This window comes from Oncorhynchus nerka, linkage group LG12 (assembly GCF_034236695.1).
Source record: "Oncorhynchus nerka isolate Pitt River linkage group LG12, Oner_Uvic_2.0, whole genome shotgun sequence".
NCBI lineage: Eukaryota > Metazoa > Chordata > Actinopteri > Salmoniformes > Salmonidae > Oncorhynchus > Oncorhynchus nerka.
This window is the reverse complement of record NC_088407.1, coordinates 50907730-50968677: the sequence shown is the minus strand read 5'-3', so window position 1 is coordinate 50968677 and position 60948 is coordinate 50907730. Positions and strand designations below refer to the sequence as shown.

The window sequence follows — 60948 nt, the reverse complement described above, 5'->3', positions numbered from 1 at the left end:
GACAGCGGAGTCAATCACCACCTTCCGGAGACACCTGAAACCCCACCTCTTTCAGGAATACCTAGGATAGGATAAAGTAATCCTTCTCACCCTCCCCCCCCTTAAAAGATTTAGATGCACTATTGTAAAGTGGCTGTTCCACTGGATGTCTTAAGGTGAATGCACCAATTTGTAAGTCGCTCTGGATAAGAGCGTCTGCTAAATGACTTAAATGTACTCTCTGTCCAGTGATCTGACCAAGCTTCTAGCCTAGCTTCTAGCTAGCTGCCCATCAAGCTAGCGGGATTTCTTGAGGGCTTGAACGTAGCCCGCGATGCAGTTAGCCTTTGTGGCGGATTGTCCCGGGTTTGTTGCTGTCTAGATCTTTGCTGTTTGTTGTTTTAAATCTTCCCGGCAAGATGACAGAAATCTGTAAGTCATTGAGAGAGGACATCAGTTCTGTGTGTGAATCCATAATAACAATGACGGATAAAGCAGACAATCTCGGGGGACAATCAAGGCTGAATAACATGGTTGTGGACGGAATTGCAGAATCTCCACATGAGACCTGTACGGTCTGAGGACAAAGGGAGGGAAATTATCTCTGACAAATTGAAGATGGACCACAGGAAGATTTGAGGTGGAGCGTGCCCAAAGGACTGGAAAACCCACCATCGGCCCAGGTGACAGGCCCAGGCCGATAGTGGTCCAGTTCCTGAGGTTCAAGGACAAGCTAGCTGTTCTGGAAAGAGCCAAGAACTAGAGAGGAACGTACATCTGGATATATTGAAGCAACATCTCAAGACATCAGTCAGGAAGTTCAAGCTTGGTCACAAATGAGTCTTCCAAATGGACAATGACCCCAAGCATACTTCTAAAGTTGTGGCAAAATGGCTTAAGGACAACAAAGTCAAGGTATTGGAGTGGCCATCACAAAGCCCTGACCTCAATGCTAGAAAATGTGTGGGCAGAACTTAAAAAGCGTGTGTGAGCAAGGAGGCCTACAACCCTGACTCAGTTACACTAGCTCGGTCAGGAGGAATAGGCCAAAATTCACCCAACTTATTGTGGGAAGCTTGTGGAAGGCTACTCAACACGTTTGACCCAAGTTAAAGAATTTAAAGGCAATGCTACCAAATACTAATTGAGTGTATGTAAACTTCTGACCCACCGGGAATGTGGTGAAAGAAATGAAAACTGAAATAAATCCCTCTACTATTATTACTAGAATTAAATGTGGAATTGTGGAATTGTGGAAAAACTGAGTTTAAATGCATTTGGCTAAGGTGTATGTAAACTTCCGACTTCAACTGTAGAATCACTGGTTGTAAATATCGGGAGAGGTCTGTAAGTAATAAAGAGATGCTCTGCTTTTTTGACACCACACTCCAGAAAGCAAGTCTTGCAGGCCCTAGTTTTGTCTTATCTTGATTATTGTCCAGTCGTGTGGGCGAGTGCTTCAAGGAAAGACCTAGTTAAGCTGCAGCTGGCCCAGAACAGATCGGCATGCCTTACCTCTGCTATTATTACTATACAGGACACTAATCATGCCTTACCTCTGCTATTATTACTATACTGGACACTATTACATAATGGACACTATCGCTGCAGCTGGACACTATCACGCCTTACCTCTGCTATTATTACTATACAGGACACTATCACGCCTTACCTCTGCTATTATTACTATACAGGACACTATCACGCCTTACCTCTGCTATTATTACTATACAGGACACTAATCATGCCTTACCTCTGCTATTATTACTATACAGGACACTAATCATGCCTTACCTCTGCTATTATTACTATACTGGACACTATTACATAATGGACACTATCGCTGCAGCTGGACACTATCACGCCTTACCTCTGCTATTATTACTATACAGGACACTATCACGCCTTACCTCTGCTATTATTACTATACAGGACACTAATCATGCCTTACCTCTGCTATTATTACTATACAGGACACTATTACATAATGGACACTATCGCTGCAGCTGGCCCAGAACAGATCGGCACGTCTTGCTCTTCATTGTAATCAGAGGTCTGATATAAATACTATGCTGCCAGCCTCTCTTGGTTAAGAGTTGAGGAGAGGCTGACTGCATCACTTCTTTATATTAGAAACATTGTGTTGAAAATCCCAAATAGTTTGCATAGTCAACTTACACACAGCTCTGACACACACACTTACCCCACCAGACATGACACCAGGTGTCTTTTCACAGCCCCCAAATCCAGAACAAATTCAAGAAAGCGTACAGTATTAAATAGAGACATTATTGCATGGAACTCTATTCCATCTCAAATAAAACAGCAAACCTGGTTTTAAAAAAACATAAAGCAACACCGAGGCACAACGCCTCTCCCCTATTGGACCTAGATAGTTTGTGTGTATGTATTGATATGTAGGTTACTTGTGCCTTTTGTATTTGTATTTTTTATCTATGTAGTTCTGTCCTTGAGCTGTTGTCTATGAATGTTCTGTATTGTGTCATGTTTCATGTGGACCCCAGGAAGAGTAGCTGCTGCTTTTTCCACAGGTAACGGGGATCCTAATAAAATACCCCCAAAATACCAAGTACGTCCTTTGGGGTACTTGGAAGACATTTCTGGGGGACATTTTCAATGCCAAGAACTCTAAGGTTCTTTGAAGAACTTTGCGGGTCTTAGAAGAACCCTTGTTGAACCTACTTTTTAGAGTGTAGGCCTAGGTACAGTTTGTGATAATACCACAGGCCATAGAATCATGATTATTTTTCTATGCCATAGGTGCCATGGAAGTATCCAGTCTTTGGAAGTCTGAGGATTCTACATCACTTTGAGCTGGAAAAAAGGAAAGCCCCCTATCCTTACTTCTAATACACATAATCTCAACGGTCACATTAGCAGTAGGCCTACTGTACCTTACTGTGTGTGCCTACGTCTCTGCTGCATTCCCCTGTTTCTCTAGCCAAACATGTTTGAAAATGGTACTATAGTACCCAAATATACTTCAGTCTGAATAGTGTGGATGTACTGTACCATAAATGCCTTACCACTACATCTTTTGTGGAGACGGAGCAATGTTTCCCTGTCAGTTGGGCTTTGGGGTTGGTGCCCAGACATATGGACCTGTGGAAGACTGGGGCTCGAGCCACGGTTGAGTTTGCTCTAGGGCTGAAGGGGAATGTTAATGAAGCCAAGGCCCAACACCGAGGCTTACATTCCAAATGGCACCCGATTCCCTATATAGTGCACTACTTTTGACCAGAGCCGCTGGTCAAAAGTAGTGCACTATATAGGGAATCGGGTTCAATTTGGGACATGTGACACCCACACACAGACCACCAGTACAGCTACCGGAGCTGGTTTTATTGGACACTATATAATATACACCAGAGAATACTCCCAAAATCGGAGAAAAGACATGTCATTTAAAAAACGAAGACTTACAAATATTTCAACCTACCCTTGACATGTACTGTAAATACTATGTTAGAATCATTTCATACAAAAACAAACGTTATCATTCCTAATATTGTAACATTCCGGTTTGTTACGTACGGTAAAAAAAAGAACCCATTTCCCATTCTCTTAATAAATATATACACATGAAGTACTCTGGTACAAAATGAGCGTCTGCAGTACACGAGGACACATTTTTTCCCAAACATTTTCAAATGTAATGTTATCGCATTATTACAGTGTCTGATGTGTGGATACAGAGACAGCGGCAGAATCTGTCAATCTGAATGCGTTTGACCATAACCATCTGACTTTCTATGCAGTAATAGACATTCTCAAATCGATTTTGTTGCGAGTCTGCAACCTATTCAGGCCATAGCTGAGTGAGTGAATGATTGATACTTTTTCATCTACTTAATTAAAAAACATGTAATACTTATGAAGAGGACACATGCTAAAGCGGTATAAGGGAAAATCCATGTGAAAACCACATGCAGTACATGCTCTTACTCGACACATACAGTAGCAACAAACACAGATCATTTCATATTAACTGCCAGACTGAGTGTACGTACATACATACTAAATACTGCCCGGATGTTTAGTATCAATACAGTGAGCCAACCATCCCCTCTATTTACAATACAATTAGTGTTTGCAGTCCGTGCTTTGTGTGGCTAAATATCCTCTTTCAATCAATTAAGCGCCATCTTCAGTGCTATATGGAGTCCCAAGGGGGCAGAGACAACGCAGTCTGAGGCATAAGGATAGCTAGCCTGGTCCCAGTTGTGTTTGTACTGTCTTGCTATGTTTGGCAAGACAATCACCATAGTAATTGGCAAGACAGCACAAACAGATCTGGGACCAGGCTAAAGGATAGCATGCATCTCCAACCACTCTACTCTGATGCTAATGCTAATGTAAAAAGGAGTGCATTTATTAGCCTGTTTCTCTTACGTATTCCATGTTCAACACAAAGATACGGAGAGAAAGTTGTCTGCATAGTGTGGGGTATTACAGCCACGTAACAAGTACATACTGTACTGTAACAAAAATTCTCAAATGGCCTTCACATACATATATATATATATATTACAAAACAAAGAGCGCTTCGTGTTAAACTAGATTCTTATATACAAAAAAAAAAAAAATGTAGCAAAAGTCATATCAAGCCATCGACACAATGTCATCAGATAAGAGCAGTGGCTTTGTAACATTACAGATAACAAAAGAACACCATCTCTCAGACAGGTGGACAGTTGAGCCCTGTCCCAGATCTGTTTCTGCTGTCTGGACAACGGAAATGATCATTGGCATGACTGATAACAACAGATCTGGGACTATGCTAGTGGACTTAAGATATTGCTAATAGTGTCAGAGACATCCTGCTCCCGTTCGGTGACTGGGTTAAGGCCATGTGTAAACCACAAGTCTTTACATTTACAACTTTACAAGCTGCCCTATGTCCACACTCTATGTGGACTGGGCGGTGACAGTGTCAATCACTCCCCACCCCTCCCTTTAGGCCAATCAGATTTCAGTCAGGGTGAGTTTGTACACACCCCCTAGCACCTCCACAGTGATCTGGAAGGTGTCTTCGTTGGAGTAGTGCTTGATAATGTTGTCATCCATGTTGACTAGAATCCTAACAGAGGGACATATATGGATGTCAGTATCACAGAAAGAGAGAGTCTAGTCAGTCCATTTCCAAGGTTATTATGTAATACATAAAAAGCCTGATTCTCCACAAATATTACCTTGACTTGTTGTAAAAGGATCTTAAAATCATGATAAATAGACAACCATGGCCGTGAACCACTTACCCTTTCTTGCATTTCTTGTAGACTTTCCCCACTTTCTGGAGCGGCACATTGTATTTCTCTGATATCTAGAAGAAGCGGAGCAACAAAGACTTGTTATCCAGTCGTCTCTCGTTTGCAGGCAGAGACAATGTACAGTATGTGAGGGTGGTCGAGATGTTTGAAATAGGTTCAAATACTATGTCTGGTGCTTGCGTTGTATTGAAGTGACAACGTTGCATACTGGTTTCTTTATTTTTTATTATTTATAACGCAACTCAATGACTCCTTTATAACGCAACTCAATGACTCCTTTATAACGCAACTCAATGACTCCTTTATAACGCAACTCAATGACTCCTTTATAACGCAACTCAATGACTCCTTTATAACGCAACTCAATGACTCCTTTATAACGCAACTCAATGACTCCTTTATAACGCAAGTCAATGACTCCTTTATAACGCAACTCAATGACTTGGGGAGGGGGGGCATTTACAATGACATAAATGTTTTGTTTTCCATCTTCAATGAAAATATACTCTTTAAACAAATGAAATCAGGTTGAAATGACAGAAACACTTAAACAGAAACAGAATTCAACCAGGAAAGAGAAGAGACATGGGAAGAGACATATGTACGGTATCTTTGCCCCCCAGCCCAGGCCCTGTCACAACTAATTTGGCCTGTTGTGGACCCATGTCGAGTTCCCCACAGCCCGGTGGCCCCTGCTGAGCGATGTCCCCTATACCCTTCGTCTTAGTGCACTATACCAGACAGACCCCCTAATCAGAACCAAAGACTTAATGATTATACAGACAGAGACCCTACACGTTTCCGACCCTCCATTTCATCTAGGTTGAGTTGTGTCTCCTCTCTCGCGCTCTCTGAGATGCTTTGGGTTGAATTAGGATCGTCAAGCTGAGAGAGATCGTGGCCATGGGTAATTGCAGGGTAAATGGGAGAGGAGTTTGCGTGGCAGATTGAGCTGTGACACAAACAGAGCCACCCACACTAGTGTCACTGGAGTGATGCGATGTGACCAGCCTCCCATAACAGACACCATATGGCTGGCTGTCTCCCTGTGTATCCCTCCCTGGCTGTCCCTATGAAACCCCACTAGGGACAGACTAACCCTGTATCTAAGCCACTATCATGGTGGTTCTGTGGGTGTGATGTTTGAGTAAAAGTGATCGGTTTCATAAAATTTAGTGGATTGTGGTTCGGAACCCGCAGTGGTTTGAGGCATGTTTTTGCACTAGGGTTGTGGGTTTGATTCCTGCAAGGGCCACATACAACGATGATTAACTGCACGGCACTTAGGGCAAAATGGTCTGCTAAATGACAATATTACTGTGTTATTACTATAATATTATGACTGCTCTAGTTGCATTGCGTAGAAACTTACAGCTTCCACCAGTCCTTTCAGCGTGGGGTTCTTCAGCATGACAGCGTCAAACACCTCATCGGTATCCTTACGCACGTACAGCAGAACTACATAGGCGAGAGGAGGAGTACAGTGAGACATATTGATCACACACACAACACATACACACAGAAACACTCAAATGGGGATAGATTTCACAAAACAAAAGTCATAGCAGGACACATCCCCAAATCACACTGCACATGAACTTGTTGGCAGAGTCAGATATGTTTTGCTGAAGCTAAGCGGCTTGACTGGTGGTGAGGCCCTTTATGTGAGTTTGGACTGAGAGAGTCTCACTAGGTCCCTGTCTCAAGTGACTCATACCTCACACAGTGTTCTATCACATCTGAGACATGCGCACAAACACACATACGTACACACACACACACACACACACACACACACATACGTGCAACGGACGTCACGCTGCTTCTTAGCGAGTTCCGCTTCCTCCTGTTACACACACACAGCAGTCTGACCCACAAACCACAATGACTAACCAACAACCACCTGGCCCTGTCGCCCAAGCCCAGGACATTCCAGTCTGGGAAGTGGCCAAGCTCAAGGCTCTGGTCCCTCTGGTACCGGGAAGACGAAGTCATTCGCTAGACCAGAGATTTTGTCGTCTATCCAGCCCCTTCCCAGAGCTCTGGGTTATCATTGGCAGGATGCCTAGTCAAACTCAGCCCCAGTCGGTCCGGTCATCCTGAGCCAGGCAGCACACTGCTCAGGGAGGGCTGGAGTGTAACTTCCCACACGTGGAGGACACTTCGGCACTCATCATGCTGCCCACTATCCACCCACATTCACTCCAACATGACACTCAGAATAGATGTGCTCTAAATAGATCTATTGGCTTTAAAAGTGAATTTGGGAATTTGGCAGCCCTGTTACAAGTGAATATAAAGGGGATTTTGACCAAGGGTGTGTGTGTCTACCAGCTCTCACAGTCTCACGTCAGAATTAGACGTTCAGCCATGTTTCTCAAACGTCAAATTTCGAAGTGTTTAAGATCAAGCTTAGGCATCAACTCAGAATTCTTAAGGCCAGGGTTAAGTTTAGGCATTTAACAGCAACTTCTTAAGGTTAGGCATTAACTCTGAATGGTTAAGGTTTAGGATAAGCTTAAAACAAAAATCTCAAAAACAACTTTTGGAATCCGAGGCAGATGCTTACACCCATCCACCATCCCCGTCCACAACACCTTTAGCAAAACCGAAACCTACTTCAAGGTAACAGTGCTTAGAGTTGCCCCTAATTGCAGGTTTCCACGTCATCTCCCGACGTCCTCAGACATGGATAGACGTCAAAAACGGACTTGTATCACGGGTGGCCTGGCCCGTGTGTGTTCGGACTTCGACTTTCTGCAATGGTGACAAGGACATCATTCGCTATAGTAAGCTTCCCTTACTACACAAAAATGTACTTTTCAATAAAAGCTTCTCAATGCAAACAGTGTGCAAAGAGGCGTGTGCGTGCATGCAAGCGTGTCCATATGCTGAAGAGTGTGTGAATTGTGAGTGAGAATGAACAGTGATATTGGGTTGTGTCACCGGGGGAGGGGGGAATACAGCATGTGTGTGTTTCAGGGACTGGGTGAAAAGGCGTCAGCATGCTTCAGTTCGGCTGGTGCCTAGCCGTACTCGGCTAGCCGTACGAGTGTGCTCCTGAACTCGTTTAAAAGACCTCCGCTTGAAAAATTTGAAATAAAGCGTCAATAGTACCGTTTGTCCACTTTGAGATGCCATAGTTAGTATACACTTCCTCAAAATAGTCTGAATTAATCAAAGATGACAGATTTGAGTTATGCATTTTTACAGAGGAGATCTTAGTCACACAATTTTACATCTACCTAAGATGTTTGGTGCAGTATTTCCCAATGAAAAAATGTGCATGAAAACGAGTCGTGTCTCGTTGAATGACAACAAAGACTTTATTGAAGAATCTCTACTGTTGACCAATCACCGACAAAGAGGCATAGACGTCGGCTCCGAACAGCCGAAAAAAGTCCAAAAAGAACAAAAATGTCACAAAATGTTGTCATAATATATGCATGAACTCTACCGAACTGTTTCGGCTAGGAAGCATGTGAATGCCTTAATGAGTCATGTGTCTCTGTCTATGGGAAGTGATTTTTAGGGAGGGTAGGTGGCCTTCAGGGAGCAAGCCATAACATTCACAACACACACACACAATAACACAATCCTCCCTCAGCATACCTCCCCCTCTCTCTGGTTTCATACCAGGTAGGCTGGTAAGCGAGTGTGAAACACCTTATCAGTAGTGCATACACAGTGTATTGGTGGACACACACACACACACACACACACACACACGACTCAAATAGAAGACAAACACCCCACATACAGACATCATACCTTTCTTGGGCTCGTCTATTCTGGCCAGTTTATTGGGAGGGGAACCAAACTCATCCTCGTTGGCGTAGGGTAATTTCTTCATGCCCGAGCTGCTACGGACACACACACACACATGACAAGTTGGCTTAGAGGGTTCACACACACACACCCCTGTTAAGCCTGTGAGGCCCTCTCCCAGAGAAGTAGCAGGAAGGTCCTAAGCCATACCGTCTTGATTTTCTCCAGCCGTTTTCCTTAGATCAAATTACAGACAAACGAGTGTCAAATGAGTGTTTCCAGGAACTCACCTTTCCTCCCCATCTTCTTGTGAGAAGGGCTGCATGGAGAGAAAGAAGTACGGGTCAAGGGTGAAAACACACATTCCTACATATCAAAAGACGGGATTTTATTTGATATGGACCGCATTGGGAAATAAGTGGAAGACTATAGGTTGATTGTGGGTAGTGAAAACAATCCTTGGGGAACTCTTCAATCAAATGTCATGACCGTTTTGCATATACTATACTTACAGTATTTTGAGTCACACTTTTAGGATTTTCTTGTGCAGTTCCTTCATGGAGGCCATTATTGCAGCACAAGAGGAGTGATCTCTCTGAACCTGACATAAACCCGGCAACTTGTGCCATAGTCAATATTAGCTCTGGTCCAGGTTGTTATTGTACCCTCCTCTACTGTGGTGTGGAGCAGCGCGCACTAATGACTTGGACCAGAGCTTGGACCAGAGCTAAATCATTCTCAGAGGAAACCCAGTCACCCTGCTAATCAGTAACAGCTAAAAGTGCTAGAGGTTTACTGGGTTTCTAATTTGGATCCAACTGCCAATTGTGCACCAAAATAAAATGTTCTCCCTCCAGGCTGGATTAGAAAAGTAAACAGGAAAGCTTTATTTTCAGCTCAGTCCACTCTGCAGCTCAGTAGCGCCATGTGGCCCAGAAACCAGCGAACTCATTGAGCTGGGTCATGTTCATTAGGCAACAGACAGACTGAAACAGGGAGGAACACTACCAATGAAAAACAGATTTAGTTCTGTTGCAATAATGTTTTCAAACATTTAAACCTAATGAACAAGACCCCGGTGCCACTGTAGCCAACAGGGGGCAGTCAAAGGTAACATTCCACAGAGCCATACGGGTTCAGCAAAACAACCGCCTATCCTGATCCTCAATGTTGGCCCCAGACCCACTTTACAGACAACATTCTCAGAGCTTTGCAATGACTTGGGCCCTGTTATATACTAAAGCATCCTTCCTCACCAATTTCCTTGAGATATCAGTGATCTATTGAGGATGAATAAGTGAAAGCAAAAATGTGGCTTTCACCAATTTGGTCTGATTTCGGATGACCTCACAGCAGGAAGGAAGGAAGAATCCATTGACCGTGTTCAAACAGGGCCCTGGAATGTTGTCTCAACACACCTAAAAACATGTTAGATGGACTTCGTTTCTCTAAAAATATGGAGGCAATATGCTTCACTCTAGGATTCCTGCATCCAACCGGAGGGCCGTGTGATGTCACGCTGCAGGGAGCACTGCCAGAGGTGTGCTCTTGGGTAATGATGAGACCTGACATACCACACGCATACAGACAGAGCTACGTTACCCTCTGTCTCCTCTCACCTTGGGGTCAAACTAAGTCACAGGTGCAGTCTACTGTAGACATACAAATACCATTGATGTGCCGGGGGATCTGCTGTGCATTATGGGGGATAAGGGTTGCATTATTTATTCAAAGAGCACCGGGCATAAAATAAATAATTATGTTGAAAGTATATATTTTTTTAAATGTATACTAATTTTTTTATTTGAAAAGCTATACATGCTTAAGAGTGAAACCAAACATGTGTTGATTCACTGAAGCACCGTGTAAGATCTTTAGCACATAAACACACACATCAGCCAATCCCAAGGCTAACTCACCCCTATCAGAACACACTGGAAAGTCCCAGTCTGTATAACCCCTGATCCCATTATATTACAGGACTGCAAAGTCCTGGCCAATTGGCAAGTCTATCCTGTGAGTTTTGGTTGCCTTGAGGTCACCTTGCCCTGAGTTGTGGAACTGTTTACCCACCAGGAACTACGTGATGTGACCCACATCTTACCTTAAATCTACCAAAACAAACCATGGCAGCATCTGAAACGGCACCCTATAGCCTATATAGTGAACTTCTTTTGACCAAATGTAGTGTACTCTATAGGGAATATATGCACTTCTTTCTACTAAGGCCCATAGGGCTCTGGTCAAAAGTAGTGCACCTCATAGGGAATAGGGATCTCATACTGTGTTAACATGGCAGGAGTGGCCTGGCAAAGTGACAATGACATTGGCCAGGCACCAGATTCAAGTACTCCCTTCTCTCTAATAGGCTCTTAAGCATGAACAGCTACTTGTCCATGGTGATCTCATCTACAGCCCTGAGAGAGAAACAAGTCTCACTAACTACCAGGTGTTGGAACTGGTTCAGGGAACAGAACCAAAAATCTGACAATAACAAACATTTGAGGAACAGAATCAGAACCGCAAATGAAAATAATCTATGCTGTTCCGGAACAGAACCGTTATTTTAAAAGCATGGGAACCGGTTAATAACATTATTTTAGGTTCTGGGAATTTTTTTCCAGTCCCACAAAACGCAACAAATCACCTATGCAAAGCCCTCACTCTGTCACTCTGAAATGTATTTCAGTGTCTGCCTGCTTGCCAGCTGACACTGCTTGTGTGTGTGTGTGTGTGTGCCTCTAGTAGCCTACTGACTTTACAAGCTTAATTTATACATTTAGGGAGAGATTTTTTATTAGAGAAAAATGGATAAACCTTTTCAATACTAACTAAAGATACTAATAGTTAAAGTTTCACATTGGATTTATTAACTTCAAAAAGGTAAGACATGTTTTTATTTTAATTCTAGTGCCGCTCTGCACACACAAGCTTGTTAACTAGCTGGCTGGTCCAATGTTAAGTCAACTCTCTGAAGTTCAAAGACATTCAAAGTCCCTTCATATTAGCGGTTCCCCCGTAGGTATAATTATTTGGTCCTAATTCAGATAATGCATGACATAACAAGATGCCCAGCGCGTCAAGCCAAGCCTCCTCCTCCATCCTCTCTCACCCTCTCCCCACCTGCAAAATTCCAGTTGCATCTTGCGATCTACATTAGTCTGTCCAATGCATGTAAATAGCTTACCCACTCCATAACAAGCTGCTCTATCCTCTACACTAATTGGTGAAGTAATTTATTATCGAGCTAAATGTAAAAATGATTTGATTTCAGGGGTTTAATTAGGAACAGAAAGAAACATAAACTGCTACTATTTTGGGGTTTATGAACCGGTTCAGAACTTTATTTTGCTGGTCGGAACAGAGGAATGTAACCAAAAAAATAATGGTTCTGTTCAGGCGAAACGATTGGGATTTTTTGGGGTTTTAAACCCTGCTAAGTACCACTCTCTGAGCAGCGAGTTCTAGTGCAATGATCCAGTGTGGTGTCTGGAATATGTCTTCTGAATGCCACCCTGACCCAATCAGCTAGGGAGGAGTGACCGATAGGAGGAGCACTGGGTATACAGGGTCACAAAACAGTACAGACATTAACACATTCCCCTACAGGGTCACAAAACAGTACAGACATTAACACATTCCCCTACAGGGTCACAAAACAGTACAGACATTAACACATTCCCCTACAGGGTCACAAAACAGTACAGACATTAACACATTCCCCTACAGGGTCACAAAAGTTCATACATTTTCCCGAAATGTTCAAGTTGTCTGGAATTTCAACCAGTATTTCTGGGAAACCTGGGAATTTTGTGAAAGTTTCTGGAATAATGCAACCCTGATCCCCCATAATGCACAGCAGATCCCCGGGACATCAATGGTATTCAGGGCTTGGACTTTTAACAATGAATAGGCAGAACCTCTACACTTTAAAGTAAGAAAGCCTTAGGGGGATATCCAGCCACTAAAGAACACCTGGTATTTAGTGAAGGAATGTCAGAATGAGGGGCTCTTAGAAGTCTGAAGGAAACATTGAGGTGGTTTGGACTCTTTGGTAGTCAGGGGCTGATGGGAGAAGCATTTAAATGCCATTTGATAAGATTTTTAGTATCATTGAATCTGCACCAATTACAGTATGTGCTCTAATCTTACCACAAAACATAGCATTTGCATAATTTATTTAACCTTAATTTGACTAGACAAGTTGGTTAAGAACAAATTCTTATTTACAATGACGGCCTTCACCGGCCAAACCCGGATGACGCTGGGCCAATTGTACGCCGCCCTATGGGACTCCTAATCACGGCCGGTTGTGATACAGCCTGGATTCGAACCAGGGAGACTGTAGTGACACCTCTAGCATTGAGATGCAGTGCCTTAGACAGCTGTACCGCTCAGGAGCCCACCATTTTACCGGTACTCTATAGTAAATTCTACCTTGCAATTGCATGGCAATTAAGTAGGTACAATTGAAGTCGGAAGTTAATATACACCTTAGCCAAATACATTTAAACTCAGTTTCACAATTCCTGACATTTAATCAGAGTAAAAATTCCCTGACTTAGGTCAGTTAGGATCACCACTTTATTTTAAGAATGTGAAATGTCAGAATAATAGTAGAGAATTATTTCAGCTTAATTTCTTTCATCACAGAAGTTTACATACACTCAATTAGTATTTGGTAGCATTGCCTTTAAATTGTTTAACTTGGGTCAAACATTTTGGGAAGCCTTTCACAAGCTTCCCATAATAAGTTGGGTGAATTTTGGCCCATTCCTCCTGACATAGCTGGTGTAACTGGGTCAGGTTTGTAGGCCTCCTTGCTTGCACACACTTTTTCAGTTCTGCCCACAGATTTTCTATAGGATTGAGGTCAGGGCTTTGTGATGGCACCTGCCACAACTTTGGAAGTATACTTGGGGTCATTGTCCATTTGGGCGACCAAGCTTTAACTTCCTGACTGATGTCTTGAGATGTTGCTGCAATATATCCACATAATTTTCCTCCCTGATGATGCCATCTATTTTGTGAAGTGTACCAGTTCCTCCTGCAGCAAAGCACCCCCACAAGATGATGCTGCCACCCCTGTGCTTCACGGTTGGGATGGTGTTCTTCAGCTTGCAAGCCTCCCCCTTTCTCCTCCAAACATAACAATGGTCATTATGGCCAAACAGTTATATTTTTGTTTCATCAGACCAGAGGACATTTCTCCAAAAGTACGATGTCCCCATGTGCAGTTGCAAACCTTAGTCTGGCTTTTTTATGGTGGTTTTGGAGCAGTGGCTTCTTTCTTGCTGATTGGCCTTTCAGGTTATGTTGATATAGGACTCGTTTTACTGTGGATATTGATACCTTTGTACCCGTTTCCTCCAGCATCTTCACAAGGTCCTTTGCTGTTGTTCTGTGATTGATTTGCACCATTCGCACCAAAGTACGTTCATCTCTAGGAAACAGAACGCGTCTCCTTCCTGAGCGGTATGACGGCTGCGTGGTCCCATGGTGTTTATACTAGCGTACTATTGTTTGTACAGATGAACATGGCATTTGGAAATTGCTCCCAAGGAGGAACCAGACTTGGAGGTCTCCAATTTATTTTCTGAGGTCTTGGTTGATGTCTTTTGATTTTCCCATGATGTCAAGCAAAGAGGCACTGAGTTTGAAGGTAGGCCTTGAAATACATCCACAGGTACACCTCCAATTGACTCAAATGATGTCAATTAGCCTATCAGAAGCTTCTAAAGACATAATTTTCTGGAATTTTCCAAGTTGTTTAAAAGGCACAGTCAATTTAGTGCATGTAAACTTCTGACCCACTGGAATTGTGATACAGTGAATTATAAGTGAAATAATCTGTCTGTAAACAATTGTTGGAAAAATTACTTGTGTCATGCACAAAGTAGATGTCCTAACCGACTTGCCAAAACTATAGTTTGTTGGCAAGAAATTTGTGGAGTGGTTGATAAACACATTTTAAATGACTCCAACCTCATGTATGCATGTATGTGTATGTAAAACTTCCAACTTCAACTGTATAACTACGATGTACTCTAATTGCATGGCTGGTGTGGTCCACTTGTGCAGCCTACATATAGCCCAATGTTAAATGCACAAAGCAATTTTCTGGAATCCGCAAAATAAAAACAAGGGTTGGCGTTAATCACTTTGTCCCAATTATTTAGTTAACAGCCTTATCACCACACCTACAGTATATCAGGAAAACAAAACGGTTTTAATAGCAGTTTGAATGTCACAGGTACCATTTCATAATATGATTTGTGTGGTATGCATACTTTGCATAACCCTGCATTCGGTGACCTGGCCCAGGATGCTGCCTTTTGACACATATCTAGGGTCAGCTTACCCTGCCCAAAACCTTAACCAACAGAAGGTCAAATGCAAGACGGACCATAGATCAGTGTATAGGGGTACTCACATGGCGTTGGACATTGGAGAAGTGGACATCAGGGATGAAGAGAACCGGCTGAGTCTCAAAGTCAGTCATCATCTTGAAGGATGTGACATCATTACGCTTCTGAAGGATAGGGACTTTGACGTCACCATCTGTTGGGTCAAAAATGACAAATGAGACTTGTTGCAAGAATAGATCATAAACTCAGCATAAAAAGAAACATCCTCTCACTGTCAACTGCATTTATTTTCAGCAAACTTTTGTAAATATTTTTATGAACATAACAAGGTTCAACAACTGAGACAATATCTGAACAAGTTCCACAGACATGTGACTAACATAAATGGAATGTGTCCCTGAACAAAGGGGTGTGTCAAAAATCAAAAGTAACAGTCAGTATCAGCTGCATTAAGTGCTGTGAGATGTTACCCCACTCTTCCACCAAGGCACCTGCAAGTTCACAGACATTTCTGGGGGGGGGGGCTATCCCTCACCCTCCGATCAAACAGGTCCCAGACGTGCTCAGTAGGATTGAGATCCGGGGTCTTCGCTGGCCATGGCAGAACACTGACATTCCTGTCTTGCAGGAAATCACACACAGAACGAGTATTATGGCTGGTGGCATTGTCATGCTGGAGGGTCATGTCAGGATGAGCCTGCAGAAAGGGTACCACATGAGGGAGGAGGATGTCTTCCCTGTAATGCACAGTGTTGAGATTGGTTGCAATGACAACAAGCTCAGTCCATTGATGCTGTGACACACCGCCCCAGACCATGATGGACTCTCCACCTACAAATCTATCCCGCTCCAGAGTATAGGCCTCGGTGTAACACTCATTCCTTCGACAATAAACATGAATCAGACCATCACCCCTGGTGAGACCAAACCACAACTCGTCAGTGAAGAGCACTTTTTGACAGTCCTGTCTGGTCCAGCGACAGTGGGTTTGTGCCCATAGCGACGTTGTTGCTGGTGATGTCTGGTGAGGACCTGCCTTACAACAGGCCTACAAGCCCTCAGTCCAGCCTCTCTCAGCCTATTGCGGACAGTCTGAGCACTGATGGAGGGATTGTGCATTCCTGGTGTAACTCGGCAATTGTTGTTGCCATCCTGTACCGGTCCCGCAGGTGTTATGTTTGGATGTACCGATCCTGTGCAGGTGTTGTTACAAGTGGTCTGCCACTGCGAGGACGATCAGCTGTCCGTCCTGTCTTCCTGTAACCCTGTCTTAGGCGTCTCACAGTACAGACATTGCAATTTATTGCCCTGGCCCCATCTGCAGTCCTCATGCCTCCTTGCAGCATGCCCATGGCACGTTCACACAGATGAGCAGGGACCCTGAGCATTTTTCTTTTGGTGTTTTTCAGAGTCAGTAGAAAGGCCTCTTTAGTGTCCTAAGTTTTTATAACTGTGACCTTAATTGCCTACCGTCTGTAAGCTGTTAAGACACTAACGACCGTTCCACAGGTGCATGTTCATTAATTGTTTATGGTTCATTGAACAAACGTGGGAAACAGTGTTTAAACCCTTTACAATGAAGATCTGCAAAGTTATTTGGATTTTTACGAATGAGCTTTGAAAGACAGGGTCCTGAAAAAGGGACATTTGTTGTTGTTGCTGAGTTTATAACACTGAACACAAATAAATGTAACTTGTAAACGGTTGGTCCCATGTAAACTTTCCCATATGCACAAAAAGCTGATGCGTGTGTGTGTGTGTGTGTGCCTACGTGAGTCTATGCTCAGTGGGCACTCACATGCTCCCATACTGGCGCCGAGGTCAGTGCACTTGCCCTTCCTACGAGACTGCTTCCTCTCCTCGTCTCGGATCTTCCTCTCAGCTCCCTTGTCACAGAACACCTTGATCTGGCAGAAGGCTCGGTGGATTGGCTTGTTGCTGCGGTTGTTGTAGCTATAGGTGTCTATCTGCAGGTTCAGGGGAAGGCCCTTCACCCCCTTCTGGGAGGAGAAGTCTGTGCTGAGGCAGTTGACCGAGATGAAGATCTGAGGAAGAAGATTTAGGATGTTGTTTTTAAGTGGTCATTTTAGTTGTTGGGTAATTCAGGTAATTCGGGGGGGGGGGGGGGGGGTTGTAACATTGCCTCACTATGTTAAACACCATAGTGATTGTGCACAATGCATGGTACAGTATCTTACACTTTTATACCCTGTTCATTCGGTATAAAACCTGACTGATGTTCCATGCACAGTAAATGAGGTCATATTTATTCAAGAGCATATTCCCACTGGTTCCACTCCCATTGAATTCTAAGGAGCACAGGATCTCTTTGTCCGGTTCCTTGTTTATGTAGGCGCCGTCTTCACTGAACCAGTGTGTGTCTCCCTCGTCTGGCAGACCGTGGTAATTACACGTCGACTCAGTTCTACTGACAACCACTAATACAAGGCTTTGCTGAAAGCAATTTCAATACGTGGCTTTCTTTAGAATGTACCGTTTCAATATGCTTACTTAATATTCTAACCATGACACAGACATTTTAACTTAAAGGTTGCACAGATATCATGTAGTCACAACTGTTCATTTCTATAATGACATGGTAACTATATATGAACTACATTTTGTAGTTTTTGCTATTACTCAATCTCCAGTAAAGATGATGTCATCGTACAATGAGCTATTCTCATGATCCTAGGAGTATGTCCTATCAAGAAACTCAAATAGTGTGAACATTTGGGAAAGGCTGCTCCTACTTCTGTTTCACTTCCGTCTTCAGAGTAAACGGTGTGCGAGCCTACGTTTCAAATCACCAGAGGGCAAAGCGAGAGAAGGTAAAGCGTCTCAAACACACGCACGTACACAAACGCAGTGACTAAGTGTCCCATCAGTCTTACACATCATCCTTAGTGCGAAACCTTACACCTGGCTCATCAGTGGTTCTTACAAAACAGGCAGTGTGGTGCGTACACAAAGGTGATTGTACACAGTACAAACAGGTGATTACACAGTACACACACACAAGGATGAACATCCTCTATCCTATGGACACAGGCCTCGGGTCACAAGATGAGAAGACCCACATCCTGGTTATGCGTGTGTGTGTGTGTGTGTGTGTCTGTGTGTCTCCCTCAGGGGATCGAGGGGATAGATGAATTGTCGTGTCTGCCCGTCTATTTGTTAACCTAATTCTGTTAGCATCCCAGTCTAACGGTCAACAGTAGCAGTGTCATAGCACCACACGAACACAAAGCGCCAGCTAAAACCTCCGGGAGGTTGACAGTTGACGCCATCCCTCACAACCAAACAAACTGGTCAGGGACAGTGAAATACTGCTCTTGCCTCGAACCCGGTCGGACAGGATTCCATCGCTAGCTGTCAAATCCAGTTCTGCCCCCCTGCCGTGTTTCCTCATTCCAACTCCCATTGTTAGGCTCGGCTTAGCCCCGAAGGCCTCCCTTGTACGCGCATCACTTCAGCTCAACAATGGGGATGACAGGTAAAACGAGTCAAGAATGTGGCCTCAACGGCAGACAAACACCTCCCTCTGCAGCTATAGACTACCTCCGACCTGTGTCTATAGTCTCTATGCAACCGAAGCACCCAGCACAGAGGAAAAACTCCCTTAGGAACAATAAACGTATTTATTCTTCGATCAAAACTCGAGGGACCACTTCCATAATGGGCATTTAGAAGAAAATAAAAAAAGGACAAAGCATGTGACGATATCTTTTTGACAAATTGGTCCGAATCACCTGACACCTTTGATGGCCAAGACACATCCTTACCTTTAGATCAAGGAAATGCAGTCTATTTTTGGAAGAGTCTTCTGCCGCTGTCACAAAGAATGTTTATGGTTTATTAAGGAAGTAGTGATCAGGTTTACACCTAATCCTTCAAAAACACTTATCATTGTCTAGGACAAAGATCTGTCCTCACATTCCCCATAATCCCTAGCCGCGTCCTCAGAGCATGCGCAGAACAGCTGGCTGGAGTGTTTACGAACATATTCAATCTCCCCCTGTCCCAGTCTGCTCTCCCTACTTGCTTCAAGATGTCCACCATTGTTCCTGTACCCAAGAAAGCGAAGGTAACTGAACTAAATGACTATCGCCCCATAGCACTCACTTCCGTCATCATGAAGTGCTTTGAGAGGCTAGTTAAGGATCATATCACCTCCACCTTACCCGACACCTTAGACCCACTGCAATTTGTCACAATGCCCCAATAGATCCACAGATGATGCCATTTTCCATCGCACTGCACACTGCCCTATCCCATCTGGACAAGAGGAATACCTATGTAAGAATGCTGTTCATTCACTACAGCTCAGCCTTCAACCCCATAGTACTCACCAAGCTCATCATTAAACTTGACGCCCTGGGTTTGAACCCCACCCTGTGCAACTGGGTGTTGGACTTCCCGACGGGCCGCCCCCCAGGTGGTGAAGGTAGGCAACAACACCTCCACTACAGGGGCCCCACAAGGGTGTGTGCGCAGCTCCCTCCTGTACTCCCCGTTCACCCATGACACACCAACTCGATCATCAAGTTTGCAGACTACACAAGTGGTAGGCCTGATTACCTACAACGACAATATAGCCCTGGTGGAGTGGTGCCAGATAAATAACCTCTCCCTCAACGTCAACAAAATGAAGGAGATGATCGTAGACTTCAGGAGACAGCAAAGGGAGCACGCCCCTGTCCACATTGACAGGGCCGCCGTGGAGAAGATGGAACGCTTCAAGTTCCTCAGCGTACACATCCCTGACAATCTGAAATGGACCACCCACACAGTGTGGTGAAGGCGCAACAGTGCCTCGTCAACCACAGGAGGCGGTTGAAAAACATTAGGCTTGGCCCCTAAGACCCTCACAAACCTTGACAGATACACCATTGAGAGCATCCTGTTGGGCTGTGTCACCGCTTGGTACAGCAACAGCACCATCCGCAAGGCTCTCCAGAGGGTGGTACGGTCTGCCCAGCACTTCACCAGGGGCACACTGCCTGCCCTCCAGGACATCTATAGCACCCGTTGGTACAGGAAGGCCAAGAAGATCATTAAGGTCCTCAACCACCCGAGCCACAGCCTGTTCACCCCGCTATCATCCAGAAGGTGAGGTCAGTACAGGTGCATCAAAGCTGGGGCAAAGAGATACAATCTGTTTTTCAATCTCAAGGACATCAGACTGTTAAGCCATCACTAGCCAGCCTCCACTTTGCTACCACCCAGTTACTCAACCCTGCCCCTTAGAGGCTGCTACCCTATGTACATAGATAAGGAACACTGGTCACTTAAATAATGTTTACTTACTGTTTTACCCATTTTATATGTATATACTGCATTCTAGTCAAGGTCATCCTATATAACTACTATTCTATCCTATGTATACTTCAGATATACTACATATTCTATCCATATACTGTCCACAATGTCCATATATATACACACACACACACACACACACATCCATATATATACACACACACACACACACACACACCGTTCAAAAGTTTGAGTCACTGAGAAATGTCCTTGTTTTCCATGAAAACATACATGAAATAATTTGCAAAATGATTAAGAAATATAGTCAAGAATTTGACAAGGTTATAAATAATGATTTTTAATTGAAAAAATAATTGTGTCCTTCAAACTTTGCTTTCGTCAAAGAATCCTCCATTTGCAGCAATTACAGCCTTGCAGACCTTTGGCTTCTAGTTGTCAATTTGTCGAGGTAATCTGAAGAGATTTGGCCCCATGCTTCCTGAAGCACCACCCACAAGTTGGATTGGCTTGATGGGCACTTCTTACGATACGATGAAGCTGCTCCCACAACAGCTCAATAGCGTTGAGATCCGGTGACTGTGCTGGCCACTCCATTATAGACAGAATACCAGCTGACTGCTTCTTCCCTAAATAGTTCTTGCATAATTTGGAGCTGTGCTTTGGGTCATTGTCCTGTTGTAGGAGGAAATTGGCTCCAATTAAGGGCCGTCCACAGGGTATGGCATGGTGTTGCAAAATGGAGTGATAGCACGCCATCAAAATTCCTTTTGCACTGTACAAATCTCCCACTTTACCAGCACCAAAGCACCCCCAGACCATCACATTGTCTCCACCATGCTTGACAGATGGTGTCAAGCACTCCTCCAGCATCTTTACATTTTTTCTGCATCTCACAACTGTTCTTCTTTGTGATCCGAACACCTCAAACTTAAGATTAGTCTGTCCATAACACTTTTTTCAAATCTTCCTGACCAGTGTCTGTTCTTTTGCCCATCTTAATCTTTTATTTTTATTGGCCAGTCTGAGATATGGCTTTTTCTTTGCAACTCTGCCTAGAAGGCCAGCATCCCGGAGTGCTGAAAATTACATCATGTCTTTAGAAGCTTCTGATAAGCTAATTGACATCATTTGAGTCAATTGGAGGTGTACCTGTGGATGTATTTCAAGGCCTACCTTCAAACTCAGTACATCTTTGCTTGACATCATGGGAAAATCAAAAGAAAATCAGCCAAGACCTCAGAAAAAAAATTGTAGACCTCAAGTCTGGTTCATCCTTGGAAGGAATTTCCAAACGCCTGAAGGTGCCATGTTCATCTGTACAAACAATAGTACGCAAGTAGAAACACCATGGGACCACGCAGCCGTCATACCGCTCAGGAAGGAGATGCATTCTGTCTCCTAGAGATGAACGTACTTTGGTGCGAAAAGTGCAAATCAATCCCAGAACTTCAGCAAAGGACCTTGTGAAGATGCTGGAGGAAACAGGTACACAGTATCTATATCCACAGTAAAACGAGTCCTATATCAACATAACCTAAAAGGCCGCTCAGCAAGGAAGAAGCCACTGCTCCAAAACCGCCCTAAAAAGCCAGACTACGGTTTGCAACTGCACATGGGGACAAGGATCGTACTTTTTGGAGACATGTCAACTGGTCTGATGAAACAAAAATAGAACTGTTTGGCCATAATGACCATCATTATGTTTGGAGGAAAAAGGGGGAGGCTTGCAAGCCAAAGAACACCATCCCAACCGTGAAGCACGGGGGTGGCAGCATCATGTTGTGGGGGTGCTTTGCTGCAGGAGGGACTGGTGCACTTCATAAAATAAATGGCATCATGAGGGAGGAAAATGATGTGGATATATTGAAGCAACATCTCAAGACATCAGTCAGGAAGTTCAAGCTTGGTCACAAATGGGTCTTACAAATGGACGATGACCCCAAGCATACTTCCAAAGTTGTGGCAAAATGGCTTAAGGTCAACAAAGTCAAGGTATTGGAGTGGCCATCACAAAGCCCTGACCTCAATCCCATAGAAAATGTGTGTGCGAGCAAGGAGGCCTACAAACCTGACTCAGTTACACCAGCTATGTCAGGAGGAATGGGCCAAAATTCACCCAACTTATTGTGGGAAGATTGTGGAAGGCTTCCCAAAATGCTTGACCCAAGGTAAACAATTTAAAGGCAATGCTACCAAATACTAATTGAGTGTATGTGAACTTCTGACCCACTGGCAATGTGATGAAAGAAATCAAAGCTGAAATAAATAATTCTCTCTACTATTATTCTGAAATTTAAACATTCTTAGAATACAGTGGTGATCCTAACTGACCTAAAATAGGGAAATCTTACTAGGATTAAATCTAGGATTAATCCGGACTCTTGCCATTGATCGTCCTAATATTTCTATATTTCTCAATTCCATTCTTTTACTTTTAGATGAGTGTATTGTTAGATATTACTGCACTGTTGGAGCTAGAAACACAAGCATTTCGCTACACCAGCAATAGCATCTGCCAAATATGTGTATGCGACCAATAAAATTTGATTTGATGTGTTCTAAGGAAAATCAAGTTGCCCTACAACTTTCTCTCCAACTCCCTCTTTCCTCACATTTCCTGTCTCACCTTAGCCTCCTCGTTGATGTCCCAGGTGAAGGAGATGGCGTTGTAGGAGATCTCCTCAATGTTGCTGATGGTGTTGAAGCTCTCCTTGTAGTCAGCTGGGAAGCACAGGACACATAATGGACTGTACTGTTAGCATTGACATTAGACTTTTAAATGAAAAAGGGCTGTGGTGGTGGCTAAGTTATGAAACTAAGTTGGCTAAGTGGATGTATGGAGAGGCGGAAGGAGACTTCTGATCTTTTATTGGAGGAAGGGATGGCAATATTTGAAGGATATGGTTGATTTGGTTGATTTCATTGTCTTAGGAGAGTTGCAGAAGAGTGAAGTGCAGGTCAGTAGCTTGTTTTAGACACAACTACTGAAAATGTGCTCCCGCCCTGGTGAAGACCCATCCCACAACTGTTTGATAAACAAACAAACAAGCTTTTTGTCCTCAAAAGGTGTGGATTTTTTTTTAAAAGCTCCAACTGTGGCATTGGCCTTCTTGTCTCGCATTATCGTTAAGTCTTTCAGAAATGTTTTCCAAATAACACAATAAATTGGGAAATCTAGGTGCTTGGTTCTCCAACTTTACGTTCTGACCAATCCCAACCAACTTCCTAACTAGGATTCACCAATACACTTTCACACCTTGGCCTATAGCCCTATACTACAAACCACACTATTTTAAGTAGGGTTCCTCTACGCTTCTGACTGACTGACTACTTTAATCCAAAGCAAGCAGAGTACCAGCAGTTACCTTTCGCCCATAGTCCTTCCATCAAAGTCAGACTGCAAGTGAAACAATGCACTTTCCTCTGTCAAGCAGAACAAACCTTTCTTTTCGCAGTGTGTGTATGTATGCAGAGTAAGATTGATCAGTCTACCTCCAGAGAACTAAGTTGCTGTATTGTCCTGACAGGGAGCCACCATGGGTCCCAGTTTACACAGGTATCCTTAACAAACAGGGCAACTGGCCCTGTCCCATTTCCACCCACACCCTCATCCAATCAGGTGTACTGTTCTAAAGCGGTTTGTTCAGATTCAACCAATGAGAACATGGCCTGTATTCATAAAGAGTCTCAGAATATTATTCATGAATAAGATGAAGATTGTAGGAAGGATCTGATCCTAGATCATAACTCCTACTCTGAGACACTTTTTGAATACAGGCCCAGTTTATCCTCATTGGGTGGATCTGTCTGTCTGGCTCCTTGGCTAGCTGGCTGCCTCTCCTGGAGCTGAGACTGAGACAGCATGTGACAGGAGGGAGGAAATGGAGGGTGATGGTTGCACAACAAGTCAGGGAACAACAGTGAATCACACCAGTGGTATTGCAGGACGGTATGGTAAGAGTGTTAGGTAGATATGATCAAATGCATTCATTACCTTTCAGGCAGTACTTCTGGAGACTTTATGTGACATAAGAAACTACGGACTGATTTAATAAGCATTTGTCATGTGAATTTTGCACCTGTTATTTCCCCGGTGATAATAAAAACAGTTTCATGAACAACCTTTAAGGGTAAAGCAATTCATGTTTTAGCCAGTTTTTTTTGCTTTTCTTTGAAAACTTGTCGTAACTTGTGCTTCGCACCGTAAATCTGGCCTTGAATGTATTCGTTAGGCCTTTAAACTCCCCTTCAAGAGTTCTTGTGGAGATTTGTGTGATGTAGACTACAGTATGGGCTCTCACCAATATCAAGACACCTCTGCTTGGCTGTGTGCTGTCTGGAGTGCCAGTACTTCCAGTGCTTCAGCTGGTCGTCTCTGCACTTCTCTTCCCCGAACACCACCATCACCACACTCTAAAATGGAGCACACAATCCCAGAGCCATCAAACATGTTAGCTCAACAGACACATTCAATTTAACGAGATCAGACCTATTAGTAGCTAAAAGCTACTATTAGCATAATAGCGAACAACGAGCCTAAGATTTCTCTGTTTGTTCCGTCTAACTTTTCACCAGAGGTATCTTTTAAAACGAGAGACCTACTCATATCATGTATTGGTACTTGAACGATGAGGCTAGACGAGCTAGCTTGGTGGTGTGGTCTTACCCTGACTTTGCTGATGGGGTGGTGGAGCAGCTTGCTGTTGTCCATCTCCTTGAGGCTGATGGGGTAGAACTGGCCCTTGTTCAGGTACGTCATGGTGCCGTCACCGGTCTTCTGGCGCAGCGACTTGGAAGCCTCCACGGTGTACTCAAAATTATTCCTAATAGAAAAATAAGTATTGGTTACAATAGTACATTTGTATTTTCCTTTAGGGAAAAGAGTAGCCTGAAATCAGGCTAGGGAAAGGGAAGGCCTACACATTTAGGCCACACTCATCAAGCCCTTCCCATTGACCAAATCCTCATAGTGTCACAGAGGCCCTTGTTAACATTGGGTTTGGCATTGTGCCTTTTACACTGAGGGAATCTGGTGACTCCCAGGTAACTGTAGTGAATGAGGCTATTCTCGGGAGTCTTCTATCAGGGCCTAAATGGCGACGGCGGGCGGCCAGCGGGCTTACCCCGGCACGGTGTCAAAAGCGCTGTATTCCTCCGGCGCGATGGAGGCCAGGCGTAACTGGAGATCCCCTGGGAAGGAGAACACCTGCGGAACACAAAGAGGAGAGAGGGAGAGGGGCTGGATTTAGACAAGCATCCACGACGAGGCTGTAGCTAGTGCTTTCAGGGGTTAAAGGGAGTCTAGGGAGCTCTCTCTCTCTCTCTCCCTCTCGCTTGCCCTCTTCCTTCCAATCCCTCCCTCCCCTGTGTGAAGGGGTTTGTGTTGGGTTATCCCTTTCCAAGGTAATCCCCCTCCAGGTTAAATAGAGAAAGAGCGATAGGAGAGAAGAGAAGAGAGAAAGGGCTTGGGCTATTGTAGGAGGGAAATAGTACAGCACTTTATTGTGTGGGCGAGACAATGGCATAATAACACGCTGGTCTGCTATTTTGGCATGTTCAAATAAAACAGGGAGGGCTGAGACCCACCGTTGTAGGCTCCAGAGGCTCAGGTGAAAAGGGTCATGTCTGACGGGGGAGAGAGATATGGTGGGGGAGGGGTGGGGTTTAGATTAGAGAAGAGGCTATTGGATTCTTGCTGTTGTGTATGTGTACACACCTCTTGGGAACTGTCCTTATAGTTCTCTGGGAAGGTGGAGTCGGGGGTGCGGGTCTGGGTGCTGGGGCTGAACTGGCTGTGGGTGAGCTGCCGGGCGAACTCCACCGTGTGGCTGTCGGACTCAGAGCAGTGGTTGGGGACTGTGACAGAGAAGCCATTGGAGGAGCCCTCCATCTTGATGTTGGGGTAGTTGGGGACGGCGGCGATGGAGACGGTGACAGTGGTGTCCGGGGAGGGGAAAGGGACTCCCCTCTTGTTGTCCTGGCCATGCAGCTGGTTGGGCAGGAGAATGTTAAAGGGGCCCTTCAAAACCTGGATCCTGCTCTCCGCTGACACCATTGAAGCCTCTTGCAGGGGGGCCATCAAATGCCTGAGCAAGAACAATTAAAAAACAGGGCAGGTAAAATGTCAGTGGTTTAATTTAATATGAAATAAGGACCATAGACAGTGTGGTGACAAGGTCACACACACACACACACACAGACACACACACACGGCAAATTCAGGTTTGTAAAAGGGATGTTATACCTACATGTACCTTTTGTTGGGATCTACATCAGAGCCCAGGGACTCTGTCTTGGTCTGAGATATTGTTCTCTTCTCCCGGGGAACCTGCATGGGAAGGAAAACACAGCCGCTGTGTGAGTCTGACCACATCCAAAAGCACCACCTCTGTCTACATGGAAAACTAAATGACAATCAGTCTGTGCTGTGGCTGCTTCACAAATGAAGTCTGTAAGACACAGGTCTTAAGTAAAGCTACTTCAGTCGTTTAGTTTATAGACCGTACTAGTGGATATGGGTTTAAAAAAACATGAATGAACACATTGGTTCAAATTGTGTGATTGTCATTTTGATGCTCGCCAAGTAGGGTGCTGATTTGTGGCTGTGCTGCTTTTAACAATCAATTGATAATAATCAATTACAGTGCAGCCATAACCTTACAGGAGTGTCATGACACCTGTGTGGGAACACAGTGCCTGTACCGGTAACAACCAGCATTGGTTCGGTCACTTCGATGTTACCTTGTAGTAGTCGTAGAGCAGGCCCAGGGCTGCGGCGCTGTCTTCGTCACCGTTGATGCTCATCATGGCCTTGGTGGCGGCCGTCAGGGGGTTCTCCAGGAACGACTTCCACGCCTCGTCCTCGTTGGTGAATGGCCGGCGCTGACCGTAGCTGGGCTCATTCTGCAGAACCAGGACTGCCCTCTTACTGGCGGGGGGAGTGAGTGAGGAGTGCCGTCACAATGTAATGGGAGAAACTCATGTGCTACATACTGTACATGTCAAAACCAGGAGCTGCATGATAATCATAATAAAAAGCTACACGTTAAAGATGGACTGAGTTATAAACATGTAGTTAACAGATCCCTGTTTTTCTACCTGGTCTTTTCATAATCAGACATACGCCAGACTAAACAGCACATAAATCACCAGACAGTCAGAGCAACAATCAATGCCTTGTTCACAACCGACTAACAGGTTGGAGAGATCAACAGTGTCACACTTTATCTTCCAGACCTGTTGTACAAGCAAGACGATTGCGCAACAAATCTCAGCAACTTGTGAGATTATGGCGTCTCTCGGAGGAGAGAACCTCTACTGGCTCTTCCAGTGTGACAGCTCATGGTGATCAACAGTTTCCTATTGGTTACCCATCTGTTATCTACACAGAAGGATCTAGTGCAACATTCCAGGGTTTGCCAGACTGGGTTGTCGTTTAATTTCTAGAGAACCTGTTTGAGAACATTTATCGCTGTCGTCATCATCATCACGCCAAGCTTAACTGAATACTCTCCCATAGAAAGCAAATTACACATCCTTTAAAATCAGACAGTCAGGGTCTAAGAGGGACTAGACACCTTCTTCTGGCATTTAGTGAAGGGGATAGTTTGATGGGGGGGTGTATAAGAAATCAATACAAATCTTATTCTTCTAGGACTTGATAAGGCACCTTTTAGGGATACACCATTGTATTATCAGAAGCAATGCAGGCTTTCTGTCAATTGCGGGTGAAGGCCAAACTTGGAATAGTGCAGTATGTGTTATATGGCATGGTCACACAATTATTCAGTAGTTTTCTTTTTAGCCACATTATTTTACAGTCATAAACAGAACCCTAGATCTTTCAAGTGGGATGTGGGAACAACATTGAAAGTGCAAACAAAGACGACTTCTCAGACCTAAAGGCTACACTAGGCATATTTCTTTCTTTCAATAAATATATATCTACAAACAAAAGGTCTCCTATGATCCTAGAAAATAAAGGGTCGTGTGAGATAAGACACCTATAGCTTTTCTATCTTCAACTCACATGAACGCTTCTCCAGAGTGGCACACACTGAATTTACGGATTGATTTCCCTTTGCGTCTAAGCTATAGTTGCTACAGCAAATGCTTTTATTCTGTCTGGTTAATGTCAATGTGTTATTAATAATCCAATATCTAATTGTTTCATTCACGAACTGTTTCCCGGGTAAAATTGAGGCGTTAGTGATTTTGCAACCCGATAGATTCGCTATTAACTGGCAATATAATTGATAGGATACGCAATAACGTTACATTGTTAAAACAAAGGAGCATGAGCGATTTTATACTTTGATAAAAAATGATTGAATTGGACACTGGATAAATAGCGTAGTCTACATTGCTTTTCCAGAAAGGTTGAAGAGGAACCCCAATTGCCTCTCACACCGTATTTGGATGTCCCAGGAAATAAACTGGCCTAAATTACACATTTTAAAATGTGGAATTACATTAAAAATATATTTATAGCCCCCCTTTCAACAATGGCCTGTTTGTGAATATCAAAATCCCTTCTTTTTACAAAAAATATACATTCACCATCTCAATCAACTAAATAATTCTGTCAGAATAAATTATTCGTCCAGTGACTGTATGTCTGTCTGCAATACAGCGGAGAGAAAGCTTGCTTACAATGTTCCTTTGACTATGGTGGCCAACGCCTAACAGGTGTACGATTTCATTGGAGTCAGTCTCATTGTCATTGCCCTCAGACAAAATACATCCACATTTGACCACTTTTGAGCAAATATTAAAAATATAATAAAAATTATACAAATAATTATTCATATTGTTTTTGATTAAAATGCTATTTCTGATTAGAAATGCCATTACAAGCATGGATTAGGAATCACAGTGCATTTCAAACCTAAAATAAATTGGAAAATATATGCATAATGCCTCAACTTCAATAAAGTAGCCTAAAACAATAGGTAAAACATATGCCTCGCTAAGGTAAAGCCAAAACAAACACCTCCAGGGGTATTAAGGCGAATTTCTTCAAATTAAAGTCTAACCACATTATCAAATAATGAACCGCACATCAAGAACACACACGGAACGGCAGAAGGTTGCTCGGAACAGGCGCCTGATCTAGCACGACAGGTGGAGAGATACAGTACACCTGTGCCGTACAGGCTGGAACACGACAAGTGAAACTGCTTGTAAAGCTCTCAATGGCGCTCTCACGGATCCCAAGCACGATAAATACAGATATTGAATCATACTCGTTTTGGCAGACAGGCAAAAAGTACACTTTCCCACAGTCCAGGGAACTCTTATTAGAATCGACCTGCACCAGATAAACCCCCTTCAAAAACAGTCAAATATCGACGGGTCATTATTGCACCAGAGTAGAAAATGCAGTAGGAGTTCAACACGTTGGTTCCGCTGGACTTCCAGTCGTGATTGAAAAACACTTACTTGTCATGCTCCTGTGACATCTCGGTTGGTGGAACTGGACTTTCTAGTTAGTACTGTAAATCCGATCAGTCTTCTTTCGCCAGAAAAACTAAATTACGACTTGAGATGAGGGCCACAGTAAAAGTGTCCTGAACGGGTTTTGTCGGCTTTTCTCGCTTTTGGGGTATAGTGTGAGAATATGAGGCCGGTTTTACCTGTGACAGGGCATCGGATTGGATTACAATGCGGTAAGGGGTGGAGCCCAATACTCAATAACATGTGTTGGTACTTTGTATTGCTCTACCTGTGGGCTTGGTTAATTAAGAGAGTAAGACAATGTGGAAGAGAGTGACACAGAAAGTGACAGAATTAAAGGTGACCCACAATACAGTGCTTTTATTGTAGCCTATACTATCTATCACAATTTGTACTATTTTAGGATAAGAAAATGCTCAATTCTAGTTTGCATACATGTTGACTTAAGATAACCATCAAGCTATAGAAGAACTACATGGTGCAACCAGCGTCAGCACTTAATTAGACCTAACTTGTGTAAACTGATTGATTGCTTTAGCTACCAGCAGGCAACTTAAGAGGCATATCAGCGTGTCTGGGGTCAAGCTCACCAAAGGCTTGTAGGGTGATAATACTATAATAATTTTGGGGGTGCTTATATTTGTCCTGTTACACACAAGTGTGTAATGGTAATGTGTGTTTGTTTTTTAATATCCTAACTCTCCCTGAGACACCAATAGGGTTATGGTTAAATGCCTTGCTCAAGTGCACAGAGACAGATGTTTTTTGTTTTTTTACCTTGTCGGCTCTGGTAAACAAACCTGGAACCTTTCAGGTTACTGGCCCAACGCTCTAACCTCAAGGCTACCTGATGGGATATTAGTAGGGCTTGACTTGGACTGAAATAGGTGTAGGTACTCATTTTGGGTGCTGGTATAGTTTATATTTAGGTGCAGGAATTCCACAATACCTTTTAGCTAATATTCTATTAGAGGTGCAGGTACTCAAGTAGTAGTGGTGCAGGAACTCAAGTAGTAAAAGGTGCAGGAACTCAAGTAGTAAAAGGTGTAGTAACTCAAGTAGTAGAGGTGTAGGAACTTGAGTAGTAGAGGTGCAGGAACTCAAGTAGTAGAGGTGCGGTCAGATACTCAGTTTCAGTGAGTTCTTGCCCAAGCCCTGGATATTACCAATTACATGACACCCAATTGGAAATGGAATTTGTTTGAGAGAAAAGCCCAAAATTCTAATTCATAAACAACAAAACATCTCTACCATTTACCACCGTCATAATAATAAAAGGGAGTTACTTTGGTCTTTATTATTTTATGAAATAGACTTTGGTCTTTATTATATTATTATTTTATGGCCGATTTACTCCTGATATTACACAAAGCACTGAAATGGAATATGTTGCCACCAATCCATTTGTGAATAATAAATGAATGAATTGTATGCATTTATAACGTGACAAGCATTTACACTGTTGGCTCCATACAGTACGTCATTCACATGGAATTCCACACTGAGAACATACTTCTCCCCTAATCGTCAATACCCAGCTTTTACGCAGATCAGAGTTCAAAAGAAACATATAGAGAGAAAATAAACAGCAGTTCTTCTTAGTCTGAGGAGGCTTTAAAGATGCTATCAGCAAGATGCAAAGTTGACGCACTGTTGGGATCACCCCCCGAATGCACACACCCACGTCCTGTTTAATTGTTTATCTTTCCCGTTGGAAAGACACCTGCTTCTCCCGACAGCCGTGTTTGTTTTTGTTTGCACTTGGGGCATGGGATAGAACCAGAGGGTAGGGATACAGGCAGGGAGAGAGCTAGGAATATCCGCCATGCAGCCAGGTCTGGAGATCGGCCGTAGACACACTGGGTGTTGACTAAGTAGTAGAGCGTGTAGACTAGAGTGAAAGCATGGTGGGGGAAATAGGCAGGAGAAACCCATGGGATCAACCTATAGGACTCATGAGGAGAGTATAGGTTACACATAAGGTGATCCTACCTTGAGACATTGTTTTCAGACAAATGGGATCAAGCTATTACTGTTTCCAACGCGAATGTAGAACAATTTATATGAAACATCAACGTCTAAATTCAGTTGAGTAACAGACACGTTGCTTTCATTAGAACTTAGTCCCCGGGGGTTTTTCCTTAGCATATGGTATGACTGTGGTGAGGAGAAACACAAGGCCCCCAGACTATGACTAGTCACTAGAGTATAACCAGGAATTGACAGCGAGAGAAGCGAACTGTTTCTTTCCTTTGAAGACTTTCAAATTGTTCCAAGGAATAATTCTTGGCATAGCTTTGATAAAGAATGCTCTGCCGCAAAACAACTGAACCAACAAAAGGGGATGTCATTTTGATTGGTGGAGAGAGACGCGGGATGCGCTACGAGGTGCTTTTTTGCTGCTTCGTATGACTACTGTACATACTGCATGTGGAAAATACAGACCAAATACAGTACTATACAGCAGATCAAAAGGCAGATCGCTTGCATTATATCAATCACCAAACCAGCATCTCTGATATGAATTATTATCAGATAGTTATTTTGCTAGTGCAATACCAAAACCGTCTAAAAAGACAGCTCGGAATCCTGGGGAGCCCATTTAAAGCTCACTAGCAACATCTGATAGTTTCGTTTTCCTCACCAAGTATTGACATAGATTATAAGCTTTCAGTGTCTTATTGGGAATTGTCTGGGCTTGAGTCTGTCTAAGGAACAAAGCACAATCAGTGAAGAGTGTAATCATGTCATCTTTGTGAAATCAGAAATAACACCATCTCTTCATGAGTTTGTCTGAGGTTTCCAACAGTTAACAGCTCACCGTGGTTGCCTGATCCTTATCTGGTAAACGGTCTATTTATTGAGTGAGTTTGGGGATGATATATCTGTTTTGTTCGGGAAAAGCCTCATATCCCGTTCACTCTCACACCCCCTTTCCCATTGGTTCATCCTGGAATCCCTGACCGTTGGCACTTACAGCCTGCTCTACACTCCTAGCACTCGACAGCTAACCAGGATCTCATGGAAATGACATGCAAATGAATCCTCTTATCCAGGTTTGTTAGCTGGTCTTAGCTGAGCCTTATACCGTAGTGAGTGAATTATGTTACGTTGTCCCTATGAGGGTGGATGCTAATTCTCCTGTATTATAGATGAAACTAAGTAAACCCGAGTATGACTATTTATTTAATAGAGTTTCCTATTTGAACAAAGCAACGGTATGCTTGTTTGAAGATCTCTATCAGACAGTATTCCTCTTAGGGCAATTCCACGGTAACAGAATTATACTGAGACTCAGATTTTTCACAAAAAAATGTGTGCCAAACAAAAAACTATTGATTTCAAAGTTGAACAAACCATACAACTCTAAACACTTTACACTTAACAATTTACACTGAACAATTTACACAGAATATTTTACAAAAACACATTTACTGGAAGAACAGACACAAAGATTGGTAATATCATTTCTGTAAAATCTCCCTCAGTTTTTAATGTCCACGTTTTCCCCAAACTCTGTTAAATGTCTGTTCCGAATTAAGATTTGACATGACACTTGAAAAATTATATTGTGGTTATGGAACTACAGTAAGTGAAGTGGATTAACACCCAGTAACGGAATTGCAGTAACGGAATTTCATCATGGGTCCCTGATCTGTACTATACAGTAAAGCATAATTATGCATATGAACGTTATTCTCTACATGGTGATGTATCCTAAATAGGTACACAAAGGTAGAAATATGGCTTTTAGTTTAATGAGCTCTGCCCCCAAACAAGCCAAATGCTCTGCCCTCAACCCTGCCAAATGACAAATTAACACACCTTTTCCAAATATGCCTTTTTTGATCATTTACTTAAGACACACATAAAAATGAATGGCACACATCCAATAGCCTCAAGAGGGGAGCAGGTAGTAGGAATTAAACCCATATAGTCACAACAGACACCATCACCTATGGTAAAACACAGGTAGGGAAAGCTGTAGAAGTAAACCATAGCAATCATCTATGCACAATATTCCACGTTTGGCCAGGGAGAAATAACACAGAGAGTTGGTGCACACAAACACGATGACTAAGGCAGGGCATACGGATATGATGAGTTGAGGAGGTGTTTTGCTGAGGCTCGGCTTAGATGTTATCACACTGCTCTCTGTGCTGACAGTGCAAACACTGGGAGACAGTGAGGGTACCATAGGCCTGTACACTAACCCCACCACCACCCTTCTCCACCCTATCCCTCTTCACAATAACCTGTGTGTGTGTGTGTGTGTGTGTCAGAGACTCTGAGATCCTTAACGGAGTGTGTTGTTGCTTTACACAACAGAGGAGATGTTATTGCCCTCAGCTGTGTGGAAGTTAACTGGGCTCTTAACGGACTAAAAGAAAGGACCGTTACCAACCACAACGAAGCTACAGTGCATTCGGAAAGGATTCAGACCGCTTGACTTTCTCCACATTTTGTTACGTTACAGCCGTATTCTAAAAAGGATGAAATCGTTTTCCCCCCTCATCAATCTACAGACAAAACCCCATAATGACACAGCAAAAATTTGTTTTTATACATTTTTGCAAATGTATTAGAAATAAAAAACGGACATATCACATTTACATAAGTATTCAGACCCTTTACTCGGTACTTTGTTGAAGCACTTTTGGCAGCGATTTCAACTTCGAGCCTTCTTGGGTATGACGCTACAAGCTTGGCACACCTGTATATGGGGAGTTTCACCCATTCTTCTCTGCAGATCCTCTCAAGCTCTGTCAGGTCTCCCAATCCCTGTCGCTGAAAAACAACCCCGCAGCATGATGCTGCCACCACCATACTTCACCATAAGGATGGTGCCAGGTTTCCTCCAGATTGGCATTCAGACCAGAGAATCTTGTTTCTCATGGTTTGAGAGTCCTTTAGATGCCTTTTGGCAAATTCCAAGCGGGCTGTCATGTGCCTTTTCCCGAGGAGTGACTTCCGTCTGGCCACTCTACCATAAAGGCCTGATTGGTGGAGTGCTGCATAGATGGGAGAACCTTCCAGAAGGACAACCATCTCCATCTGGAGCTCTGTCAGAGTGACCCTCAGCTTCTTGGTCACCTCCCTGACCAAGGCCCTTCTCACCCGATTGCTCAGTATATCTGGGTGGCCAGCTCTAGGAAGAATCTTGGTGGTCCCAAACTTCTTCCATTTAAGAATGATGGATGATGAAGAATGATGGAGGCCGCTTTGTTCTTGGGGACCTTCAATGCTGCAGAACTGTTCTGATACCCTTCCCCTGATCTGTGCCTCGACACAATCCTGTCTTGGAGCTCTACGGACAATTCCTTCGACCTCATGGCTTGGTTTTTTGCTCTGACATGCACTGTCAACCTTATATAGACAGGTGTGTGCTTTTCCAAATCATGTCCAATCAATTGAGTTTACCACAGGTGGACTCCAATCAAGTTGTAGAAACATCTGAAGGATGATCAATGGAAACAGAATGCACCTGAGCTCAATTTCGAGACTCATAGCAAAGGGTCTGAATACTTCTGTAAATATGTAAGGACAGACACTGGGAGACGAGAAGCAAGTACAGGGAGTGAACATTTAATAAATAACTGACAAGAAACAAACAAGGACAGCATCTAAACAGGGGAAATATAACAACAATAATGCTGACATGGGAACAAACTGAGGAACTGACAGATATAGAAGGGGCAATAAACTAAGTGAAGGAGTCCAGGTGAGTCCAATGAGCGCTGATGCGCGTAATGATGGTGGCAGGTGTGCGTATTGATGGGCAGCCTGGTGCCTTCGAGCACCAGAGAGGGGGCACCAGAGAGGGGGAGGTGTGACAAAATAAGGTATCAGTTTTTTATTTGTAATAAATCCGTTAAAATTTCAAAAAACCTGTTTTTGCTTTTTCATAATAGGGTATTGTGTGTAGATTGATGAGGATTTTTGTTTATTTAATCCATTTTGCCATAACGCTGTAACGTAACAAAATGTGGAAAAAGTCAAGGGGTCTGAATCCTTTCCGAAAGCACCATCTTAAACCTGGCACAGATCCCATAGGACCAGGATGCTATTGTGGTGGTTATGTTAATCAGAATCCTGTAGGAAAGGGAGTTTACCAAGTAAACGACTTTATAACGTTATCACACATTATTATTCAAAGAGTGCTGGTCCACGTCAAACTTGGATTACATTGTTTGTTCAGGCCCTAGGTTATGCTGTACTATGAATGCAAGTATTTCTCTAATATTGACGCGTGCATGTATTTTACACAGTATAATCAAAACAGAGTGTCTGTGAAAGTAAGTCATATACAGAAACTTAAGGTACAACAGTACCTCTATTAAGTTAGCTACAGGTAACTGTATTGTCCGTACAGTATATACACAAGTATGTTTGCTATACTATTGCAGGAGTTCTTGTTTACGTTTTTTCTTGTTTTCGTCTGTTCATGGCCCTACTAAAAAAACAACAACATGGCGGCCCGAAATATATACAACTTTCAGCATGTGAGACAAACTTTGAAAGACGACGGGCAAGCGCCCCAACCGTCAGAGGGTGAGGCAGGACAACAGCAGAGTAACCAGACATTTCCGTGGGTAAACGTGGCGCTGCTGCGGCTGACAGACTTATCCGAAATCAGCCTCTGCCCCCTGATCTCACTCGAACACTGACAGAAAATTAAACTACCTCACAAGTCATGTCAAGTGTTTAGGACTTTAGACAGGTTGCTATACATAGAAGCTTTCTTACAGTGTAATGAGACCTGAAAAGACCTCTGTAGAAGCAATCCATTATTATCAGTTTCAGCTTGATATTCTTTTGGCTTGATGGGCCCAGCTGCTCAGTTTGGCCGGGCGGCCAGCTCTAGGAAGAGCCTTGGTGGTTCCAAACTTCTTCCATTTAAGAATGATAGAGGCCACTGTGTTCTTGGGGACCTTCAATGCTGCAGAAATGTTTTGTCACCCTTCCCCAGACCTGTGCCTCGACACAATCCTGTCTCGGAGCTCTACGGACAATTCCTTCAACCTCATGGCTTGGTTTTTGCTCTGACATGCACTGTCAAATGTGGGATCTTATATAGACAGGTGTGTGCCTTTCCAAATCATGTCCAATCAATTGCATTTACCACAGGTGGACTCAAGGTGATCAATAGAAACAGGATGCACCTGAGCTCAATTTCTCATAGCAAAGGGTCTGAATACTTATGTAAATAAGGTATCTTTTACACATATATATATACTTAGCAAAAAAAATAAAAAATCTGTTTTGCTTTGTCATTATGGGGTATTGTGTGTAGATTGATGAGGAAAATGTTTTATTTAATCCATTTTAGAATTCGGCTGTAACGTCACTAAATGTGGAAAAAGTCAAGAGGTCTGAATGCTTTCCAAACGCACTGTAAATTCATAAAAATAATGTTTTTAAATGAAAACATGTCAATAATTATTTGAGTATGTTTGCCGACCCTCGACTTAGTCTCGGGCCTAACAACACCCTTGCCAGCATATCCTCCAACCGTAGCTTCAAGGGCATTATCACTTAACTGTTCCAGAGGTGGAAAGACACACAAGGCAATTTTTTAACCCATTCTTCCTTTTCTCTGTGTGGAATACTGACATACTCTGTGTCCCATAGCATACAGTATCTACTACAAAACTTTTTTTATCTCACAGGCTACTTAGGAGAGCAAAACATGACATCCTACAGACAATGAATATTCATGACTATTGGAGAATTTATCATTTCATCAGGCTGGGTCACATAATCAGGTTTGTGTCAGGGTAGGTTTGTGTTAGGTATGCGTGGGAGGCCACCAAAAAGCTCACCTTGTCTCGTGCGATTAGATTTATGAAATACGTGTGTGTGTGTGTGTGTGCAGTACACAGATTGGTTACCAAACCTGAAGTTATCTTAGAGGAAGTTGGAACTCATTTTTGTGTCATGGCAAAAGCACTCGGTTACATTAGTTTTTTCCGAATCCATTTTAAGAACCCTTCACCGTCTTACTTTACTGCTGAAACAAATTATGGTTGAACAAGATTGAACTAACGGATGATGTTGAATTTGTCTACAAATCAACATGTTTCCTGCTTACAAAGCAGCTTTACAGTCTTCTTCTCTGCTTTACATCCACTTTAATTGAGAGACTCTCACGTGCCAATCCAAAATCAAGAAAAAAGCCGTTCCGTAAGTCTCAAAGGGAGTCACACTTTTGTCAGTCAGTCAACACCAGATTCTGGGCTAAGGTGAATGAAAGGTAACAGCAGAACAAAACAAAAAAATATCAGTTTTGCTACCAGCAGTCCTTATATTCATTTCACTGCGAGGGTGTGAAAGAGGGGCACTTTGGTTGTTCCCTGCCCCACAATATCCCCCCTAATCGCATTAACCACAGACACACACACTGTAGGTCTGTGTGTGTATTTGCGTGACGTGTGTGTGCAACATGTGTTTGTACTTGCTTGTTCGTTTGCATGTGTGTGTATTTGCGTGACGTGTGTGTGCAACATGTGTTTGTACTTGCTTGTTTGTTTGTGTGTGTGTGTGTGTGTGTGTGTGTGTGTGTGTCGGGACAGGGTTTGGGAGGCAGGTGAGAGAGAGAACAGACTGGATCCAGTTCGTAAAAGATCTCAGGGCAGGTAGGAACAAGCCTAGCTGAGTTTCTGTTGTTCCACAGCCAAACTCAGCAGGTTGTTGATTACTGTCATCTTCACGTGGAGAGAAAGGAACCACAACGGTGCTCCGAAAGCCATTTATCCTTTACTCTCAGTCTATTGCTTCCCATGTGGGTGTAGCACAGTGAAGAAAGCAACTGTCAAAAGGGCAGAGAGCTAAACCACATACTCATAAAGGGCTTTTATAGAGGCCTTTACCACTCATCCCTTAACATAATAGTGTGGTTTAAACAGAGGGCGATCGAGGTGTCACTCGTTTCACAACAGACTAAACATTTCAGTGAAGTCAAGTGTTTTTCCATACATACTGTAGTTATCAACAGCCCATGTCTCATGCCATTATGTGAGCTTGGGAATTTTTCCCACGATCCCTGAGAATTCTAGAATGAGGTAGTATTCTCTATAGGAAAAATACCCATGATGAGAGAGCCTATATTGCATCATCATTAATCCTATTCTAGGAAAAACTAAGAACTTGAGTCCAGGCTCTCTGTGGTTACTAAAGATCCCATGGCACTTATGGTAAGAGTAGGGGTGTTAACCCCGGTGCCCTGGCTAAATTCCCAATCTGGCCCGCATACCAACATGTCCACCTAATCATCCCCAGCTTCCAATTGGCTCATTCATCCCCCTCCTCTCACATGTAGCTATTCCCCAGGTGGTTGCTGTAATTGAAAATGTGTTCGAAGTAAACTTACCTGGTAAAATGAGGTTTAAATGAAATGATTAAAAAAAATACATTCTTGACCTTGTGTCCTCATTAGTAAAAGAAAACTACAGGCCATAACAATGAGCCAGGTGGATGACCATTGACCTTTCATGTTGATTGTGAAAATAAAGAGGAGAATTTTTTTTTTTTTTATGGAGACCTTTCGATGACCCATCAAGTTCAACTTCTTTCTTTCTCCTCCCCTTTCAAGATACTTACAGTCTTCCTGTGTGAGACACCATTTTACTGCAATGTCATCTAATTAACCCCTTGTCAAACTTGTCCAAAATCCCTCTGGTCGGAAGGATCTTCATGAGGGATTAGATCTAATGCCACTACCATGTCTGTGCTAATTTGAAGTGAAAAAGGTTTGGAGGAAAATGTCAGGACAACCCATGCACTTAAGGCGAGACAACAGCCAGAGGAAAACAGAGGAGTTTCACTTGAACCTAAGCCAAGCCTCTAACCCTGCAGGGCAGTGGATTGGTGTGTGTGTGTGTGTGTGTGTGTGTTATTGATGTTTCCAATGAATTGGTGTCTGCGTGTGTTTCTGTGTGTGTGAGTAAACACTTAACTAATGGTCTAAACAAACCTGTCATTGTTAAAATGATGTAATTATTTCATTAAACTATGGCATTCCCATAAATCAAAGTACTGTCTTTAAGGAGTGTCTATATTAAATCTGAAACACCTTTGGGTTAGTCTATTGTTAACAGAGCTACACCTGTCAGACCTGTAGTAGTTCAACCCTGATAGACAGGTAGGCCCATCCCTGGGTGGAGCAGATAGAAATCACTGCACTTTACAAAAGGCAGAGGTTAGTCCAACCGCTAAGGAAGTCACATCAGAGAGGACAGTTGCAATAGTATCCATATGATTACTTTATTTAGTGGTGCTCAATCCCCCTGGTATTGGTCCCTAGTGACCCAGGGACCAATGGTCAGATGGTTTAGTGTATGCCAATTTAGAAGGCCAGAATGCCGGAGTCGCCTCTTCCCTGTTGAAGCTGCCAGTGGAGGACTTGTGAGGCGTCTGTTTCTCAAACTAGACACTCTAATGTACTTGCCCTCTTGCTCAGGTGTGCACCGGAGCCTCCCACTCCTCTTTCTATTCTGGTTAGTGCCCGTTTGTGCTGTTCTTTGAAGGGAGTAGTACACAGCGTTGTACGAGATCTTTAGTTTCTTGCAAATTTCTCGCATGGAATAGCCTTTATTTCTCAGAACAAGAATAGACTGATGAGTTTCAGAAGAAAGTTATTTGTTTCTGGCCATTTTGAGCCTGTAATTGAACACACAAATGCTGATGGTCCAGGAACTCAACTAGTCTAAAGTAGGCCCGTTTTATTGCTTCTTCATTCAGTACAACAGTTTTCAGCTGTGCTAACATAATTGCAAAATGATTTTCTAATGATAAATTAGCCTTTTAAAATGATAAACTTGGATTAATTGGAACACAGGAATGATTTTCTAGAAAAACATAACAAATGATAAATAGTAATTTACAACATTAACAATGTCTACACTGTATTTTGATCAATTTGATGTTGTTTTAATGGACAAAAATGACATAAACTTGTAGTAAATATTTTTACACAAACATAACCTTTGTGGTTCTTTAAGACATTTGTACTTAGCTCAAAGTATTTGCCATATTCAATGGATATAGAGTATATTGTTAACTGAATACCTCTCTAGAATAACCTGGAGTTATAACCGGCCAACAGCTCTGCACCCCCCGCAGCAACTTGCCCAAACCCAAACTGTTACAGACCTATATCCATCCTGCCCTGCCTTTCTAAAGTATACGAAAGCCAAGTTAACAAACAGATCCCTGACCATTTCGAATCCCACCGTACGTTCTCCGCTATGCAATCTGGTTTCCGAGCTGGTCATGGGTGCACCTCAGCCACGCTCAAGGTCCTAAACGATATCATAACCGCCATCAATAAAAGACAGTACTGTGCTGACCTGGATTCTCAATCACCGCATTCTTATCGGCACTCAATAGCCTTGGTTTCTCAAATGACTGCCTGGCCTGGTTCACCAACTACTTCTCAGATAGAGTTCAGTGTGTCAAATCGGAGGGCCTGTTGTCCAGACCTCTGGCAGTCTCTATGGGGGTGCCACAGGGTTCAAATCTCGGGCCGACTCTTTTCTCTGTATATATCAATGATGTCGCTCTTGCTGCTGGTGATTCTCAGATCCACCTCTACGCAGACGACACCATTCTGTATACATCTGGCCCTTCTGTGGACACTGTGTTAACAACCCTCCAGACAAGCTCCTTCCGTGGCCTCCAACTGCTCTTAAATGCTAGTAAAACTAAATTCATGCTCTTCAACCAATCGCTGTCTGCACGACTAGCATCACTACTCTGGACGGTTCTGACTTAGAATACGTGGACAACTACAAATACCTAGGTCTGGTTAGACTGTAAACTCTCCTTCCAGACTCACATTAAGCATCTCCAATACAAAATTAAATCTAGAATCGGCTTCTTATTTCGCAAAAAATCCTCCTTCACTCATGCTGCCAAACATACCCTCGTAAAACTGACTATCCTACCGATCCTTGACTTCGGCGATGTAATTTACAAAATAGCCTCCAACACTCTACTCAGCAAATTGGGTGTGGTCTATCACAGTGCCATCCGTCACTAAAGCCCGATATACTACCCACCACTGCGACCTGTATGCTCTCATTGGCTGGCCCTCGCTACATATCCGTCGCCAAACCCACTGGCTCCAGGTCATCTCTAAGGCTTTGCTAGGTAAAGCCCCACCTAATCTCAGCTCACTGGTCACCATAGCAACACCCACCCGTAGCACGCAGGTATATTTCTCTGGTCATCTCCAACGCCAACATATATATATCTCTCTCACTAACTACAAGCATCAGCTGTCAGAGCAGCTTACTGATCACTGCACCTGTACACAGCCCATCAATAGCCCACCCAACTACCTCATCCCCATATTGTTATTTTTTTGCTCTTTAGCACCCCAGTATCTCTACTTGCACATCTACCACTCCAGTGTTAATGCTAAATTTGAACTATTTCGCCACTATGGCCTATTTATTGCCCATCTACATTTGCACACACTGTATATAGATTTTTCTATTCTGTTATTGACTGTGTGTTTGTTTATCCCACGTGTAACTCTGTGTTGTTGTTTTTGTCACACTGCTTTGCTTTATCTTGGCCAGGTCGCAGTTGTAAATGAGAACTTGTTCTCAACCGGCCTACCTAGTTAAATAAAGGTTCAATAAAAAATAAAATAAACTGGATGACATGGCCATTTCCAACGTACAAGGCCCAGTGTTTGTATGCATCCATCTTTATCTCAATCATGTCACATGTCTCCATCGAACTTTATAGTGGGGAAGAAATGTACAGTTATGTAAAAAAAAAAACAGAGAGATACATTTGACTTTCATGCTACTATTTATTAATAGTAATTAGTCCATGCTCAGCTACAATACTTACTGTGTGGTGCTCTACTTCTCATCAATGTGTCAACATTGATTGTGCTCCATGTCCCCAAATCCAAAAACAAATTCAAGGCAATGCACAGCAGTATATAGAGCCATGGTTACATGGAACTCCCCTCTCAAATTACTCAAGCAAACAACCAGGGCCTGACTCATCATGTAATCGCCTATACAATCAGACTTTCATTTGGTGAAATGGGCCTTTACCTTCCTGCAGTCGCTATCTCCTAAGCCATGTCAAAGTTTATACAAATATTTGAGAGCAGAGAAAAAAACAATAACCTTTTGTGTGTCCTTCGTGTTTGTGTAGGATGGTCTCTCTTATAGCTCTCTGAGGGCCATCAAAAGGACACAAGTTCACAGGTTAGAATCCATCCTCTACTTTCATTTCATAATGCATTCAACAGCAGATTATCTCAAAAAATTCCACTGCCTTAACAAGTATAGTGTGATTAAAGGCCATTTCCGATAAACCTTCCTGTGCTCAAAGAGCAATTTGAAATATCAGATGTCAGTGCGTGTGAATGACCAGGGGAGGGCACTACATGATCAAAATGTATATCCTCGCAGCATCCATTCGCTTTTCCCACTGACGTTCATAACAAAGGGAAGAGATACTGTATATAATGACGTGATGGTCTTGTCTCCAAGCAGGCAGTCTGCTTATCACTGTAGGACCCTTTCGCATCGCATCTTCCTCTGAATAGGCAAGGATTTCTCAGGCACTTTGAGACACTAGGCTTTTATACCGGTATTTCGAGCATCTTTCCGATTTGGTCCTGCCGTACATACCTACGTGTACACTACGGTCACAAGACGCAGGCCTCCTTACTGTCCCTAGAATTTCTAAGCAAACAGATGGAGGCAGGGCTTTCTCCTATAGAGCTACATTTTTATGGAATGGTCTGCCTATCCATGTGAGAGATGCAGACTAGGTCTCAACCTTTAAGTCTTTATTGAAGACTCATCTCTTCAGTGGGTGTAGTCTGATGGAGTGTAGTCTGGCCCAGGGGTGTGAAGGTGAACGGAAAGGCACTGGAGTGACGAACCTCCCTTGCTGTATCTGCCTGGCCGGTTCCCCTCTCTCCACTGGGATTCTCTGCCTCTAACAAGGGCTGAGTCACTGGCTTACTGGTGCTCTTCCATGCCGTCCCTAGGAGGGGTGTGTCACTTGAGTGGGTTGAGTCACTGACATGATCTTCCTGTCCGGGTTGGCGCCCCCCTCGGGTTCGTGCCGTGGGGGAGGTCTTCGTGGGCTATACTCGGCCTTGTCTCAGGGTAGTAGGTTGGTGGTTGAAGATATCCCTCTAGTGGTGTGGGGGCTGTGCCTTGGCAAAGTGGGTGGGGTTATATCCTGCCTGTTTGGCCCTGTCCGGGGTATCGTCCCAGAGGGCCACAGTGTCTCCTGACCCCTCCTGTCTCCGCCTCCAGTATTTATGCTGTAATAGTTTGTGTCGGGAGGCTAGGGTCAGTCTGTTATATCTGGAGTATTTCTCATGTCTTATCCAGTGTCCTGTGTGAATTTAAAAATGTTCCCTCTAATTCTCGTTCTTTTCTCTCTCTCTCTTCTCTCCGAGGACCTAAGCCTCAGGACTACCTGGCCTGATGGCTCCTTGCTGTCCCCAGTCCACCTGGTCGTGCTGCTACTCCAGTTTCAACTGTTCTGCCTGCGGCTATGGAACCCTGACCTTTTCACCGGACGTGCTACCTTGTCCCGGACCTGCTGTTTTGGACTCTCTCTACCGCACCTGCTGTCTCTAACTCTGAATGATCGGCTATGAAAAGCCAACTGACATTTACTCCAGAGGTGCTGACCTGTTGCACCCTCTACAACCACTGTGATTATTATTGTCTAACCCTGCTGGTCATCTATGAACGTTTGAACATCTTGGCCATGTCCTGTTATAATCTCGACCCGGCACAGCCAGAAGGGGACTGGCCACCCCTCAGAGCCTGGTTCCTCTCTAGGTTTCTTCCTAGGTTCCTGCCTTTCTAGGTAGTTTTTCCTAGCCACCGTGCTTCTACATCTGCATTGCTTGCCGTTTGGGGTTTTAGGCTGGGTTTCTGTACAGCACTTTGTGACATCGGCTGATGTAAAAAGGGCTTTATAAATTAATTTGATTGATTTGACTTTATGGCTAAAATAGGTCAATTAGGGGCAGTTAAAGGAAGTACAATACATGGTTCAAGGAACAGAAATGGAATGAAAGTGATCCACACAGTTCTGGAACAGAACCGTTATTTCTAAAAGCACGGGAACCGGTTACTAATGTTATTTTACTTTCCAGGCATTATTTTCTTAACAAGATGCCCAGAGCTTCATGCCTCCTCAACCCACCAGCAAAATCTTGTGCCACTGGCTGCACTCCTCTGTCCATCACGCATGTAAACAACTAGCTTGCCGGCTCTATCCACACTGATTGCTGAGGTAATTTAATGAACAAAAAAATCACAGGTTAAAAAGGAACAGAAAGGAATGATATGAACTGGTCATTTTTTTGTGTTCAAACCGGTTCAGAACTTTATGTTGCTGGTCAGAATAGTGGAACAGAACGAGAGAAAAAAAGTTGTTCTGTTCAGAACTAAACGATTGGAGAAAGTATATTGTAGGAGATGGCCCCGGTCGGGACTGGAACCCGGGTTCAGCAACTGTCAAGCCAACACCTTAACCATTACATCAAGAGGTCCGAACCTACTGGAGTAACAATAAAGAGGTTGGCTTGCCAGTCACTGGATCCGGGTTTGAGTCCCAGTCAGGGCTACCTTCTAATTCGCTACATAGGAGTCAGATGTGGAATAGCCCCGGTGAGGCCATTTGACAGGTGTGTACACGTTAGGGACTTGGTACAGATGTAACAGCGAAGACAAAAAGACTGATCTCCGCCCCGGTGTAACAGATGTGATCGTACTTCGTAACTGTCTTTCGTTGTTTTTTTAAGAAAGGGCTGTACAGCCAGCGATCCCAATTGATTGGTGTTTATTCTGATGATAGACACAAGGAAGTGCATTAGATGTTCAGGACAACAGTATGTTGATGGTGGTAGATTTGAGGTACGTCTGTTAGCATTGGAAATAACTGAGTTAGCAGGGGGCTAATGCGACCATTGTATAAGAGCATGCTAGCTAACTCACTCTTACAACAATAAGCACATCTCAGGATGCCCTCAATATCTAACAGGTACCGTACACATATACAAGCATTTCGCTACACCCGCAATAACATCTGCTAAACACGTGTATGTGACAAATACAATTTGATTTGATTTATACACTGAGTATACAAAACATTAAGGACACCTTCCTAGTACTGAGTTGCCCTCAGAACCACCTCAATTTGCATTACACAGGGATGCTAGCCCATGTTGACTGAAATGCTTACCACAGTTGTTGTTGGCTGGATGTCCTTTGGATGGTAGACCATTCTTGATACACACGGGAAACTGTTGGGCGTGAAAAACCCTGCAGCGTTGCAGTTCTTGACACAAACCGGTGCGCCTGGCACCTACTACCATACCCCGTTCAAAGACACTTAAATATTTTGTCTTGCCCATTCATCCTCTGAACGACACACAAACACAATCCATGTCTCAATTGTCTCAAGGCTTGAAAATCCTTCTTTAACCCGTCTCCTCCCCTCCATCTACACTGATTGAAGTGGATTTAACAGGTGACATCAACAAGGGATCATAGCTTTCACCTGGATTCATCTGGTCAGTCTGTCATGGAAAGAGCAGATGTCCTTAATGTTTTGTACACTCAGAATATAGCAGGCCATGTACATAGTGAACTCGTACACATTGTAAATATGAAAATAGAATACAGTATTTCAGAACGTGACCTACCGCTTGGTTGTCAATATCAGATTAGGAAGAATTTACATTCGCGATCTCCCCCTATCTGCGAGCTTAACCAATGGCATAACACCTTATTGGTATGTAAATTCAACTAACCAATAGGAATACATAAACATCGAAGTGGCAAGTGGAAACATAACCAACCCTGTTACATAGAGAAGCATGGGGACAGACTTCCGAAGGATGGGTGAGGTGTGGCGACCTTGAGCCAACACCAAGCAAGCCTGTCAAGAGGTTCAGACCTCAAAGCTTAACGGTTAAGGTGGTGGCTTGACAGTCGCTGGACCCAGGTTTGAGTCACAGTTGGGGCTACCCCCCGAATTCACTACAATATACACTCCATTTATTAGGTACACCACCCTGTTAATGAAAAAGATTTGGGGCCTCTGCAAAACAGGAGGCAATAGGAAGTAGTGAGCATGCTTATGACTGAAGGCCTTTTCAGGACGCTAGTTTGAATCTACTTTGAACTATAACAGTACATTCAGCAGCATATTATCTCAGAAATACCACTGCCTTGACAAGTATATTATGATACAGACCATTTCTAATACACCCTCATGTTCAAATAACTATTTTAAATATAAGATGTCAGTGCACATTAATGACCAGGAGAGGGAGCTACATAATAACGCGACATTCCTTTGCTTAACAGTAATGTCATGCAAATGTCTTTCTGTAAGACCTCATCTCAATGGAAATCAATGTTATGCTGTAACTGACCATCCATTCCTCATAAAATACATACTGTTTGATGAGGCCTCTTGTTGGGCCAGGGGCAGACCAGGGCTGTTGATAGGAGGAGGGTTATTTAAGCAATAAGGCTCGAGGGGGTGTGGTACATGGCCAATATACCAAGGCTACGGGCTGTTTGTATGCACAACGCAGCTCAGTGTGCTTGGATACAGCCCTTAGCCGTGGTATATTGGACATATACCACAAACCCCCCGAGGTGCCTTATTGCTATTATTACTGGTTACCAATGTAATTTGTAAATGTAATGACAAAATGTAGATTTCTGCCAAAATAGACCTAACCAAAAGTATTACATGATTCAGACATGCCAAAACTTGGTATATTTGGAAAGAAGACATCTGGGAGATTTTGAGGAAATGGTCAGAAGATAGGAGTTACATAGTTCAGAATACACAAGATCAAGCTCAAACAAAATAACTTTTTATTTTGTCATCTTTCATTGACAAGCTATAAGTGAATTATTGATGACTAGAGCTGAAAACACATCAAATGGCTTCCACAACAACTGAACAATAACAGAAAAAAATGGGATTGATAGACCTGAAATGGGCAGATGTTTTAATAAGTGGTGTCAGGTGTGGTTATGGGACGTTTCCAAGTGTCACTAAACCAATCCAACGTGACATTATATGTCCTCATGATCTGTGGAGTCCCGGCTTTCGGTGTATATCAGCGTATTCCGTGTTAATTTTGTCTATGCTTCACAACGCTAACCGAAATGTAGGTAGCAGCCATCTTGAAATGAGGTATTCGGCTCGGACTGCCCTTATAAATCCGTATGCCCATATATGGTAGTAAATCGCACCGAAGATTTTAAAGTACCGATCAATAGCCAAACTTCCCTCAGACATCCTGCTTTTGCAGATAGGGGCTACCGTTCTCATACCAGACTGAACTGAATAAAGAAAATTGAACATTTAAGAGGCTGCAAGTTAACAATATTTTTTTTGTCATACCCATGGTATATGGTCTGATACCACATATTTCAGCCAATCTGCATTCAGGGCTCGAACCACCCGGTTTATAATATGGAGTTTACACAACGGATTGGTCTAATCCTGGATGCTGATTGGTTAAAACCGCATTCCATCCCGGTGTCTATTCCACAAATTACACTGGCTAAATCTACACTTACTCTAGTCCATCTCACTGCATAATCCACTTTCTCATCGGCGAGGCGATTTATAATATAATATCCACTGTAAAAACATCTAGACATTATCTCCAATTTCTTTTCGACTAGCAATTGGTTTTCAAAGGCGGAGGTTTGTATAAACCTTGCTGTCTGTCTCTCCGACATATGCAACATTGTTTCAATAATGAAATTCCATCTCCAGCTGTCCCATAGTAATGAAGGTGTTGGAGTCTGGAGGAGACAGCTTTTCTCAGCCAGTCGAAATCATGAATCAGCGTAATATTTATGGACATATACAAAGAAATTCCAATAGAAAAACAAAGCACGGCTTGTTTTGGGTCATTCCAGCTTCAGTTTCAAGTGACTGTTAGCTGTGTAGTTGGCTAGCTCCCCTGAACAATGTCCTGGCAGAATAGCACATTTTCTATGCCAGGTGAAATCACGCATCATTAGGTCATTGTTATGGATGTATCCCCCAGAAAATCACTAGAAAACAGATTAAACAAATGCATGGTTTGCTAACAGCACCGTTGCCAATATATCCTCCAAACACCGGATTCTCTGGCATTATCAATTAATTCAAATCTATCTGGAAGGGCCACATATAGATACCGACGCACACACACTGGCATGTCATGCACAGGAACGTGCTCACAAAGAAATACAAAGACACACAGGCGCACACGCAGACACACCCTCACTCATCACACACACATTGATTTATTATTTTCATCCCCGTTTCAGCCTCCTTCTCGATGCTAATGTGCTGCTGATTCGGACTGGGCTACCGCTCTTCAAGCTTCATTCCCCTCTTCCACACTCTTTCATATTTGTAGAGGAGGAGGATATCGATCTATTTACTCTCCACAGGTCGGATCACAGGATAAAGCTGCATTCGTCGCACTTACATCCACAAACAGAGCAGAGGCCCTGCTAGGATGCTAATTGGCAATGGTAACACCCAGAGCAGTATGACTCATCTGGGTGTTTGAAGGGCACTACAGAGGAAGTGTTCACACATAGCAAAGCTACGCTACATTATGGCTCACCCATGTAGAAATATGCTATTACATTACATACTATTTCCATCTGCTTGGTTAGTTAGAACAACCCTCTATCCCAGGGGTACTCAAGTACTATTTCAGAAGGTCCGGTCACACATTTTGCATGGGGCAAAGATTTGTTTTGCGGTTTTAAAGAAAATTTCCTGTGTGCTTATATGATACCAGGGGTCGAAGCCAGACCGAGTAAAATTATGATTTTCTATTTGTTTATTTTATTTAGGACCCGCGGTCCATAATTGACCCTGTTATGGGCCCGGACCCGGTCCGCGGTCCAGTATGGGGGCGCTATCCTTGATTCATAATGGATCCTCTCCTTCACATTCCTAAATTCCTGTAAGTGGGAGGAGAAGAGAATAGAAGGGAAGAGAAAGGGTGCGGCAGGGTGCAGCTGAAGCGCTGTACTGTGGCTTGTGGCCAGGGAGAGAGAGGTGGCAGCGGCTAGCTGTCAGACATTGGGCTGCTGAGACACAGCTCTCGCTCTTTCTTTTTTTCCCCCTCTCTCTGGAGCAGTGCCTGAGCCCAGCTGGTAAGGGTTGGGCAGCTGCATTGAGACAGACTTCCTGGTGTTTTTGTCTAAGGGATGGCGTGGAGGGCTCATTACGAATGTCAAGCATGTGTGAATACACACAAACATGCAGACATACAAAATACACCCACCCACCCACCCACCCACACACACACATTAATATCAAATCAAAAATCGAATCAAATTGGATTTGTCACATGGTTCGTAAACAACAGGCGTAGACTAACAGTGAAATGCTTACTTGCGGGCCCTTCCCAACAATGCAGACAGAAAAATAGAAACAGTTTAGAAAAATAAAACACGAGGAATAACTACACAATGAGTAACATTAGCTTGGCTATATACACAGGGTACTAGTACCGAGTCGATGTGCAGGGGAACGAGGTAGCTGAGGTAGATACACCATATATACAAAGTATGTGGACACCCCTTCAAATTAGTGGATTTGGCTATTTCAGCCACACCTGTTGTTGACAGGTGTATAAAATCGAGCACACAGCCATGCAATCTCCATAGACAAACAATGGCAGTAGAATGGCCTTACTGACCAGCTCAGTGACTTTCAACGTGGCACCGTCATAGGATGCCTCTTTCCAACACGTCAGTTGGTAAAATGTCTGCCCAATTAGAGCTGCCACGGTCAACTGTAAGTGCTTTTATTGTGAAGTGGAAACGTCTAGGAGCAACAGTGGCTCAGCCGTGAAGTGGTAGGCCACACAAACCCACCACGGAGTGCTGAAGCACGTAGCTCATAAAAATCTTCTGTCCTCGGTTGCAACACTCACTACCGAGTTCCAAACTGCCAATGGAAGTGTTACCAGCCTCAGTCTGTAGCTGAGGTGGCCTGTAATAGTAAAAAGAACAGACACAAGCTTACGTCTGCAAAGTTCTGACACTTTCTTTATTCTGAAGAATGGTGCGCTCTCTTGGCCAGAACTTGCTGTTTCTCTTACTACCACAATGCGACAGTGCCATCTATTGGCCTGATGGACTACTAATGCTAAAGCATGTAGAATATGAATTAAGACAAATAGATGAACAAATTGTTTAAAAATAATCATAATAAAGGGTTGTCTGTTTTTGTGACTTTGTTTTCAATCCTTTACAGAAGCAACGTCGGCACAAGAACTGTTTGTCAGGAGCTACATGAAATGGGTTTCCATGGCCGAGCAGCTGCACACAAACCTAAGATCAACATGTGCAATGCCAAGCGTTGGTTGGAGTGGTGTAAAGCTCACCGCCATTGGACTCTGGAGCAGCGGAAACACGTTCTCTGGAGGGATGAATCACGCTTCACCATCTGGCAATCCGACAGACTAATCTGTATATGGTGGATGCCAGGAGAATGCTACCTGCCCCAATATATAGTGCCAACTGTAAAGTTTGGTGGAGGAGGAATAATGGTCTGGGGCTGTTTTTCATGGTTCGGGCTAGGCCCCTTAGTTCCAGTGACAGGAAATTAAATCTTAACGTTACAGCATACAATGACATTCTAGACGACTCTGTGCTTCTAACTTTGTGGAAACAGTTTGGGGAAGGCTCTTTCCTGCGTCCGCATGACAATGCCCCCGTGCACAAAGCGAGGTCCATACAGAAATGGTTTGTCAAGATCAGTGTGGAAGAACTTGACTGGCCCGTACAAAGCACTGACCTCAACCCCATCGAACACCTTTGGGATGAATTGGAATGCCAACTGTGAGCCAGTCCTACAGTGCCTTGCGAAAGTATTCGGCCCCCTTGAACTTTGCGACCTTTTGCCACATTTCAGGCTTCAAACATAAAGATATAAAACTGTATTTTTTTGTGAAGAATCAACAACAAGTGGGACACAATCATGAAGTGGAACGACATTTATTGGATATTTCAAACTTTTTTAACAAAATAAAAACTGAAAAATTAGGTGTGCAAAATTATTCAGCCCCCTTAAGTTAATACTTTGTAGCGCCACCTTTTGCTGCGATTACAGCTGTAAGTCGCTTGGGGTATGTCTCTATCAGTTTTGCACATCGAGAGACTGACATTTTTTCCCATTCCTCCTTGCAAAACAGCTCGAGCTCAGTGAGGTTGGATGGAGAGCATTTGTGAACAGCAGTTTTCAGTTCTTTCCACAGATTCTCGATTGGATTCAGGTCTGGACTTTGACTTGGCCATTCTAACACCTGGATATGTTTATTTTTGAACCATTCCATTGTAGATTTTGCTTTATGTTTTGGATCATTGTCTTGTTGGAAGACAAATCTCCGTCCCAGTCTCAGGTCTTTTGCAGACTCCATCAGGTTTTCTTCTAGAATGGTCCTGTATTTGGCTCCATCCATCTTCCCATCAATTTTAACCATCTTCCCTGTCCCTGCTGAAGAAAAGCAGGCCCAAACCATGATGCTGCCACCACCATGTTTGACAGTGGGGATGGTGTGTTCAGGGTGATGAGCTGTGTTGCTTTTACGCCAAACATAACGTTTTGCATTGTTGCCAAAAAGTTCAATTTTGGTTTCATCTGACCAGAGCACCTTCTTCCACATGTTTGGTGTGTCTCCCAGGTGGCTTGTGGCAAACTTTAAACAACACTTTTTATGGATATCTTTAAGAAATGGCTTTCTTCTTGCCACTCTTCCATAAAGGCCAGATTTGTGCAATATACGACTGATTGTTGTCCTATGGACAGAGTCTCCCACCTCAGCTGTAGATCTCTGCAGTTCATCCAGATTGATCATGGGCCTCTTGGCTACATCTCTGATCAGTCTTCTCCTTGTATGAGCTGAAAGTTTAGAGGGACGGCCAGGTCTTGGTAGATTTGCAGTGGTCTGATACTCCTTCCATTTCAATATTATCGCTTGCACAGTGCTCCTTGGGATGTTTAAAGCTTGGGAAATCTTTTTGTATCCAAATCCGTCTTTAAACTTCTTCACAACAGTATCTCGGACCTGCCTGGTGTGTTCCTTGTTCTTCATGATGCTCTCTGCGCTTTTAACGGACCTCTGAGACTATCACAGTGCAGGTGCATTTATACGGATACTTGATTACACACAGGTGGATTGTATTTATCATCATTAGTCATTTAGGTCAACATTGGATCATTCAGAGATCCTCACTGAACTTCTGGAGAGAATTTGCTGCACTGAAAGTAAAGGGGCTGAATAATTTTTTGATTTGTTAAAAAAGTTTAAAATATCCAATAAATGTCGTTCCACTTCATGATTGTGTCCCACTTGTTGTTGATTCTTCACAAAAAAATACAGTTTTATATCTGAACAGGGCTCCGGGCAGCCGAGTGGAAATGGAGGAAAACTCGCCTCCCTGCGGACCTGGCATCCTTTCACTCCCTCCTCTCTACATTTTCCTCTTCTGTCTCTGCTGCTAAAGCCACTTTCTACCACTCTAAATTCCAAGCATCTGCCTCTAACCCTAGGAAGCTCTTTGCCACCTTCTCCTCCCTCCTGAATCCTCCTCCCCCTCCCCCTCCTCCCTCTCTGCAGATGACTTCACAACCATTTTGAAAAGAAGGTCGACGACATCCGATCCTCGCTTGCTAAGTCAAACGACACCGCTGGTTCTGCTCACACTGCCCTACCCTGTGCTCTGACCTCTTTCTCCCTCTCTCTCCAGATGAAATCTCGCGTCTTGTGACGGCCGGCCGCCCAACAACCTGCCCGCTTGACCCTATCCCCTCCTCTCTTCTCCAGACCATTTCCGGAGACCTTCTCCTTACCTCACCTCGCTCATCAACTCATCCCTGACCGCTGGCTACGTCCCTTCCGTCTTCAAGAGAGCGAGAGTTGCACCCCTTCTGAAAAAACCTACACTCGATCCCTCCGATGTCAACAACTACAGACCAGTATCCCTTCTTTCTTTTCTCTCCAAAACTCTTGAACGTGCCGTCCTTGGCCAGCTCTCCCGCTATCTCTCTCAGAATGACCTTCTTGATCCAAATCAGTCAGGTTTCAAGACTAGTCATTCAACTGAGACTGCTCTTCTCTGTATCACGGAGGCGCTCCGCACTGCTAAAGCTAACTCTCTCTCCTCTGCTCTCATCCTTCTAGACCTATCGGCTGCCTTCGATACTGTGAACCATCAGATCATCCTCTCCACCCTCTCCGAGTTGGGCATCTCCGGCGCGGCCCACGCTTGGATTGCGTCCTACCTGACAGGTCGCTCCTACCAGGTGGCGTGGCGAGAATCTGTCTCCTCACCACGCGCTCTCACCACTGGCGTCCCCCAGGGCTCTGTTCTAGGCCCTCTCCTATTCTCGCTATACACCAAGTCACTTGGCTCTGTCATAACCTCACATGGTCTCTCCTATCATTGCTATGCAGACGACACACAATTAATCTTCTCCTTTCCCCTTCTGATGACCAGGTGGCGAATCGCATCTCTGCATGTCTGGCAGACATATCAGTGTGGATGACGGATCACCACCTCAAGCTGAACCTCGGCAAGACGGAGCTGCTCTTCCTCCCGGGAAGGACTGCCCGTTCCATGATCTCGCCATCACGGTTGACAACTCCATTGTGTCCTCCTCCCAGAGCGCTAAGAACCTTGGCGTGATCCTGGACAACACCCTGTCGTTCTCAACTAACATCAAGGCGGTGGCCCGTTCCTGTAGGTTCATGCTCTACAACATCCGCAGAGTACGACCCTGCCTCACACAGGAAGCGGCGCAGGTCCTAATCCAGGCACTTGTCATCTCCCGTCTGGATTACTGCAACCGCTGTTGGCTGGGCTCCCTGCCTGTGCCATTAAACCCCTACAACTCATCCAGAACGCCGCAGCCCGTCTGGTGTTCAACCTTCCCAAGTTCTCTCACGTCACCCCGCTCCTCCGCTCTCCACTGGCTTCCAGTTGAAGCTCGCATCCGCTACAATACCATGGTGCTTGCCTACGGAGCTGTGAGGGGAAAGGCACCTCAGTACCTCCAGGCTCTGATCAGGCCCTACACCCAAACAAGGGCACTGCGTTCATCCACCTCTGGCCTGCTCGCCTCCCTACCACTGAGGAAGTACAGTTCCCGCGCAGCCCAGTCAAAACTGTTCGCTCTGGCCCCCAATGGTGGAACAAACTCCCTCACGACGCCAGGACAGCGGAGTCAATCACCACCTTCCGGAGACACCTGAAACCCCACCTCTTTCAGGAATACCTAGGATAGGATAAAGTAATCCTTCTCACCCCCCTTAAAAGATTTAGATGCACTATTGTAAAGTGGCTGTTCCACTGGATGTCTTAAGGTGAACGCACCAATTTGTAATTCGCTCTGGATAAGAGCGTCTGCTAAATGACTTAAATGTAAATGTAAATGTATCTTTATGTTTGAAGCCTGAAATATGGCAAAAGGTCGCAAAGTTCAAGGGGGCCGAATACTTTCGCAAGGCACTGTATTTGCCCAACATCAGTGCCCGACCTCACTAATGCTCTTGTGGCTGAATGGAAGCAAGTCCCCGCAGCAATGTTCCAGCATTTAGTAAAAAGCCTTCCCAGAAGAGTGGAGGCTGTTATAGCAGCAAGGGGGAGACCAACTCCATATTAATGCGCATGATTTTGGAATCAGATGTTTGATGAGCAGGTGTCCACATACCTTGTTTTAAATATTTTTTTTTACATGTAGTCTATGTACATACAGTGGGACAAAAACGTATTTAGTCAGCCACCAATTGTGCAAGTTCTCCCACTTAAAAAGATGAGAGAGGCCTGTAATTTTCATCATAGGTACACTTCAACTATGACAGGCAAAATGAGAAGGAAAAAAATCCAGAAAATCACATTGTAGGATTTTTAATTAATTTATTTGCAAATTATGGTGGAAAATAAGTATTGGGAAACAGTCCTGTAGTTTAGCATCTGCTTCATCTGACTACTTCTGTTTTCAACATGTCACTGGTACTGCCTGGTTGAGTTTGTGCTTGTAAAAAGGAATCAGAAGGATAGAGTTAGATTTGCCAAAGGGAGGGTGAGGGAGAGCTTTATATGCGTTTCTCTGTGTGAAGTAAAGGTGATCTAGAGTTTTGTCGCCTCTAGTTGTACAGTTGACATGCTGGTAAAAATGAAGTAAAACAGACTTCAGTTTCCCTGCATTGAAATCACCGGCCATGAGAAGCGTCACTTCTGGATGTGCATTTTCTTGTTTGCTTATGTGCCAGCATCGGTTTGTGTTGGTAAACAGCTCTGAAAAATATAGATGAAAACTCTTGGTAAATGTCTGCAGGTTATCATGAGGTGTTCTAACTCGGTGAGCAGAAACTCAAAACTTCCTTAACATAAGAGATCGCACAACAGCTGTTGTTACCAAAGACACATTGCTCATCCCTTCGCCTTACCAGAGGCTGCCGTCCAGTCTTGACGGTGCATGGAAAACCCAATATTACAGTTCTTCAGGTCCGTTGATAGGATAGTCTCGAACAGAGCTCGTCCAGTTTGCTCTCCAGTGACTGTACATTCACCAATAAAACGGAGGGTAGAGGCGGTTTATTTGCTCACCAATATAGTCTCCTCATGTTGCCTGCTTGCCTCGTCTGCCTCTTGCGCTGTCACTTCTTCTTTCGAGTCCAGATGATCAAGGCCTTAATGCGGATTAAGCAGAAAGTCCAGAGCTGCCAACTCCTTGAAGTAGAAATTGTCATCCAAATCGAGGTTGGTAGTCGCTGTTCTGATGTCCAGAAGCAGTTTTCAGTAATTGGAAATTATCGTGGAGACATTATGTACAAAAAAAAGTTAAGATTAGCGTAAAAAAACAAACATAAAATAGCATAATTGATCAGGAGCCCGTAAATCCACTGCTATACACTGCAGCGCCATCTTACGCATCATATGCGCATATGCATGCAATACGCACAAACCGACAAAGCACACACACATACATGCACACAGGTGCACACACACACAGCTCTTTAATTCCCCACCATTTCTCTAAGGACTCGTCTGGTAGTCTCTGCCCACTTGCCGTGCAGTGCGGTCACCATGGAAACGACTGCACTGCATGTCTTTTCTTGAAACGCATAGACTATTGTTCTCGTTTCTTGTGGCTGCTGCCAGTGGCATTCAGGACTGATTTGTAATATATTCATCCTAGAGAGAATGCGAAGGGTTTGTTCATTTATCTACTCTTAGGAAAGCCAAAACATGTTGCCATGACAACGATATTGTGAAACAGACATACAGTACATGTTTCTACCGAAGTATTGTAACTGTACTATCATTGGAATGGTCTCAGTGGTGGTTGGTTGTGTCATCACAGAACGTGGCTGATTATATCACTTTAGATAGCAACGGCAGAGTAGTCAGTTAGGATTTCTCTGCTCTGAACATCTCTTGCTCTATACTTCTTCCTCTGTCATCGGAAAGCTATAGCAACTAACCTGGAAATGTCCTATTTGTTTGCAGTCAACTGAGTTTTGCCTTGGGCTATGTTTCAGCTGCCTTTGAGGAAGTAAAAGCAAGGCCGATGGTTTGGAACACATTCTCTGAGTAGAATTCAGTAAATACCAAGGGCCAACTGTACTCCATCGTCCTTCAATCCATCCCCCACCCCAGTGTGTGTATGCAGGGGGGTTGGGGGGGTGGATTGAAGGACGATGGAGTACAGTTCTACACACAATACTCCATATAATGACAAAGTGAAAACATGTTTTTAGACATTTTTGCTAATTTATTGACAATGAAAATACAGAAATCTCATTTACTTAAGTATTCACACCCCTGAGTCAATACATGTTTAGAATCACATTTGGCAGAGATTACAGCTGTGAGTCTTTCTGGGTGTCTATGAGATTTGCACACCTGGATAGAACAATATTTGCACATTCTTAAAATTATTCAAGCTCCGTCTGTTGATCCATTGGATCCAGACATAAATGTCAAGTTTTGCATTAGATTTTCAACCGATTTCCAGTATGTCAAAACTTTAACTAGGCTCACTCAGGAACATTCAGTCTCATCTTGGTAAGCAACTTCAGTGTATATTCTGCCTTGTGTTTTAGGTTATTGTCATGCTGAAAGGTGAAATTGTCTCCCAGTGTCTGTTGAAAAGCATACTGAACCAGGTTTTCTTCTAGGATTTTTGTCTGTGCTTAGCAATATTCAGTTTATTTTTATCCCAAAACTCCCCAGTCCTTGTTGATTACAAGCATACCCATAACATGATGCAGTCACCACCACGCTTGAAAATACTTTTTGCAGTTTTACTTTAGTGCCTTATTGCAAACAAGATGCATGATTTGGAATATTTTTTATTCTGTACAGGCTTCCTTCTTTGCACTCATTTAGTTTGGTATTATGGAGTAACTACCATGTTGTTGATCCATCCTGTTGTCTCCTATCACAGCCATTTAACTCCATGTAACCGTTTTAAAGTCACCATTGACCTCATGGTGAAATCCCTGAGTGGTTTCCTTCCTCTCTGGTAACTGAGTTAGGAAGGACACCTATATCTTTGTAGTGACTAGGTTTATTGATACACCAGCCAAAGTGTAATTAATAACTTCACCATGTTCAAAGGCATATTCTTTAGCTTTTTATTTACCCGTCTACCAGTAGGTGCCCTTCTTTGTGAGGTATTGGAAAACCTCCCTGGTCTTTGTGGTTGAATCTGTGTTTGAAATTCACTGCTCGACTGAAGGACCATACATAGAATTGTATTTGTGGGTTACAGAGATGAGGAAGTCATTCAAAAATCACGTTAAACACCATTATAGCATGCAGAGTCCGTGCCACGTATTATGTGACTGGTTAAGCACTCCTGAACTTATTTAGCCATGCCATAACAAAGGGGTTGAATACTTATGGACTCAAAACACTAAAAATGTCTAAAAACACAATTCTACTTTGACATTATGGGGTACTGTGTGTAGGCCAGTGACACACAATCTCAATGTAATCCATTTGAAATTCATGCTGTAACAAAATGTGGAAAAGGTGAAGGGCTGTGAAGAATTTCTGAAGGCACTGTACATGTTGCAATATCATTTTTGGAAGATATTATATCGATATTTGACTCCAAGAATCGATTACGACTTTTTGGGGGTGGACTACTATAGGTAACGTTAGTTAGCACTAGTCGGCTGTTCTGGCGCCAAATCTCCGGTATTTTTCATCCCATAGCTGGTTCACCATCTGCTTCTTAAATAGTGAGCCAACATGTTTTCACTGAGTACACCACAGATCACAGATACCTTAAAACAAATGCGCCTCACAATGGGTCTAAGACCTCATCAGTGTCTCTGTGCTTCCAAATTGCCATCGAATCGATAAAATGCAATTGTGTTCATTGTCCGTAGATTATACCTGCCCATACCATAACTCCACTACCACCATGGGGCACTCGGTTCACAACGTTGACATCAGCAAACGGCTCGCCCACACGACACCATACAAATGGGGTCTACGGTTGTGAGGCCGGTTGGACGTACTGCCAACAACTTTTGGGGGCGGCTTATGGTAGATAAATTAACATTCTATTATCTGGCATCAGCTCTGGTGGACATGCCTGCAGTCAGCATGCCAATTACACGCTCCCTCAAAACTTGACACATCTGTGGCATTGTGTTGTGTGACAAAACTGCACATTTTCGAGTGGCCTTTTATTGTCCCCAGCACAAGGTGCACCTGTGTAATGATCATCCTGTTTCTTGATATGTCACACTTGTCAGGTGGATGGATTATCTTGGCAAAGTAGAAATGTTCACTAACAGGGATGTAAACAAATTTGTGCACAACATTTGAGAGAAATAAGCTTTTTGTGTGTATGGAACATTTCTGGGATCTTTTATTTCAATTCATGAAACATGGGACCAACACTTTACACGTTTCTATTTTTATTCAGTGTAGAATCCCAATACATATCGGAGCACCTAAGTATCGTGAAAATATTGTATCGTGAGGTCCCTTGCAATTCCCGGCCCTAAGCAGGAACACTGGGAGAATCTCAAATGCATTCTCCGCATGTCCTCTCTCCTCTTCGCCTCCTCAAAACCCATTGAGCTCAATGGTTCTAACAATTAGCCTTAAAGATGCTTTTGGGAAACCGGGCCCAGGTTAGTTGAAAAATCTATGACTGAATTTTCCATTAGCTCTGACTACGGATGGAAACATGACATATCTGGGTTACTAGCAATAGCTAAGGATCTGTTGTGTTTGCTAAGCACCCTTCTTCTCAATGTTCACCTTGAAGTGTCCACTTCTGGCAGGCCCACAGCATCAGCTGACAGAGAGCAGAAGAGGTTGGACCATGGTCATCAGAGCAGAACATGCCCTAAGGATAGAACCGTGTTTTAAAATAGAACCCAAAGCTAGTGCTCCTCAGCCTTTAAGTGAAAGTGTGCCTAGATTGGAGAGAGAATCTAATCATGTCTACACTTCTAGACTGTGGAGGTAAATCATTCATCATAATCGAGTCAAAAGAGAAAATGTCCCTTTTAATTTTCCATCTTCAGTACATTTACACTGAGTGTACAAAACATAGGTACACCTTCCTAATATTGAGTTGCACCCACTTTTTCCCTCAGAACAGCCTCAATCCACTGGAACATGGACCCTAAAAGGTGTTGAAAGCGTCCCACAGGGCCCATGTTGACTCCAATACTTCCCACAATTATGTCAAGTTGGCTAGATGTGCTT

At 43.5% G+C, this 60948-nt stretch overlaps 1 protein-coding gene across 9 annotated transcripts; it reads right to left on the bottom strand.

Moving 5' to 3' along the window:
- Positions 1-3321: 3321 nt before the first annotated feature.
- On the bottom strand, positions 3322-30306 carry LOC115138328 (grainyhead-like protein 1 homolog). Of its 9 annotated transcripts, none has more exons than XM_029675074.2 (15): positions 30131-30306; positions 27431-27617; positions 26938-27017; positions 26406-26775; positions 25813-25895; positions 25356-25512; positions 24991-25102; positions 23316-23410; positions 17205-17451; positions 15472-15599; positions 9329-9357; positions 9042-9130; positions 6643-6728; positions 5259-5323; positions 3322-5080 (listed from the first exon to the last, which is right to left on the bottom strand). In XM_029675074.2, the coding sequence occupies exons 1-15, from the start codon at positions 30148-30150 to the stop codon at positions 4966-4968; spliced, it is 1863 nt and encodes a 620-aa protein (XP_029530934.1). In that variant the 5' UTR covers positions 30151-30306; the 3' UTR covers positions 3322-4965. The 9 variants fall into 9 exon arrangements, with proteins under 9 accessions (XP_029530934.1, XP_029530936.1, XP_029530937.1 ...); XM_029675076.2 differs by having other exon boundaries at positions 9042-9133; positions 17241-17451; XM_029675077.2 differs by having other exon boundaries at positions 17241-17451.
- Positions 30307-60948: the final 30642 nt, after the last annotated feature.

Coding starts and splice junctions, on each gene's coding strand:
- LOC115138328 (XM_029675073.2), bottom strand. CDS start 30,150: ATGTCACAGGAGCATGACAA. Junction 25,103..25,355: donor ACCCCATCAGCAAAGTCAGG/GTAAGACCACAC, acceptor GCTCCATTTTAG/AGTGTGGTGATGGTGGTGTT. Junction 15,600..17,204: donor CGGCGCCAGTATGGGAGCAT/GTGAGTGCCCAC, acceptor TTGACCCAACAG/ATGGTGACGTCAAAGTCCCT.